Here is a 72,089-nt window from a genome sequence, read left to right as displayed (position 1 = left end):
AAGCCACCGAGGATATACATCCAGTAGTTCCTAATTCCTAGACCCTACTGGTCATTCTACCATCCACCAGGACATGGTATTCTGTATTAGACTTCAATGATGCCTTCTTCTGTATTCCATTGGTCCCAGAAAGGCTCTGCTGCCCTAGGAACCAGACTTGGGAGTGGAGAAACGCTGCCGCCTTGTGGCCATTTCCCACAACAGCAGCTTTAAACCCACTGCTAATGGTCACTAAATAGTCACACTCATTGCAGGCCTGTGAATAACACCTGCCCTCAAAAACAAACATGGGGTCGAAAATTGACCAGAACATTCAAAAGAGGGCAACCATCCAAGAAGACAATTTCAAGAGTTTAACTGTACTCTCCGTTTTTTTTTTCTGTTTTTCTCTGCCAGAAATTTAAAAAGGCATGGGAAAATGCTAAACATTAGGAATAATTAAAGATATGCAAATCAAAATGACAAAAACCTATCAGCTCACAGCAGTCAGAATGCCCATCAGGAAAAATTCTGCAAACAATAAATGCTGAAGGGGTTTTGGAGAAATGCCTACCCTTGCTTCAACGTGGGACATGGTAAGAGCCAGTCATGAAAACAAAAATGACGTGCCTTGTAAAGATAAATACTGAGCTACCATTCAATCAAGTATACCCACTGCTGGGCCTTTCGCCTGAGGGGATGAGAATCAAAAAGACAGGCTGGGATTCACTGGTGGCGCAGTGGATGAGAGTCCGCCTGCCAGTGCAGGGGACATGGGTTCATGCCCCGATTCGGGAAGATCCCACTTGCCGCGGAGCGGCTGTTCCCGTGAGCTATGGCTGCTGGGCCTGTGCGTCCGGAGCCTGTGCTCTGCAATGGGAGGGCCCACGGCAGTGAGAGGCCCATGTACCACAAAAAAGAAAAGACACATGCTGGCAATCCTGCACTCCAGCAATATTTACCATAGCCAACACTTGGAAGCTACGAAAATGTCCATCAACAGAGGAATGCTCAAAGAAGAAGTGGTCCATGAACACAATGGAATATGACTCCAATAAAAAAATATATAGAAATTCGATTTCTAAAACAAACATAAGTAAGGAGACATCAGCTTTTGGGGGCACATTCCACTCTAATATATAACCGAGGAACACCACTGCCAGGATGGTCTGTTTCCCTAGTTAACAGATTGGGAAAAGCAGAAATGCTGCCACCCTCTGGCCGTTACCTGCAACAGCAGCTTTAAAACCTGTGCTAAGGGTCACTTCATATGCACCAGTACTGGAGGGCTGTGAATGAAACCTGCCCTCATAATGTCTTGAGGGAGGTAATGGCCAAAATATTTCTAGATGTCACACCTACTTCCCGAAAACAATTTGAAGAGGTAAGCTGTACTCACAGTTTGAAGAAAAAAAGGACATGCCAGAAAGCTCAATTTCAAGGTATTATGAGACGCATGCAAATCCAAGCACAAAGTGGTATCAGCTCACACTAGTCAGAATAAACTTCAGCAAAAATACTCCAAACAATAAACGCTGAAGGTGTTGTGGAGAAGAGCATCACCTCAACTTTAAGTGGGACGTAACCTGGTAAGAGCCACTAATGAGAACAGAATGGCGGTGCCTGTACAAGGTAAACATTTTGCTACCATATGATCCAGCAGGCGAACTCCTGGGCCTATAACCTAAGAAGACAGAATTGGAAAGACACAGGCAGGCAAATGTGCATTGCCGCAGCATTACAATAGCCATGACATGGGAGCAACCAAAAAGTCCATCAACAGATGAGTGGTCAAAGAAGAACTGGTACATGTACAGACAGAATATTAGCCAAGGAAAAAAAGGACACAATGCCATCTGCAGCACCGTAGATGAGTCTAGAGGTAATCACGTGACTTGTAGTAAGTCAGAAAGAGAAAGACACATATCGTATGATATCACTTATAGGTGTTACCTAAAACTTGATACTACTGAAGATATTTCCACAGAGAAGGGCAATCGCAGATTCATTAAACAAACTTATGGTTCACCAATGGAAAGGTGTGAGGATTGGATACATTAGGATATTGGGGTTAAGAGACATATACAAACACAGGTGAAATATATAGACACCAAACACCTACGGAATACCAAGAGAAGATTAGTCAACATTCTGTCATAACGTACATGGAAAAGGATCCCAGGAAGAACAGACATATGTATATGCGTAAAAGAACCACATCTTGCACACCTACAACAAGCCAAACATTGTAATCAAACTGGCTGTGATAAAAAATAAAAATTAAATTAAAAAAAAACCGAACAAGAAATAGTGAGACAAACTTAAGGGTCTTTTTCCTGGCACATTCCATTCTAAATTACAACCTAGAACACGACTTCCATTGAGGCTCTGTTGCCCTAGTCACCAGATTTGGTAAAGGAGAACTGCTGCCACCTTGTGGCCGTTTCACACAACAGCAGCTTTAATCCCAGCGCTAATGGTCAGTTGATATTCAAAATAATTGCAGGCCTGTAAATGAGACCTGCCCTGAAAACAAATCCTGGGGTCGTATACTGACCAAAAAATTCAAAACACCTCCATATTTCAAAACGACAGTTTCAAGAGGCATATTTTACGGACATTTGTGTTCTGCTTCTTTTTCTTTCTTTCTTTCTTTTGTTAAAAAACGGGAATGGAAAAAGGCAACCCTCAGAATGGGAGGAAATATGTGGAAACGAATCAATGGACAAAGGTTTAATCTCCAATATATATAAACAGCTCATGCAGCTTAATATTAAAAAAAATACAACCCACTTCAAAAATGGGTAGAATATCTAAATAGACATTTCTTCAAAGGAGACCCAGAGATGGCCAGGATGCACATGAAAAGCTGCTCAACATCACTAATTATTAGAGAAATGCAAGTCAAAACTTCAATGAGGTATCACCTCACACCTGTTAGAATGGGCATCATCAGAAAATCGACAAACTACAAATGCTGCGGAGGGTGTGGACACATGGATCCCTCTTCCACTATTGGTGGGCATGTCAATTGATACAGTCACTATGGAGAACAGTATGGAGGTTCATTAGAAAAACTAAAAATACAATTACCATATGATCCAGCAATCCCACTTCTGGGCATATACCCAGAGAAAACCATAAATCCAAAAGACACATTCACCACAATGTTCATTGCAGCACTATTTACAATAGCCAGGTAATGGAAGCAACCTAAATGCCCACAGACAGACGAATGGATAAAGATGTGGTACATATATAAAATGGAATATTACTCAGCCATAAAAAGGAATGAAACGGGGTCATTTGTAGAGACGTGGATGGATCTAGAGACTGTCATACCGAGAGAAGTAAGTCAGAAAGAGAAAAACAAATATTGTGTATTAATGCATATATGTGGAACCTAGAAAACTGGTACAGATGAACCGGTTTGCAGGGCAGAATTAGAGACACAGGGTTAGAGAACAAACGTATGGAAACCAAGGGGGGGAAGCCATGGGGTGGTGGTGGTGGGATGAGTTGGGAGATTGGGATTGACCTGTATACATGTATATGTATAAAATAGATAACTAATAATAACCTGCTGTCTAAAAAAATAAATAATACTAAATTTCAAAATTTTTAAAAACAAATAAAATTTAAAAATAAAACAGAAAAACGTTCTTCCCTTCACACAGATGTATTTGTATGAATGAATTATTTCCATGCTTATATCTATAAATACATAAATGAGGAATAAAATCTACCTTGAAACAAAACAGAAAAAATAAACAGAACCCACTAGTTATACAGAGGAAAACCCTATCAGGGCACTTGCTCCAGTGGTAAACAATTCTGAAGTTGGTCAGAGGTAGGGAATTATCTCCCATGCAGCCAGCAGCCCCCCCCCACCCCCGCAAGGAGCGTCCTCATTGCAAAGCTGGGGGACCGTACATAGGCGTCTGTGAGTAAACGTGAGCTGAGCCCCCAGCCAGCTGCTGCTGAACTGTTCCCTCCCTTCCCAGGTAAAACACCTGAATATGTACAAGGACTTGAAAGCATAGAGGAAGGGCCGTGGATCCACACCAGCGAAAGCACGCAGGCTGACTTGGTGCCTGCAGGCCAGCCAGGATGATCCTGGCCCCAGGCGCTCTTCTGAAAACTTTCCATTTCCCTGCCTGAGATATCCGTCCTGTCTTGGCCCCCACTGCTTTGTTCCTCCCTCACCTCTGCCCGCGGAGAAATTCCAGCGGAAGGTATGGGTGACCCATCCTCTTCTTTAGCAGGTGGCAGTCTGGCAACTCCTGCAGAAAGTCCAGCAGAGCCCCTCTCACACCGGGCCACCCACAAAACCGTGCCCCCTCACTCCCTCCCACCAGCACAGCCCCGAGACTGCTGACGGGGCAGAGAATATGGCGTCAGGCACAGCTGCAGGCGCTGTTGCTCCCTGGAGCGGTGTTTCTATTGACCTCAACCCAGGCACACCTGGGGAGGGCTGGCCGGTAGGGACAGGCTGCTCCGGTCAGCCAATCCTCACCCCTCAGTGGCTCACATTGCAGAAAATGGACCTCGCTGAAACGGCCAGTTCCAAGGAACAGGTGTGGGCTCCTGAGAGTCAGGATAGACAAGGGGCTGCATCTCCGGCTTGTTTTCTCATCATTTTATCTGGCCCATGAGTGGGAGACAATTTCAAGAAGACCTAATCCTAATGAGAGGAACCCAGGAGTCAGGGAGAGGAGGGGGGATGGTTGGAGACAAAGGCCTGGTGCCCCGGCTGCAGTGGAAGTCTCTGGAAGACCAGGCAGAGGGAGGCTGCACAGAGTGATGCCCAGGGTCAGAGACCTGTCGGAGCTGCTGTTGGTTAGTTCAAGTCCTGCTCTGAGGTGCTCTGTGTCAGCTCTGCGTGACAGGCGTTCTGGGGTGCTCTGCAATGAGGGCTATGTGCACGGTTCCTGTGTGCCCAGCCCTGCCATGGTACCTGCCCACAGGGGCTCTGTATCATGGGAGGTGCCTAAGCACGAGAGCCTCATGGGCTGCTGGGTAGTTTCACAGCTGAGCTCCATACCCTGGGAGTGGCCTGAACATGAGAACCCCGTTGGCTGCTGGGGCCCTGCCCAGGTGAGCCCCATATCCTGGGAGGGGCCTGACCACGAGAGCCCCCTGGGCTGCTGGGGACCTGGTAAAGGATGTTAGGACAGTCAGTGAAGCCACCGAGCATATACATCCAGTAGTTCCTAATTCCTAGACCCTACTGGTCATTCTACCATCCACCAGGACATGGTATTCTGTATTAGACTTCAATGATGCCTTCTTCTGTATTCCATTGGTCCCAGAAAGGCTCTGCTGCCCTAGGAACCAGACTTGGGAGTGGAGAAACGCTGCCGCCTTGTGGCCATTTCCCACAACAGCAGCTTTAAACCCACTGCTAATGGTCACTAAATAGTCACACTCATTGCAGGCCTGTGAATAACACCTGCCCTCAAAAACAAACATGGGGTTGAAAATTGACCAGAACATTCAAAAGAGGGCAACCATCCAAGAAGACAATTTCAAGAGTTTAACTGTACTCTCCGTTTTTTTTTCTGTTTTTCTCTGCCAGAAATTTAAAAAGGCATGGGAAAATGCTAAACATGAGGAATAATTAAAGATATGTAAATCCAAATGACAAAAACCTATCAGCTCACAGCAGTCAGAATGCCCATCAGGAAAAATTCTGCAAACAATAAATGCTGAAGGGGTTTTGGAGAAATGCCTACCCTTGCTTCAACGTGGGACATGGTAAGAGCCAGTCATGAAAACAAAAATGACGTGCCTTGTAAAGATAAATACTGAGCTACCATTCAATCAAGTATACCCACTGCTGGGCCTTTCGCCTGAGGGGATGAGAATCAAAAAGACAGGCTGGGATTCACTGGTGGCGCAGTGGATGAGAGTCTGCCTGCCAGTGCAGGGGACATGGGTTCATGCCCCGATTCGGGAAGATCCCACTTGCCACGGAGCGGCTGTTCCCGTGAGCTATGGCTGCTGGGCCTGTGCGTCCGGAGCCTGTGCTCTGCAATGGGAGGGCCCACGGCAGTGAGAGGCCCATGTACCACAAAAAAGAAAAGACACATGCTGGCAATCCTGCACTCCAGCAATATTTACCATAGCCAACACTTGGAAGCTACGAAAATGTCCATCAACAGAGGAATGCTCAAAGAAGAAGTGGTCCATGAACACAATGGAATATGACTCCAATAAAAAAATATATAGAAATTCAATTTCTAAAACAAACATAAGTAAGGAGACATCAGCTTTGGGGGGCACATTCCACTCTAATATATAACCGAGGAACACCACTGCCAGGATGGTCTGTTTCCCTAGTTAACAGATTGGGAAAAACAGAAATGCTGCCACCCTCTGGCCGTTACCTGCAACAGCAGCTTTAAAACCTGTGCTAAGGGTCACTTCATATGCACCAGTACTGGAGGGCTGTGAATGAAACCTGCCCTCATAATGTCTTGAGGGAGGTAATGGCCAAAATATTTCTAAATGTCACACCTACTTCCCGAAAACAATTTGAAGAGGTAAGCTGTACTCACAGTTTGAAGAAAAAAAGGACATGCCAGAAAGCTCAATTTCAAGGTATTATGAGACGCATGCAAATCCAAGCACAAAGTGGTATCAGCTCACACTAGTCAGAATAAACTTCAGCAAAAATACTCCAAACAATAAACGCTGAAGGTGTTGTGGAGAAGAGCATCACCTCAACTTTAAGTGGGACGTAACCTGGTAAGAGCCACTAATGAGAACAGAATGGCGGTGCCTGTACAAGGTAAACATTTTGCTACCATATGATCCAGCAGGCGAACTCCTGGGCCTATAACCTAAGAAGACAGAATTGGAAAGACACAGGTAGGCAAATGTGCATTGCCGCAGCATTACAATAGCCATGACATGGGAGCAACCAAAAAGTCCATCAACAGATGAGTGGTCAAAGAAGAACTGGTACATGTACAGACAGAATATTAGCCAAGGAAAAAAAGGACACAATGCCATTTGCAGCACCGTAGATGAGTCTAGAGGTAATCACGTGACTTGTAGTAAGTCAGAAAGAGAAAGACACATATCGTATGATATCACTTATAGGTGTTACCTAAAACTTGATACTAGTGAAGATATTTCCACAGAGAAGGGCAATCGCAGATTCATTAAACAAACTTACGGTTCACCAATGGAAAGGTGTGAGGATTGGATACATTAGGATATTGGGGTTAAGAGACATATACAAACACAGGTGAAATATATAGACACCAAACACCTACGGAATACCAAGAGAAGATTAGTCAACATTCTGTCATAACGTACATGGAAAAGGATCCCAGGAAGAACAGACATATGTATATGCGTAAAAGAACCACATCTTGCACACCTACAACAAGCCAAACATTGTAATCAAACTGGCTGTGATAAAAAATAAAAATTAAATGAAAAAAAAACCGAACAAGAAATAGTGAGACAAACTTAAGGGTCTTTTTCCTGGCACATTCCATTCTAAATTACAACCTAGAACACGACTTCCATTGAGGCTCTGTTGCCCTAGTCACCAGATTTGGTAAAGGAGAACTGCTGCCACCTTGTGGCCGTTTCACACAACAGCAGCTTTAATCCCAGCGCTAATGGTCAGTTGATATTCAAAATAATTGCAGGCCTGTAAATGAGACCTGCCCTGAAAACAAATCCTGGGGTCGTATACCGACCAAAAAATTCAAAACACCTCCATATTTCAAAACGACAGTTTCAAGAGGCATATTTTACGGACATTTGTGTTCTGCTTCTTTTTATTTCTTTCTTTCTTTCTTTTGTTAAAAAACGGGAATGGAAAAAGGCAACCCTCAGAATGGGAGGAAATATGTGAAAACGAATCAATGGACAAAGGTTTAATCTCCAATATATATAAACAGCTCATGCAGCTTAATATTAAAAAAATACAACCCACTTCAAAAATGGGTAGAATATCTAAATAGACATTTCTTCAAAGGAGACCCAGAGATGGCCAGGATGCACATGAAAAGCTGCTCAACATCACTAATTATTAGAGAAATGCAAGTCAAAACTTCAATGAGGTATCACCTCACACCTGTTAGAATGGGCATCATCAGAAAATCGACAAACTACAAATGCTGCGGAGGGTGTGGACACATGGATCCCTCTTCCACTATTGGTGGGCATGTCAATTGATACAGTCACTATGGAGAACAGTATGGAGGTTCATTAGAAAAACTAAAAATACAATTACCATATGATCCAGCAATCCCACTTCTGGGCATATACCCAGAGAAAACCATAAATCCAAAAGACACATTCACCACAATGTTCATTGCAGCACTATTTACAATAGCCAGGTAATGGAAGCAACCTAAATGCCCACAGACAGACGAATGGATAAAGATGTGGTACATATATAAAATGGAATATTACTCAGCCATAAAAAGGAATGAAACGGGGTCATTTGTAGAGACGTGGATGGATCTAGAGACTGTCATACCGAGAGAAGTAAGTCAGAAAGAGAAAAACAAATATTGTGTATTAATGCATATATGTGGAACCTAGAAAACTGGTACAGATGAACCGGTTTGCAGGGCAGAATTAGAGACACAGGGTTAGAGAACAAACGTATGGAAACCAAGGGGGGGAAGCCATGGGGTGGTGGTGGTGGGATGAGTTGGGAGATTGGGATTGACCTGTATACATGTATATGTATAAAATAGATAACTAATAATAACCTGCTGTCTAAAAAAATAAATAATACTAAATTTCAAAATTTTTAAAAATAAAATTTAAAAATAAAACAGAAAAACGTTCTTCCCTTCACACAGATGTATTTGTATGAATGAATTATTTCCATGCTTATATCTATAAATACATAAATGAGGAATAAAATCTACCTTGAAACAAAACAGAAAAAATAAACAGAACCCACTAGTTATACAGAGGAAAACCCTATCAGGGCACTTGCTCCAGTGGTAAACAATTCTGAAGTTGGTCAGAGGTAGGGAATTATCTCCCATGCGGCCAGCAGCCCCCCCCCCCCCGCAAGGAGCGTCCTCATTGCAAAGCTGGGGGACCGTACATAGGCGTCTGTGAGTAAACGTGAGCTGAGCCCCCAGCCAGCTGCTGCTGAACTGTTCCCTCCCTTCCCAGGTAAAACACCTGAATATGTACAAGGACTTGAAAGCATAGAGGAAGGGCCGTGGATCCACACCAGCGAAAGCACGCAGGCTGACTTGGTGCCTGCAGGCCAGCCAGGATGATCCTGGCCCCAGGCGCTCTTCTGAAAACTTTCCATTTCCCTGCCTGAGATATCCGTCCTGTCTTGGCCCCCACTGCTTTGTTCCTCCCTCACCTCTGCCCGCGGAGAAATTCCAGCGGAAGGTATGGGTGACCCATCCTCTTCTTTAGCAGGTGGCAGTCTGGCAACTCCTGCAGAAAGTCCAGCAGAGCCCCTCTCACACCGGGCCACCTACAAAACCGTGCCCCCTCACTCCCTCCCACCAGCACAGCCCCGAGACTGCTGACGGGGCAGAGAATATGGCGTCAGGCACAGCTGCAGGCGCTGTTGCTCCCTGGAGCGGTGTTTCTATTGACCTCAACCCAGGCACACCTGGGGAGGGCTGGCCAGTAGGGACAGGCTGCTCCGGTCAGCCAATCCTCACCCCTCAGTGGCTCACATTGCAGAAAATGGACCTCGCTGAAACGGCCAGTTCCAAGGAACAGGTGTGGGCTCCTGAGAGTCAGGATAGACAAGGGGCTGCATCTCCGGCTTGTTTTCTCATCATTTTATCTGGCCCATGAGTGGGAGACAATTTCAAGAAGACCTAATCCTAATGAGAGGAACCCAGGAGTCAGGGAGAGGAGGGGGGATGGTTGGAGACAAAGGCCTGGTGCCCCGGCTGCAGTGGAAGTCTCTGGAAGACCAGGCAGAGGGAGGCTGCACAGAGTGATGCCCAGGGTCAGAGACCTGTCGGAGCTGCTGTTGGTTAGTTCAAGTCCTGCTCTGAGGTGCTCTGTGTCAGCTCTGCGTGACAGGCGTTCTGGGGTGCTCTGCAATGAGGGCTATGTGCACGGTTCCTGTGTGCCCAGCCCTGCCATGGTACCTGCCCACGGGAGCTCTGTATCATGGGAGGTGCCTAAGCACGAGAGCCTCATGGGCTGCTGGGTAGTTTCACAGCTGAGCTCCATACCCTGGGAGTGGCCTGAACATGAGAACCCCGTTGGCTGCTGGGGCCCTGCCCAGGTGAGCCCCATATCCTGGGAGGGGCCTGACCACGAGAGCCCCGTGGGCTGCTGGGGACCTGGTAAAGGATGTTAGGACAGTCAGTGAAGCCACCGAGGATATACATCCAGTAGTTCCTAATTCCTAGACCCTACTGGTCATTCTACCATCCACCAGGACATGGTATTCTGTATTAGACTTCAATGATGCCTTCTTCTGTACTCCATTGGTCCCAGAAAGGCTCTGCTGCCCTAGGAACCAGACTTGGGAGTGGAGAAACGCTGCCGCCTTGTGGCCATTTCCCACAACAGCAGCTTTAAACCCACTGCTAATGGTCACTAAATAGTCACACTCATTGCAGGCCTGTGAATAACACCTGCCCTCAAAAACAAACATGGGGTCGAAAATTGACCAGAACATTCAAAAGAGGGCAACCATCCAAGAAGACAATTTCAAGAGTTTAACTGTACTCTCCGTTTTTTTTCCTGTTTTTCTCTGCCAGAAATTTAAAAAGGCATGGGAAAATGCTAAACATTAGGAATAATTAAAGATATGTAAATCCAAATGACAAAAACCTATCAGCTCACAGCAGTCAGAATGCCCATCAGGAAAAATTCTGCAAACAATAAATGCTGAAGGGGTTTTGGAGAAATGCCTACCCTTGCTTCAACGTGGGACATGGTAAGAGCCAGTCATGAAAACAAAAATGACGTGCCTTGTAAAGATAAATACTGAGCTACCATTCAATCAAGTATACCCACTGCTGGGCCTTTCGCCTGAGGGGATGAGAATCAAAAAGACAGGCTGGGATTCACTGGTGGCGCAGTGGATGAGAGTCCGCCTGCCAGTGCAGGGGACATGGGTTCATGCCCCGATTCGGGAAGATCCCACTTGCCACGGAGCGGCTGTTCCCGTGAGCTATGGCTGCTGGGCCTGTGCGTCCGGAGCCTGTGCTCTGCAATGGGAGGGCCCACGGCAGTGAGAGGCCCATGTGCCACAAAAAAGAAAAGACACATGCTGGCAATCCTGCACTCCAGCAATATTTACCATAGCCAACACTTGGAAGCTACGAAAATGTCCATCAACAGAGGAATGCTCAAAGAAGAAGTGGTCCATGAACACAATGGAATATGACTCCAATAAAAAAATATAGAGAAATTCGATTTCTAAAACAAACATAAGTAAGGAGACATCAGCTTTTGGGGGCACATTCCACTCTAATATATAACCGAGGAACACCACTGCCAGGATGGTCTGTTTCCCTAGTTAACAGATTGGGAAAAGCAGAAATGCTGCCACCCTCTGGCCGTTACCTGCAACAGCAGCTTTAAAACCTGTGCTAAGGGTCACTTCATATGCACCAGTACTGGAGGGCTGTGAATGAAACCTGCCCTCATAATGTCTTGAGGGAGGTAATGGCCAAAATATTTCTAGATGTCACAGCTACTTCCCGAAAACAATTTGAAGAGGTAAGCTGTACTCACAGTTTGAAGAAAAAAAGGACATGCCAGAAAGCTCAATTTCAAGGTATTATGAGACGCATGCAAATCCAAGCACAAAGTGGTATCAGCTCACACTAGTCAGAATAAACTTCAGCAAAAATACTCCAAACAATAAACGCTGAAGGTGTTGTGGAGAAGAGCATCACCTCAACTTTAAGTGGGACGTAACCTGGTAAGAGCCACTAATGAGAACAGAATGGCGGTGCCTGTACAAGGTAAACATTTTGCTACCATATGATCCAGCAGGCGAACTCCTGGGCCTATAACCTAAGAAGACAGAATTGGAAAGACACAGGCAGGCAAATGTGCATTGCCGCAGCATTACAATAGCCATGACATGGGAACAACCAAAAAGTCCATCAACAGATGAGTGGTCAAAGAAGAACTGGTACATGTACAGACAGAATATTAGCCAAGGAAAAAAAGGACACAATGCCATTTGCAGCACCGTAGATGAGTCTAGAGGTAATCACGTGACTTGTAGTAAGTCAGAAAGAGAAAGACACATATCGTATGATATCACTTATAGGTGTTACCTAAAACTTGATACTAGTGAAGATATTTCCAAAGAGAAGGGCAATCGCAGATTCATTAAACAAACTTACGGTTCACCAATGGAAAGGTGTGAGGATTGGATACATTAGGATATTGGGGTTAAGAGACATATACAAACACAGGTGAAATATATAGACACCAAACACCTACGGAATACCAAGAGAAGATTAGTCAACATTCTGTCATAACGTACATGGAAAAGGATCCCAGGAAGAACAGACATATGTATATGCGTAAAAGAACCACATCTTGCACACCTACAACAAGCCAAACATTGTAATCAAACTGGCTGTGATAAAAAATAAAAATTAAATGAAAAAAAAACCGAACAAGAAATAGTGAGACAAACTTAAGGGTCTTTTTCCTGGCACATTCCATTCTAAATTACAACCTAGAACACGACTTCCATTGAGGCTCTGTTGCCCTAGTCACCAGATTTGGTAAAGGAGAACTGCTGCCACCTTGTGGCCGTTTCACACAACAGCAGCTTTAATCCCAGCGCTAATGGTCAGTTGATATTCAAAATAATTGCAGGCCTGTAAATGAGACCTGCCCTGAAAACAAATCCTGGGGTCGTATACCAACCAAAAAATTCAAAACACCTCCATATTTCAAAACGACAGTTTCAAGAGGCATATTTTACGGACATTTGTGTTCTGCCTCTTTTTCTTTCTTTCTTTCTTTCTTTTGTTAAAAAACGGGAATGGAAAAAGGCAACCCTCAGAATGGGAGGAAATATGTGAAAACGAATCAATGGACAAAGGTTTAATCTCCAATATATATAAACAGCTCATGCAGCTTAATATTAAAAAAAATACAACCCACTTCAAAAATGGGTAGAATATCTAAATAGACATTTCTTCAAAGGAGACCCAGAGATGGCCAGGATGCACATGAAAAGCTGCTCAACATCACTAATTATTAGAGAAATGCAAGTCAAAACTTCAATGAGGTATCACCTCACACCTGTTAGAATGGGCATCATCAGAAAATCGACAAACTACAAACGCTGCGGAGGGTGTGGACACATGGATCCCTCTTCCACTATTGGTCGGCATGTCAATTGATACAGTCACTATGGAGAACAGTATGGAGGTTCATTAGAAAAACTAAAAATACAATTACCATATGATCCAGCAATCCCACTTCTGGGCATATACCCAGAGAAAACCATAAATCCAAAAGACACATTCACCACAATGTTCATTGCAGCACTATTTACAATAGCCAGGTAATGGAAGCAACCTAAATGCCCACAGACAGACGAATGGATAAAGATGTGGTACATATATAAAATGGAATATTACTCAGCCATAAAAAGGAATGAAACGGGGTCATTTGTAGAGACGTGGATGGATCTAGAGACTGTCATACCGAGAGAAGTAAGTCAGAAAGAGAAAAACAAATATTGTGTATTAATGCATATATGTGGAACCTAGAAAACTGGTACAGATGAACCGGTTTGCAGGGCAGAATTAGAGACACAGGGTTAGAGAACAAACGTATGGAAACCAAGGGGGGGAAGCCATGGGGTGGTGGTGGTGGGATGAGTTGGGAGATTGGGATTGACCTGTATACATGTATATGTATAAAATAGATAACTAATAATAACCTGCTGTCTAAAAAAATAAATAATACTAAATTTCAAAATTTTTAAAAACAAATAAAATTTAAAAATAAAACAGAAAAACGTTCTTCCCTTCACACAGATGTATTTGTATGAATGAATTATTTCCATGCTTATATCTATAAATACATAAATGAGGAATAAAATCTACCTTGAAACAAAACAGAAAAAATAAACAGAACCCACTAGTTATACAGAGGAAAACCCTATCAGGGCACTTGCTCCAGTGGTAAACAATTCTGAAGTTGGTCAGAGGTAGGGAATTATCTCCCATGCAGCCAGCAGCCCCCCCCACCCCCGCAAGGAGCGTCCTCATTGCAAAGCTGGGGGACCGTACATAGGCGTCTGTGAGTAAACGTGAGCTGAGCCCCCAGCCAGCTGCTGCTGAACTGTTCCCTCCCTTCCCAGGTAAAACACCTGAATATGTACAAGGACTTGAAAGCATAGAGGAAGGGCCGTGGATCCACACCAGCGAAAGCACGCAGGCTGACTTGGTGCCTGCAGGCCAGCCAGGATGATCCTGGCCCCAGGCGCTCTTCTGAAAACTTTCCATTTCCCTGCCTGAGATATCCGTCCTGTCTTGGCCCCCACTGCTTTGTTCCTCCCTCACCTCTGCCCGCGGAGAAATTCCAGCGGAAGGTATGGGTGACCCATCCTCTTCTTTAGCAGGTGGCAGTCTGGCAACTCCTGCAGAAAGTCCAGCAGAGCCCCTCTCACACCGGGCCACCCACAAAACCGTGCCCCCTCACTCCCTCCCACCAGCACAGCCCCGAGACTGCTGACGGGGCAGAGAATATGGCGTCAGGCACAGCTGCAGGCGCTGTTGCTCCCTGGAGCGGTGTTTCTATTGACCTCAACCCAGGCACACCTGGGGAGGGCTGGCCGGTAGGGACAGGCTGCTCCGGTCAGCCAATCCTCACCCCTCAGTGGCTCACATTGCAGAAAATGGACCTCGCTGAAACGGCCAGTTCCAAGGAACAGGTGTGGGCTCCTGAGAGTCAGGATAGACAAGGGGCTGCATCTCCGGCTTGTTTTCTCATCATTTTATCTGGCCCATGAGTGGGAGACAATTTCAAGAAGACCTAATCCTAATGAGAGGAACCCAGGAGTCAGGGAGAGGAGGGGGGATGGTTGGAGACAAAGGCCTGGTGCCCCGGCTGCAGTGGAAGTCTCTGGAAGACCAGGCAGAGGGAGGCTGCACAGAGTGATGCCCAGGGTCAGAGACCTGTCGGAGCTGCTGTTGGTTAGTTCAAGTCCTGCTCTGAGGTGCTCTGTGTCAGCTCTGCGTGACAGGCGTTCTGGGGTGCTCTGCAATGAGGGCTATGTGCACGGTTCCTGTGTGCCCAGCCCTGCCATGGTACCTGCCCACAGGGGCTCTGTATCATGGGAGGTGCCTAAGCACGAGAGCCTCATGGGCTGCTGGGTAGTTTCACAGCTGAGCTCCATACCCTGGGAGTGGCCTGAACATGAGAACCCCGTTGGCTGCTGGGGCCCTGCCCAGGTGAGCCCCATATCCTGGGAGGGGCCTGACCACGAGAGCCCCCTGGGCTGCTGGGGACCTGGTAAAGGATGTTAGGACAGTCAGTGAAGCCACCGAGCATATACATCCAGTAGTTCCTAATTCCTAGACCCTACTGGTCATTCTACCATCCACCAGGACATGGTATTCTGTATTAGACTTCAATGATGCCTTCTTCTGTATTCCATTGGTCCCAGAAAGGCTCTGCTGCCCTAGGAACCAGACTTGGGAGTGGAGAAACGCTGCCGCCTTGTGGCCATTTCCCACAACAGCAGCTTTAAACCCACTGCTAATGGTCACTAAATAGTCACACTCATTGCAGGCCTGTGAATAACACCTGCCCTCAAAAACAAACATGGGGTCGAAAATTGACCAGAACATTCAAAAGAGGGCAACCATCCAAGAAGACAATTTCAAGAGTTTAACTGTACTCTCCGTTTTTTTTTTCTGTTTTTCTCTGCCAGAAATTTAAAAAGGCATGGGAAAATGCTAAACATTAGGAATAATTAAAGATATGCAAATCAAAATGACAAAAACCTATCAGCTCACAGCAGTCAGAATGCCCATCAGGAAAAATTCTGCAAACAATAAATGCTGAAGGGGTTTTGGAGAAATGCCTACCCTTGCTTCAACGTGGGACATGGTAAGAGCCAGTCATGAAAACAAAAATGACGTGCCTTGTAAAGATAAATACTGAGCTACCATTCAATCAAGTATACCCACTGCTGGGCCTTTCGCCTGAGGGGATGAGAATCAAAAAGACAGGCTGGGATTCACTGGTGGCGCAGTGGATGAGAGTCCGCCTGCCAGTGCAGGGGACATGGGTTCATGCCCCGATTCGGGAAGATCCCACTTGCCGCGGAGCGGCTGTTCCCGTGAGCTATGGCTGCTGGGCCTGTGCGTCCGGAGCCTGTGCTCTGCAATGGGAGGGCCCACGGCAGTGAGAGGCCCATGTACCACAAAAAAGAAAAGACACATGCTGGCAATCCTGCACTCCAGCAATATTTACCATAGCCAACACTTGGAAGCTACGAAAATGTCCATCAACAGAGGAATGCTCAAAGAAGAAGTGGTCCATGAACACAATGGAATATGACTCCAATAAAAAAATATATAGAAATTCGATTTCTAAAACAAACATAAGTAAGGAGACATCAGCTTTTGGGGGCACATTCCACTCTAATATAGAACCGAGGAACACCACTGCCAGGATGGTCTGTTTCCCTAGTTAACAGATTGGGAAAAGCAGAAATGCTGCCACCCTCTGGCCGTTACCTGCAACAGCAGCTTTAAAACCTGTGCTAAGGGTCACTTCATATGCACCAGTACTGGAGGGCTGTGAATGAAACCTGCCCTCATAATGTCTTGAGGGAGGTAATGGCCAAAATATTTCTAAATGTCACACCTACTTCCCGAAAACAATTTGAAGAGGTAAGCTGTACTCACAGTTTGAAGAAAAAAAGGACATGCCAGAAAGCTCAATTTCAAGGTATTATGAGACGCATGCAAATCCAAGCACAAAGTGGTATCAGCTCACACTAGTCAGAATAAACTTCAGCAAAAATACTCCAAACAATAAACGCTGAAGGTGTTGTGGAGAAGAGCATCACCTCAACTTTAAGTGGGACGTAACCTGGTAAGAGCCACTAATGAGAACAGAATGGCGGTGCCTGTACAAGGTAAACATTTTGCTACCATATGATCCAGCAGGCGAACTCCTGGGCCTATAACCTAAGAAGACAGAATTGGAAAGACACAGGCAGGCAAATGTGCATTGCCGCAGCATTACAATAGCCATGACATGGGAGCAACCAAAAAGTCCATCAACAGATGAGTGGTCAAAGAAGAACTGGTACATGTACAGACAGAATATTAGCCAAGGAAAAAAAGGACACAATGCCATCTGCAGCACCGTAGATGAGTCTAGAGGTAATCACGTGACTTGTAGTAAGTCAGAAAGAGAAAGACACATATCGTATGATATCACTTATAGGTGTTACCTAAAACTTGATACTAGTGAAGATATTTCCACAGAGAAGGGCAATCGCAGATTCATTAAACAAACTTACGGTTCACCAATGGAAAGGTGTGAGGATTGGATACATTAGGATATTGGGGTTAAGAGACATATACAAACACAGGTGAAATATATAGACACCAAACACCTACGGAATACCAAGAGAAGATTAGTCAACATTCTGTCATAACGTACATGGAAAAGGATCCCAGGAAGAACAGACATATGTATATGCGTAAAAGAACCACATCTTGCACACCTACAACAAGCCAAACATTGTAATCAAACTGGCTGTGATAAAAAATAAAAATTAAATTAAAAAAAAACCGAACAAGAAATAGTGAGACAAACTTAAGGGTCTTTTTCCTGGCACATTCCATTCTAAATTACAACCTAGAACACGACTTCCATTGAGGCTCTGTTGCCCTAGTCACCAGATTTGGTAAAGGAGAACTGCTGCCACCTTGTGGCCGTTTCACACAACAGCAGCTTTAATCCCAGCGCTAATGGTCAGTTGATATTCAAAATAATTGCAGGCCTGTAAATGAGACCTGCCCTGAAAACAAATCCTGGGGTCGTATACTGACCAAAAAATTCAAAACACCTCCATATTTCAAAACGACAGTTTCAAGAGGCATATTTTACGGACATTTGTGTTCTGCTTCTTTTTCTTTCTTTCTTTCTTTTGTTAAAAAACGGGAATGGAAAAAGGCAACCCTCAGAATGGGAGGAAATATGTGGAAACGAATCAATGGACAAAGGTTTAATCTCCAATATATATAAACAGCTCATGCAGCTTAATATTAAAAAAAATACAACCCACTTCAAAAATGGGTAGAATATCTAAATAGACATTTCTTCAAAGGAGACCCAGAGATGGCCAGGATGCACATGAAAAGCTGCTCAACATCACTAATTATTAGAGAAATGCAAGTCAAAACTTCAATGAGGTATCACCTCACACCTGTTAGAATGGGCATCATCAGAAAATCGACAAACTACAAACGCTGCGGAGGGTGTGGACACATGGATCCCTCTTCCACTATTGGTGGGCATGTCAATTGATACAGTCACTATGGAGAACAGTATGGAGGTTCATTAGAAAAACTAAAAATACAATTACCATATGATCCAGCAATCCCACTTCTGGGCATATACCCAGAGAAAACCATAAATCCAAAAGACACATTCACCACAATGTTCATTGCAGCACTATTTACAATAGCCAGGTAATGGAAGCAACCTAAATGCCCACAGACAGACGAATGGATAAAGATGTGGTACATATATAAAATGGAATATTACTCAGCCATAAAAAGGAATGAAACGGGGTCATTTGTAGAGACGTGGATGGATCTAGAGACTGTCATACCGAGAGAAGTAAGTCAGAAAGAGAAAAACAAATATTGTGTATTAATGCATATATGTGGAACCTAGAAAACTGGTACAGATGAACCGGTTTGCAGGGCAGAATTAGAGACACAGGGTTAGAGAACAAACGTATGGAAACCAAGGGGGGGAAGCCATGGGGTGGTGGTGGTGGGATGAGTTGGGAGATTGGGATTGACCTGTATACATGTATATGTATAAAATAGATAACTAATAATAACCTGCTGTCTAAAAAAATAAATAATACTAAATTTCAAAATTTTTAAAAACAAATAAAATTTAAAAATAAAACAGAAAAACGTTCTTCCCTTCACACAGATGTATTTGTATGAATGAATTATTTCCATGCTTATATCTATAAATACATAAATGAGGAATAAAATCTACCTTGAAACAAAACAGAAAAAATAAACAGAACCCACTAGTTATACAGAGGAAAACCCTATCAGGGCACTTGCTCCAGTGGTAAACAATTCTGAAGTTGGTCAGAGGTAGGGAATTATCTCCCATGCAGCCAGCAGCCCCCCCCACCCCCGCAAGGAGCGTCCTCATTGCAAAGCTGGGGGACCGTACATAGGCGTCTGTGAGTAAACGTGAGCTGAGCCCCCAGCCAGCTGCTGCTGAACTGTTCCCTCCCTTCCCAGGTAAAACACCTGAATATGTACAAGGACTTGAAAGCATAGAGGAAGGGCCGTGGATCCACACCAGCGAAAGCACGCAGGCTGACTTGGTGCCTGCAGGCCAGCCAGGATGATCCTGGCCCCAGGCGCTCTTCTGAAAACTTTCCATTTCCCTGCCTGAGATATCCGTCCTGTCTTGGCCCCCACTGCTTTGTTCCTCCCTCACCTCTGCCCGCGGAGAAATTCCAGCGGAAGGTATGGGTGACCCATCCTCTTCTTTAGCAGGTGGCAGTCTGGCAACTCCTGCAGAAAGTCCAGCAGAGCCCCTCTCACACCGGGCCACCCACAAAACCGTGCCCCCTCACTCCCTCCCACCAGCACAGCCCCGAGACTGCTGACGGGGCAGAGAATATGGCGTCAGGCACAGCTGCAGGCGCTGTTGCTCCCTGGAGCGGTGTTTCTATTGACCTCAACCCAGGCACACCTGGGGAGGGCTGGCCGGTAGGGACAGGCTGCTCCGGTCAGCCAATCCTCACCCCTCAGTGGCTCACATTGCAGAAAATGGACCTCGCTGAAACGGCCAGTTCCAAGGAACAGGTGTGGGCTCCTGAGAGTCAGGATAGACAAGGGGCTGCATCTCCGGCTTGTTTTCTCATCATTTTATCTGGCCCATGAGTGGGAGACAATTTCAAGAAGACCTAATCCTAATGAGAGGAACCCAGGAGTCAGGGAGAGGAGGGGGGATGGTTGGAGACAAAGGCCTGGTGCCCCGGCTGCAGTGGAAGTCTCTGGAAGACCAGGCAGAGGGAGGCTGCACAGAGTGATGCCCAGGGTCAGAGACCTGTCGGAGCTGCTGTTGGTTAGTTCAAGTCCTGCTCTGAGGTGCTCTGTGTCAGCTCTGCGTGACAGGCGTTCTGGGGTGCTCTGCAATGAGGGCTATGTGCACGGTTCCTGTGTGCCCAGCCCTGCCATGGTACCTGCCCACAGGGGCTCTGTATCATGGGAGGTGCCTAAGCACGAGAGCCTCATGGGCTGCTGGGTAGTTTCACAGCTGAGCTCCATACCCTGGGAGTGGCCTGAACATGAGAACCCCGTTGGCTGCTGGGGCCCTGCCCAGGTGAGCCCCATATCCTGGGAGGGGCCTGACCACGAGAGCCCCCTGGGCTGCTGGGGACCTGGTAAAGGATGTTAGGACAGTCAGTGAAGCCACCGAGCATATACATCCAGTAGTTCCTAATTCCTAGACCCTACTGGTCATTCTACCATCCACCAGGACATGGTATTCTGTATTAGACTTCAATGATGCCTTCTTCTGTATTCCATTGGTCCCAGAAAGGCTCTGCTGCCCTAGGAACCAGACTTGGGAGTGGAGAAACGCTGCCGCCTTGTGGCCATTTCCCACAACAGCAGCTTTAAACCCACTGCTAATGGTCACTAAATAGTCACACTCATTGCAGGCCTGTGAATAACACCTGCCCTCAAAAACAAACATGGGGTCGAAAATTGACCAGAACATTCAAAAGAGGGCAACCATCCAAGAAGACAATTTCAAGAGTTTAACTGTACTCTCCGTTTTTTTTTTCTGTTTTTCTCTGCCAGAAATTTAAAAAGGCATGGGAAAATGCTAAACATTAGGAATAATTAAAGATATGCAAATCAAAATGACAAAAACCTATCAGCTCACAGCAGTCAGAATGCCCATCAGGAAAAATTCTGCAAACAATAAATGCTGAAGGGGTTTTGGAGAAATGCCTACCCTTGCTTCAACGTGGGACATGGTAAGAGCCAGTCATGAAAACAAAAATGACGTGCCTTGTAAAGATAAATACTGAGCTACCATTCAATCAAGTATACCCACTGCTGGGCCTTTCGCCTGAGGGGATGAGAATCAAAAAGACAGGCTGGGATTCACTGGTGGCGCAGTGGATGAGAGTCCGCCTGCCAGTGCAGGGGACATGGGTTCATGCCCCGATTCGGGAAGATCCCACTTGCCGCGGAGCGGCTGTTCCCGTGAGCTATGGCTGCTGGGCCTGTGCGTCCGGAGCCTGTGCTCTGCAATGGGAGGGCCCACGGCAGTGAGAGGCCCATGTACCACAAAAAAGAAAAGACACATGCTGGCAATCCTGCACTCCAGCAATATTTACCATAGCCAACACTTGGAAGCTACGAAAATGTCCATCAACAGAGGAATGCTCAAAGAAGAAGTGGTCCATGAACACAATGGAATATGACTCCAATAAAAAAATATATAGAAATTCGATTTCTAAAACAAACATAAGTAAGGAGACATCAGCTTTTGGGGGCACATTCCACTCTAATATAGAACCGAGGAACACCACTGCCAGGATGGTCTGTTTCCCTAGTTAACAGATTGGGAAAAGCAGAAATGCTGCCACCCTCTGGCCGTTACCTGCAACAGCAGCTTTAAAACCTGTGCTAAGGGTCACTTCATATGCACCAGTACTGGAGGGCTGTGAATGAAACCTGCCCTCATAATGTCTTGAGGGAGGTAATGGCCAAAATATTTCTAAATGTCACACCTACTTCCCGAAAACAATTTGAAGAGGTAAGCTGTACTCACAGTTTGAAGAAAAAAAGGACATGCCAGAAAGCTCAATTTCAAGGTATTATGAGACGCATGCAAATCCAAGCACAAAGTGGTATCAGCTCACACTAGTCAGAATAAACTTCAGCAAAAATACTCCAAACAATAAACGCTGAAGGTGTTGTGGAGAAGAGCATCACCTCAACTTTAAGTGGGACGTAACCTGGTAAGAGCCACTAATGAGAACAGAATGGCGGTGCCTGTACAAGGTAAACATTTTGCTACCATATGATCCAGCAGGCGAACTCCTGGGCCTATAACCTAAGAAGACAGAATTGGAAAGACACAGGCAGGCAAATGTGCATTGCCGCAGCATTACAATAGCCATGACATGGGAGCAACCAAAAAGTCCATCAACAGATGAGTGGTCAAAGAAGAACTGGTACATGTACAGACAGAATATTAGCCAAGGAAAAAAAGGACACAATGCCATCTGCAGCACCGTAGATGAGTCTAGAGGTAATCACGTGACTTGTAGTAAGTCAGAAAGAGAAAGACACATATCGTATGATATCACTTATAGGTGTTACCTAAAACTTGATACTAGTGAAGATATTTCCACAGAGAAGGGCAATCGCAGATTCATTAAACAAACTTACGGTTCACCAATGGAAAGGTGTGAGGATTGGATACATTAGGATATTGGGGTTAAGAGACATATACAAACACAGGTGAAATATATAGACACCAAACACCTACGGAATACCAAGAGAAGATTAGTCAACATTCTGTCATAACGTACATGGAAAAGGATCCCAGGAAGAACAGACATATGTATATGCGTAAAAGAACCACATCTTGCACACCTACAACAAGCCAAACATTGTAATCAAACTGGCTGTGATAAAAAATAAAAATTAAATTAAAAAAAAACCGAACAAGAAATAGTGAGACAAACTTAAGGGTCTTTTTCCTGGCACATTCCATTCTAAATTACAACCTAGAACACGACTTCCATTGAGGCTCTGTTGCCCTAGTCACCAGATTTGGTAAAGGAGAACTGCTGCCACCTTGTGGCCGTTTCACACAACAGCAGCTTTAATCCCAGCGCTAATGGTCAGTTGATATTCAAAATAATTGCAGGCCTGTAAATGAGACCTGCCCTGAAAACAAATCCTGGGGTCGTATACTGACCAAAAAATTCAAAACACCTCCATATTTCAAAACGACAGTTTCAAGAGGCATATTTTACGGACATTTGTGTTCTGCTTCTTTTTCTTTCTTTCTTTCTTTTGTTAAAAAACGGGAATGGAAAAAGGCAACCCTCAGAATGGGAGGAAATATGTGGAAACGAATCAATGGACAAAGGTTTAATCTCCAATATATATAAACAGCTCATGCAGCTTAATATTAAAAAAAATACAACCCACTTCAAAAATGGGTAGAATATCTAAATAGACATTTCTTCAAAGGAGACCCAGAGATGGCCAGGATGCACATGAAAAGCTGCTCAACATCACTAATTATTAGAGAAATGCAAGTCAAAACTTCAATGAGGTATCACCTCACACCTGTTAGAATGGGCATCATCAGAAAATCGACAAACTACAAACGCTGCGGAGGGTGTGGACACATGGATCCCTCTTCCACTATTGGTGGGCATGTCAATTGATACAGTCACTATGGAGAACAGTATGGAGGTTCATTAGAAAAACTAAAAATACAATTACCATATGATCCAGCAATCCCACTTCTGGGCATATACCCAGAGAAAACCATAAATCCAAAAGACACATTCACCACAATGTTCATTGCAGCACTATTTACAATAGCCAGGTAATGGAAGCAACCTAAATGCCCACAGACAGACGAATGGATAAAGATGTGGTACATATATAAAATGGAATATTACTCAGCCATAAAAAGGAATGAAACGGGGTCATTTGTAGAGACGTGGATGGATCTAGAGACTGTCATACCGAGAGAAGTAAGTCAGAAAGAGAAAAACAAATATTGTGTATTAATGCATATATGTGGAACCTAGAAAACTGGTACAGATGAACCGGTTTGCAGGGCAGAATTAGAGACACAGGGTTAGAGAACAAACGTATGGAAACCAAGGGGGGGAAGCCATGGGGTGGTGGTGGTGGGATGAGTTGGGAGATTGGGATTGACCTGTATACATGTATATGTATAAAATAGATAACTAATAATAACCTGCTGTCTAAAAAAATAAATAATACTAAATTTCAAAATTTTTAAAAACAAATAAAATTTAAAAATAAAACAGAAAAACGTTCTTCCCTTCACACAGATGTATTTGTATGAATGAATTATTTCCATGCTTATATCTATAAATACATAAATGAGGAATAAAATCTACCTTGAAACAAAACAGAAAAAATAAACAGAACCCACTAGTTATACAGAGGAAAACCCTATCAGGGCACTTGCTCCAGTGGTAAACAATTCTGAAGTTGGTCAGAGGTAGGGAATTATCTCCCATGCAGCCAGCAGCCCCACCCCACCCCCGCAAGGAGCGTCCTCATTGCAAAGCTGGGGGACCGTACATAGGCGTCTGTGAGTAAACGTGAGCTGAGCCCGCAGCCAGCTGCTGCTGAACTGTTCCCTCCCTTCCCAGGTAAAACACCTGAATATGTACAAGGACTTGAAAGCATAGAGGAAGGGCCGTGGATCCACACCAGCGAAAGCACGCAGGCTGACTTGGTGCCTGCAGGCCAGCCAGGATGATCCTGGCCCCAGGCGCTCTTCTGAAAACTTTCCATTTCCCTGCCTGAGATATCCGTCCTGTCTTGGCCCCCACTGCTTTGTTCCTCCCTCACCTCTGCCCGCGGAGAAATTCCAGCGGAAGGTATGGGTGACCCATCCTCTTCTTTAGCAGGTGGCAGTCTGGCAACTCCTGCAGAAAGTCCAGCAGAGCCCCTCTCACACCGGGCCACCCACAAAACCGTGCCCCCTCACTCCCTCCCACCAGCACAGCCCCGAGACTGCTGACGGGGCAGAGAATATGGCGTCAGGCACAGCTGCAGGCTCTGTTGCTCCCTGGAGCGGTGTTTCTATTGACCTCAACCCAGGCACACCTGGGGAGGGCTGGCCGGTAGGGACAGGCTGCTCCGGTCAGCCAATCCTCACCCCTCAGTGGCTCACATTGCAGAAAATGGACCTCGCTGAAACGGCCAGTTCCAAGGAACAGGTGTGGGCTCCTGAGAGTCAGGATAGACAAGGGGCTGCATCTCCGGCTTGTTTTCTCATCATTTTATCTGGCCCATGAGTGGGAGACAATTTCAAGAAGACCTAATCCTAATGAGAGGAACCCAGGAGTCAGGGAGAGGAGGGGGGATGGTTGGAGACAAAGGCCTGGTGCCCCGGCTGCAGTGGAAGTCTCTGGAAGACCAGGCAGAGGGAGGCTGCACAGAGTGATGCCCAGGGTCAGAGACCTGTCGGAGCTGCTGTTGGTTAGTTCAAGTCCTGCTCTGAGGTGCTCTGTGTCAGCTCTGCATGACAGGCGTTCTGGGGTGCTCTGCAATGAGGGCTATGTGCACGGTTCCTGTGTGCCCAGCCCTGCCATGGTACCTGCCCACGGGAGCTCTGTATCATGGGAGGTGCCTAAGCACGAGAGCCTCATGGGCTGCTGGGTAGTTTCACAGCTGAGCTCCATACCCTGGGAGTGGCCTGAACATGAGAACCCCGTTGGCTGCTGGGGCCCTGCCCAGGTGAGCCCCATATCCTGGGAGGGGCCTGACCACGAGAGCCCCGTGGGCTGCTGGGGACCTGGTAAAGGATGTTAGGACAGTCAGTGAAGCCACCGAGGATATACATCCAGTAGTTCCTAATTCCTAGACCCTACTGGTCATTCTACCATCCACCAGGACATGGTATTCTGTATTAGACTTCAATGATGCCTTCTTCTGTATTCCATTGGTCCCAGAAAGGCTCTGCTGCCCTAGGAACCAGACTTGGGAGTGGAGAAACGCTGCCGCCTTGTGGCCATTTCCCACAACAGCAGCTTTAAACCCACTGCTAATGGTCACTAAATAGTCACACTCATTGCAGGCCTGTGAATAACACCTGCCCTCAAAAACAAACATGGGGTCGAAAATTGACCAGAACATTCAAAAGAGGGCAACCATCCAAGAAGACAATTTCAAGAGTTTAACTGTACTCTCCGTTTTTTTTTTCTGTTTTTCTCTGCCAGAAATTTAAAAAGGCATGGGAAAATGCTAAACATTAGGAATAATTAAAGATATGCAAATCAAAATGACAAAAACCTATCAGCTCACAGCAGTCAGAATGCCCATCAGGAAAAATTCTGCAAACAATAAATGCTGAAGGGGTTTTGGAGAAATGCCTACCCTTGCTTCAACGTGGGACATGGTAAGAGCCAGTCATGAAAACAAAAATGACGTGCCTTGTAAAGATAAATACTGAGCTACCATTCAATCAAGTATACCCACTGCTGGGCCTTTCGCCTGAGGGGATGAGAATCAAAAAGACAGGCTGGGATTCACTGGTGGCGCAGTGGATGAGAGTCCGCCTGCCAGTGCAGGGGACATGGGTTCATGCCCCGATTCGGGAAGATCCCACTTGCCACGGAGCGGCTGTTCCCGTGAGCTATGGCTGCTGGGCCTGTGCGTCCGGAGCCTGTGCTCTGCAATGGGAGGGCCCACGGCAGTGAGAGGCCCATGTACCACAAAAAAGAAAAGACACATGCTGGCAATCCTGCACTCCAGCAATATTTACCATAGCCAACACTTGGAAGCTACGAAAATGTCCATCAACAGAGGAATGCTCAAAGAAGAAGTGGTCCATGAACACAATGGAATATGACTCCAATAAAAAAATATATAGAAATTCGATTTCTAAAACAAACATAAGTAAGGAGACATCAGCTTTTGGGGGCACATTCCACTCTAATATAGAACCGAGGAACACCACTGCCAGGATGGTCTGTTTCCCTAGTTAACAGATTGGGAAAAGCAGAAATGCTGCCACCCTCTGGCCGTTACCTGCAACAGCAGCTTTAAAACCTGTGCTAAGGGTCACTTCATATGCACCAGTACTGGAGGGCTGTGAATGAAACCTGCCCTCATAATGTCTTGAGGGAGGTAATGGCCAAAATATTTCTAAATGTCACACCTACTTCCCGAAAACAATTTGAAGAGGTAAGCTGTACTCACAGTTTGAAGAAAAAAAGGACATGCCAGAAAGCTCAATTTCAAGGTATTATGAGACGCATGCAAATCCAAGCACAAAGTGGTATCAGCTCACACTAGTCAGAATAAACTTCAGCAAAAATACTCCAAACAATAAACGCTGAAGGTGTTGTGGAGAAGAGCATCACCTCAACTTTAAGTGGGACGTAACCTGGTAAGAGCCACTAATGAGAACAGAATGGCGGTGCCTGTACAAGGTAAACATTTTGCTACCATATGATCCAGCAGGCGAACTCCTGGGCCTATAACCTAAGAAGACAGAATTGGAAAGACACAGGCAGGCAAATGTGCATTGCCGCAGCATTACAATAGCCATGACATGGGAGCAACCAAAAAGTCCATCAACAGATGAGTGGTCAAAGAAGAACTGGTACATGTACAGACAGAATATTAGCCAAGGAAAAAAAGGACACAATGCCATTTGCAGCACCGTAGATGAGTCTAGAGGTAATCACGTGACTTGTAGTAAGTCAGAAAGAGAAAGACACATATCGTATGATATCACTTATAGGTGTTACCTAAAACTTGATACTAGTGAAGATATTTCCACAGAGAAGGGCAATCGCAGATTCATTAAACAAACTTATGGTTCACCAATGGAAAGGTGTGAGGATTGGATACATTAGGATATTGGGGTTAAGAGACATATACAAACACAGGTGAAATATATAGACACCAAACACCTACGGAATACCAAGAGAAGATTAGTCAACATTCTGTCATAACGTACATGGAAAAGGATCCCAGGAAGAACAGACATATGTATATGCGTAAAAGAACCACATCTTGCACACCTACAACAAGCCAAACATTGTAATCAAACTTGCTGTGATAAAAAATAAAAATTAAATGAAAAAAAAACCGAACAAGAAATAGTGAGACAAACTTAAGGGTCTTTTTCCTGGCACATTCCATTCTAAATTACAACCTAGAACACGACTTCCATTGAGGCTCTGTTGCCCTAGTCACCAGATTTGGTAAAGGAGAACTGCTGCCACCTTGTGGCCGTTTCACACAACAGCAGCTTTAATCCCAGCGCTAATGGTCAGTTGATATTCAAAATAATTGCAGGCCTGTAAATGAGACCTGCCCTGAAAACAAATCCTGGGGTCGTATACCGACCAAAAAATTCAAAACACCTCCATATTTCAAAACGACAGTTTCAAGAGGCATATTTTATGGACATTTGTGTTCTGCTTCTTTTTCTTTCTTTCTTTCTTTTGTTAAAAAACGGGAATGGAAAAAGGCAACCCTCAGAATGGGAGGAAATATGTGGAAACGAATCAATGGACAAAGGTTTAATCTCCAATATATATAAACAGCTCATGCAGCTTAATATTAAAAAAAATACAACCCACTTCAAAAATGGGTAGAATATCTAAATAGACATTTCTTCAAAGGAGACCCAGAGATGGCCAGGATGCACATGAAAAGCTGCTCAACATCACTAATTATTAGAGAAATGCAAGTCAAAACTTCAATGAGGTATCACCTCACACCTGTTAGAATGGGCATCATCAGAAAATCGACAAACTACAAATGCTGCGGAGGGTGTGGACACATGGATCCCTCTTCCACTATTGGTGGGCATGTCAATTGATACAGTCACTATGGAGAACAGTATGGAGGTTCATTAGAAAAACTAAAAATACAATTACCATATGATCCAGCAATCCCACTTCTGGGCATATACCCAGAGAAAACCATAAATCCAAAAGACACATTCACCACAATGTTCACTGCAGCACTATTTACAATAGCCAGGTAATGGAAGCAACCTAAATGCCCACAGACAGACGAATGGATAAAGATGTGGTACATATATAAAATGGAATATTACTCAGCCATAAAAAGGAATGAAACGGGGTCATTTGTAGAGACGTGGATGGATCTAGAGACTGTCATACCGAGAGAAGTAAGTCAGAAAGAGAAAAACAAATATTGTGTATTAATGCATATATGTGGAACCTAGAAAACTGGTACAGATGAACCGGTTTGCAGGGCAGAATTAGAGACACAGGGTTAGAGAACAAACGTATGGAAACCAAGGGGGGGAAGCCATGGGGTGGTGGTGGTGGGATGAGTTGGGAGATTGGGATTGACCTGTATACATGTATATGTATAAAATAGATAACTAATAATAACCTGCTGTCTAAAAAAATAAATAATACTAAATTTCAAAATTTTTAAAAACAAATAAAATTTAAAAATAAAACAGAAAAGCGTTCTTCCCTTCACACAGATGTATTTGTATGAATGAATTATTTCCATGCTTATATCTATAAATACATAAATGAGGAATAAAATCTACCTTGAAACAAAACAGAAAAAATAAACAGAACCCACTAGTTATACAGAGGAAAACCCTATCAGGGCACTTGCTCCAGTGGTAAACAATTCTGAAGTTGGTCAGAGGTAGGGAATTATCTCCCATGCAGCCAGCAGCCCCACCCCCACCCCCGCAAGGAGCGTCCTCATTGCAAAGCTGGGGGACCGTACATAGGCGTCTGTGAGTAAACGTGAGCTGAGCCCCCAGCCAGCTGCTGCTGAACTGTTCCCTCCCTTCCCAGGTAAAACACCTGAATATGTACAAGGACTTGAAAGCATAGAGGAAGGGCCGTGGATCCACACCAGCGAAAGCACGCAGGCTGACTTGGTGCCTGCAGGCCAGCCAGGATGATCCTGGCCCCAGGCGCTCTTCTGAAAACTTTCCATTTCCCTGCCTGAGATATCCGTCCTGTCTTGGCCCCCACTGCTTTGTTCCTCCCTCACCTCTGCCCGCGGAGAAATTCCAGCGGAAGGTATGGGTGACCCATCCTCTTCTTTAGCAGGTGGCAGTCTGGCAACTCCTGCAGAAAGTCCAGCAGAGCCCCTCTCACACCGGGCCACCCACAAAACCGTGCCCCCTCACTCCCTCCCACCAGCACAGCCCCGAGACTGCTGACGGGGCAGAGAATATGGCGTCAGGCACAGCTGCAGGCGCTGTTGCTCCCTGGAGCGGTGTTTCTATTGACCTCAACCCAGGCACACCTGGGGAGGGCTGGCCGGTAGGGACAGGCTGCTCCGGTCAGCCAATCCTCACCCCTCAGTGGCTCACATTGCAGAAAATGGACCTCGCTGAAACGGCCAGTTCCAAGGAACAGGTGTGGGCTCCTGAGAGTCAGGATAGACAAGGGGCTGCATCTCCGGCTTGTTTTCTCATCATTTTATCTGGCCCATGAGTGGGAGACAATTTCAAGAAGACCTAATCCTAATGAGAGGAACCCAGGAGTCAGGGAGAGGAGGGGGGATGGTTGGAGACAAAGGCCTGGTGCCCCGGCTGCAGTGGAAGTCTCTGGAAGACCAGGCAGAGGGAGGCTGCACAGAGTGATGCCCAGGGTCAGAGACCTGTCGGAGCTGCTGTTGGTTAGTTCAAGTCCTGCTCTGAGGTGCTCTGTGTCAGCTCTGCGTGACAGGCGTTCTGGGGTGCTCTGCAATGAGGGCTATGTGCACGGTTCCTGTGTGCCCAGCCCTGCCATGGTACCTGCCCACGGGAGCTCTGTATCATGGGAGGTGCCTAAGCACGAGAGCCTCATGGGCTGCTGGGTAGTTTCACAGCTGAGCTCCATACCCTGGGAGTGGCCTGAACATGAGAACCCCGTTGGCTGCTGGGGCCCTGCCCAGGTGAGCCCCATATCCTGGGAGGGGCCTGACCACGAGAGCCCCGTGGGCTGCTGGGGACCTGGTAAAGGATGTTAGGACAGTCAGTGAAGCCACCGAGGATATACATCCAGTAGTTCCTAATTCCTAGACCCTACTGGTCATTCTACCATCCACCAGGACATGGTATTCTGTATTAGACTTCAATGATGCCTTCTTCTGTATTCCATTGGTCCCAGAAAGGCTCTGCTGCCCTAGGAACCAGACTTGGGAGTGGAGAAACGCTGCCGCCTTGTGGCCATTTCCCACAACAGCAGCTTTAAACCCACTGCTAATGGTCACTAAATAGTCACACTCATTGCAGGCCTGTGAATAACACCTGCCCTCAAAAACAAACATGGGGTCGAAAATTGACCAGAACATTCAAAAGAGGGCAACCATCCAAGAAGACAATTTCAAGAGTTTAACTGTACTCTCCGTTTTTTTTTTCTGTTTTTCTCTGCCAGAAATTTAAAAAGGCATGGGAAAATGCTAAACATTAGGAATAATTAAAGATATGCAAATCAAAATGACAAAAACCTATCAGCTCACAGCAGTCAGAATGCCCATCAGGAAAAATTCTGCAAACAATAAATGCTGAAGGGGTTTTGGAGAAATGCCTACCCTTGCTTCAACGTGGGACATGGTAAGAGCCAGTCATGAAAACAAAAATGACGTGCCTTGTAAAGATAAATACTGAGCTACCATTCAATCAAGTATACCCACTGCTGGGCCTTTCGCCTGAGGGGATGAGAATCAAAAAGACAGGCTGGGATTCACTGGTGGCGCAGTGGATGAGAGTCCGCCTGCCAGTGCAGGGGACATGGGTTCATGCCCCGATTCGGGAAGATCCCACTTGCCGCGGAGCGGCTGTTCCCGTGAGCTATGGCTGCTGGGCCTGTGCGTCCGGAGCCTGTGCTCTGCAATGGGAGGGCCCACGGCAGTGAGAGGCCCATGTACCACAAAAAAGAAAAGACACATGCTGGCAATCCTGCACTCCAGCAATATTTACCATAGCCAACACTTGGAAGCTACGAAAATGTCCATCAACAGAGGAATGCTCAAAGAAGAAGTGGTCCATGAACACAATGGAATATGACTCCAATAAAAAAATATATAGAAATTCGATTTCTAAAACAAACATAAGTAAGGAGACATCAGCTTTTGGGGGCACATTCCACTCTAATATAGAACCGAGGAACACCACTGCCAGGATGGTCTGTTTCCCTAGTTAACAGATTGGGAAAAGCAGAAATGCTGCCACCCTCTGGCCGTTACCTGCAACAGCAGCTTTAAAACCTGTGCTAAGGGTCACTTCATATGCACCAGTACTGGAGGGCTGTGAATGAAACCTGCCCTCATAATGTCTTGAGGGAGGTAATGGCCAAAATATTTCTAAATGTCACACCTACTTCCCGAAAACAGTTTGAAGAGGTAAGCTGTACTCACAGTTTGAAGAAAAAAAGGACATGCCAGAAAGCTCAATTTCAAGGTATTATGAGACGCATGCAAATCCAAGCACAAAGTGGTATCAGCTCACACTAGTCAGAATAAACTTCAGCAAAAATACTCCAAACAATAAATGCTGAAGGTGTTGTGGAGAAGAGCATCACCTCAACTTTAAGTGGGACGTAACCTGGTAAGAGCCACTAATGAGAACAGAATGGCGGTGCCTGTACAAGGTAAACATTTTGCTACCATATGATCCAGCAGGCGAACTCCTGGGCCTATAACCTAAGAAGACAGAATTGGAAAGACACAGGCAGGCAAATGTGCATTGCCGCAGCATTACAATAGCCATGACATGGGAGCAACCAAAAAGTCCATCAACAGATGAGTGGTCAAAGAAGAACTGGTACATGTACAGACAGAATATTAGCCAAGGAAAAAAAGGACACAATGCCATTTGCAGCACCGTAGATGAGTCTAGAGGTAATCACGTGACTTGTAGTAAGTCAGAAAGAGAAAGACACATATCGTATGATATCACTTATAGGTGTTACCTAAAACTTGATACTAGTGAAGATATTTCCACAGAGAAGGGCAATCGCAGATTCATTAAACAAACTTACGGTTCACCAATGGAAAGGTGTGAGGATTGGATACATTAGGATATTGGGGTTAAGAGACATATACAAACACAGGTGAAATATATAGACACCAAACACCTACGGAATACCAAGAGAAGATTAGTCAACATTCTGTCATAACGTACATGGAAAAGGATCCCAGGAAGAACAGACATATGTATATGCGTAAAAGAACCACATCTTGCACACCTACAACAAGCCAAACATTGTAATCAAACTTGCTGTGATAAAAAATAAAAATTAAATGAAAAAAAACCGAACAAGAAATAGTGAGACAAACTTAAGGGTCTTTTTCCTGGCACATTCCATTCTAAATTACAACCTAGAACACGACTTCCATTGAGGCTCTGTTGCCCTAGTCACCAGATTTGGTAAAGGAGAACTGCTGCCACCTTGTGGCCGTTTCACACAACAGCAGCTTTAATCCCAGCGCTAATGGTCAGTTGATATTCAAAATAATTGCAGGCCTGTAAATGAGACCTGCCCTGAAAACAAATCCTGGGGTCGTATACCGACCAAAAAATTCAAAACACCTCCATATTTCAAAACGACAGTTTCAAGAGGCATATTTTACGGACATTTGTGTTCTGCTTCTTTTTCTTTCTTTCTTTCTTTTGTTAAAAAACGGGAATGGAAAAAGGCAACCCTCAGAATGGGAGGAAATATGTGGAAACGAATCAATGGACAAAGGTTTAATCTCCAATATATATAAACAGCTCATGCAGCTTAATATTAAAAAAAATACAACCCACTTCAAAAATGGGTAGAATATCTAAATAGACATTTCTTCAAAGGAGACCCAGAGATGGCCAGGATGCACATGAAAAGCTGCTCAACATCACTAATTATTAGAGAAATGCAAGTCAAAACTTCAATGAGGTATCACCTCACACCTGTTAGAATGGGCATCATCAGAAAATCGACAAACTACAAATGCTGCGGAGGGTGTGGACACATGGATCCCTCTTCCACTATTGGTGGGCATGTCAATTGATACAGTCACTATGGAGAACAGTATGGAGGTTCATTAGAAAAACTAAAAATACAATTACCATATGATCCAGCAATCCCACTTCTGGGCATATACCCAGAGAAAACCATAAATCCAAAAGACACATTCACCACAATGTTCATTGCAGCACTATTTACAATAGCCAGGTAATGGAAGCAACCTAAATGCCCACAGACAGACGAATGGATAAAGATGTGGTACATATATAAAATGGAATATTACTCAGCCATAAAAAGGAATGAAACGGGGTCATTTGTAGAGACGTGGATGGATCTAGAGACTGTCATACCGAGAGAAGTAAGTCAGAAAGAGAAAAACAAATATTGTGTATTAATGCATATATGTGGAACCTAGAAAACTGGTACAGATGAACCGGTTTGCAGGGCAGAATTAGAGACACAGGGTTAGAGAACAAACGTATGGAAACCAAGGGGGGGAAGCCATGGGGTGGTGGTGGTGGGATGAGTTGGGAGATTGGGATTGACCTGTATACATGTATATGTATAAAATAGATAACTAATAATAACCTGCTGTCTAAAAAAATAAATAATATTAAATTTCAAAATTTTTAAAAACAAATAAAATTTAAAAATAAAACAGAAAAGCGTTCTTCCCTTCACACAGATGTATTTGTATGAATGAATTATTTCCATGCTTATATCTATAAATACATAAATGAGGAATAAAATCTACCTTGAAACAAAACAGAAAAAATAAACAGAACCCACTAGTTATACAGAGGAAAACCCTATCAGGGCACTTGCTCCAGTGGTAAACAATTCTGAAGTTGGTCAGAGGTAGGGAATTATCTCCCATGCAGCCAGCAGCCCCACCCCCACCCCCGCAAGGAGCGTCCTCATTGCAAAGCTGGGGGACCGTACATAGGCGTCTGTGAGTAAACGTGAGCTGAGCCCCCAGCCAGCTGCTGCTGAACTGTTCCCTCCCTTCCCAGGTAAAACACCTGAATATGTACAAGGACTTGAAAGCATAGAGGAAGGGCCGTGGATCCACACCAGCGAAAGCACGCAGGCTGACTTGGTGCCTGCAGGCCAGCCAGGATGATCCTGGCCCCAGGCGCTCTTCTGAAAACTTTCCATTTCCCTGCCTGAGATATCCGTCCTGTCTTGGCCCCCACTGCTTTGTTCCTCCCTCACCTCTGCCCGCGGAGAAATTCCAGCGGAAGGTATGGGTGACCCATCCTCTTCTTTAGCAGGTGGCAGTCTGGCAACTCCTGCAGAAAGTCCAGCAGAGCCCCTCTCACACCGGGCCACCCACAAAACCGTGCCCCCTCACTCCCTCCCACCAGCACAGCCCCGAGACTGCTGACGGGGCAGAGAATATGGCGTCAGGCACAGCTGCAGGCGCTGTTGCTCCCTGGAGCGGTGTTTCTATTGACCTCAACCCAGGCACACCTGGGGAGGGCTGGCCGGTAGGGACAGGCTGCTCCGGTCAGCCAATCCTCACCCCTCAGTGGCTCACATTGCAGAAAATGGACCTCGCTGAAACGGCCAGTTCCAAGGAACAGGTGTGGGCTCCTGAGAGTCAGGATAGACAAGGGGCTGCATCTCCGGCTTGTTTTCTCATCATTTTATCTGGCCCATGAGTGGGAGACAATTTCAAGAAGACCTAATCCTAATGAGAGGAACCCAGGAGTCAGGGAGAGGAGGGGGGATGGTTGGAGACAAAGGCCTGGTGCCCCGGCTGCAGTGGAAGTCTCTGGAAGACCAGGCAGAGGGAGGCTGCACAGAGTGATGCCCAGGGTCAGAGACCTGTCGGAGCTGCTGTTGGTTAGTTCAAGTCCTGCTCTGAGGTGCTCTGTGTCAGCTCTGCATGACAGGCGTTCTGGGGTGCTCTGCAATGAGGGCTATGTGCACGGTTCCTGTGTGCCCAGCCCTGCCATGGTACCTGCCCACGGGAGCTCTGTATCATGGGAGGTGCCTAAGCACGAGAGCCTCATGGGCTGCTGGGTAGTTTCACAGCTGAGCTCCATACCCTGGGAGTGGCCTGAACATGAGAACCCCGTTGGCTGCTGGGGCCCTGCCCAGGTGAGCCCCATATCCTGGGAGGGGCCTGACCACGAGAGCCCCGTGGGCTGCTGGGGACCTGGTAAAGGATGTTAGGACAGTCAGTGAAGCCACCGAGGATATACATCCAGTAGTTCCTAATTCCTAGACCCTACTGGTCATTCTACCATCCACCAGGACATGGTATTCTGTATTAGACTTCAATGATGCCTTCTTCTGTATTCCATTGGTCCCAGAAAGGCTCTGCTGCCCTAGGAACCAGACTTGGGAGTGGAGAAACGCTGCCGCCTTGTGGCCATTTCCCACAACAGCAGCTTTAAACCCACTGCTAATGGTCACTAAATAGTCACACTCATTGCAGGCCTGTGAATAACACCTGCCCTCAAAAACAAACATGGGGTCGAAAATTGACCAGAACATTCAAAAGAGGGCAACCATCCAAGAAGACAATTTCAAGAGTTTAACTGTACTCTCCGTTTTTTTTTTCTGTTTTTCTCTGCCAGAAATTTAAAAAGGCATGGGAAAATGCTAAACATTAGGAATAATTAAAGATATGCAAATCAAAATGACAAAAACCTATCAGCTCACAGCAGTCAGAATGCCCATCAGGAAAAATTCTGCAAACAATAAATGCTGAAGGGGTTTTGGAGAAATGCCTACCCTTGCTTCAACGTGGGACATGGTAAGAGCCAGTCATGAAAACAAAAATGACGTGCCTTGTAAAGATAAATACTGAGCTACCATTCAATCAAGTATACCCACTGCTGGGCCTTTCGCCTGAGGGGATGAGAATCAAAAAGACAGGCTGGGATTCACTGGTGGCGCAGTGGATGAGAGTCCGCCTGCCAGTGCAGGGGACATGGGTTCATGCCCCGATTCGGGAAGATCCCACTTGCCACGGAGCGGCTGTTCCCGTGAGCTATGGCTGCTGGGCCTGTGCGTCCGGAGCCTGTGCTCTGCAATGGGAGGGCCCACGGCAGTGAGAGGCCCATGTACCACAAAAAAGAAAAGACACATGCTGGCAATCCTGCACTCCAGCAATATTTACCATAGCCAACACTTGGAAGCTACGAAAATGTCCATCAACAGAGGAATGCTCAAAGAAGAAGTGGTCCATGAACACAATGGAATATGACTCCAATAAAAAAATATATAGAAATTCGATTTCTAAAACAAACATAAGTAAGGAGACATCAGCTTTTGGGGGCACATTCCACTCTAATATAGAACCGAGGAACACCACTGCCAGGATGGTCTGTTTCCCTAGTTAACAGATTGGGAAAAGCAGAAATGCTGCCACCCTCTGGCCGTTACCTGCAACAGCAGCTTTAAAACCTGTGCTAAGGGTCACTTCATATGCACCAGTACTGGAGGGCTGTGAATGAAACCTGCCCTCATAATGTCTTGAGGGAGGTAATGGCCAAAATATTTCTAAATGTCACACCTACTTCCCGAAAACAATTTGAAGAGGTAAGCTGTACTCACAGTTTGAAGAAAAAAAGGACATGCCAGAAAGCTCAATTTCAAGGTATTATGAGACGCATGCAAATCCAAGCACAAAGTGGTATCAGCTCACACTAGTCAGAATAAACTTCAGCAAAAATACTCCAAACAATAAACGCTGAAGGTGTTGTGGAGAAGAGCATCACCTCAACTTTAAGTGGGACGTAACCTGGTAAGAGCCACTAATGAGAACAGAATGGCGGTGCCTGTACAAGGTAAACATTTTGCTACCATATGATCCAGCAGGCGAACTCCTGGGCCTATAACCTAAGAAGACAGAATTGGAAAGACACAGGCAGGCAAATGTGCATTGCCGCAGCATTACAATAGCCATGACATGGGAGCAACCAAAAAGTCCATCAACAGATGAGTGGTCAAAGAAGAACTGGTACATGTACAGACAGAATATTAGCCAAGGAAAAAAAGGACACAATGCCATTTGCAGCACCGTAGATGAGTCTAGAGGTAATCACGTGACTTGTAGTAAGTCAGAAAGAGAAAGACACATATCGTATGATATCACTTATAGGTGTTACCTAAAACTTGATACTAGTGAAGATATTTCCACAGAGAAGGGCAATCGCAGATTCATTAAACAAACTTATGGTTCACCAATGGAAAGGTGTGAGGATTGGATACATTAGGATATTGGGGTTAAGAGACATATACAAACACAGGTGAAATATATAGACACCAAACACCTACGGAATACCAAGAGAAGATTAGTCAACATTCTGTCATAACGTACATGGAAAAGGATCCCAGGAAGAACAGACATATGTATATGCGTAAAAGAACCACATCTTGCACACCTACAACAAGCCAAACATTGTAATCAAACTTGCTGTGATAAAAAATAAAAATTAAATGAAAAAAAAACCGAACAAGAAATAGTGAGACAAACTTAAGGGTCTTTTTCCTGGCACATTCCATTCTAAATTACAACCTAGAACACGACTTCCATTGAGGCTCTGTTGCCCTAGTCACCAGATTTGGTAAAGGAGAACTGCTGCCACCTTGTGGCCGTTTCACACAACAGCAGCTTTAATCCCAGCGCTAATGGTCAGTTGATATTCAAAATAATTGCAGGCCTGTAAATGAGACCTGCCCTGAAAACAAATCCTGGGGTCGTATACCGACCAAAAAATTCAAAACACCTCCATATTTCAAAACGACAGTTTCAAGAGGCATATTTTATGGACATTTGTGTTCTGCTTCTTTTTCTTTCTTTCTTTCTTTTGTTAAAAAACGGGAATGGAAAAAGGCAACCCTCAGAATGGGAGGAAATATGTGGAAACGAATCAATGGACAAAGGTTTAATCTCCAATATATATAAACAGCTCATGCAGCTTAATATTAAAAAAAATACAACCCACTTCAAAAATGGGTAGAATATCTAAATAGACATTTCTTCAAAGGAGACCCAGAGATGGCCAGGATGCACATGAAAAGCTGCTCAACATCACTAATTATTAGAGAAATGCAAGTCAAAACTTCAATGAGGTATCACCTCACACCTGTTAGAATGGGCATCATCAGAAAATCGACAAACTACAAATGCTGCGGAGGGTGTGGACACATGGATCCCTCTTCCACTATTGGTGGGCATGTCAATTGATACAGTCACTATGGAGAACAGTATGGAGGTTCATTAGAAAAACTAAAAATACAATTACCATATGATCCAGCAATCCCACTTCTGGGCATATACCCAGAGAAAACCATAAATCCAAAAGACACATTCACCACAATGTTCACTGCAGCACTATTTACAATAGCCAGGTAATGGAAGCAACCTAAATGCCCACAGACAGACGAATGGATAAAGATGTGGTACATATATAAAATGGAATATTACTCAGCCATAAAAAGGAATGAAACGGGGTCATTTGTAGAGACGTGGATGGATCTAGAGACTGTCATACCGAGAGAAGTAAGTCAGAAAGAGAAAAACAAATATTGTGTATTAATGCATATATGTGGAACCTAGAAAACTGGTACAGATGAACCGGTTTGCAGGGCAGAATTAGAGACACAGGGTTAGAGAACAAACGTATGGAAACCAAGGGGGGGAAGCCATGGGGTGGTGGTGGTGGGATGAGTTGGGAGATTGGGATTGACCTGTATACATGTATATGTATAAAATAGATAACTAATAATAACCTGCTGTCTAAAAAAATAAATAATACTAAATTTCAAAATTTTTAAAAACAAATAAAATTTAAAAATAAAACAGAAAAGCGTTCTTCCCTTCACACAGATGTATTTGTATGAATGAATTATTTCCATGCTTATATCTATAAATACATAAATGAGGAATAAAATCTACCTTGAAACAAAACAGAAAAAATAAACAGAACCCACTAGTTATACAGAGGAAAACCCTATCAGGGCACTTGCTCCAGTGGTAAACAATTCTGAAGTTGGTCAGAGGTAGGGAATTATCTCCCATGCAGCCAGCAGCCCCACCCCCACCCCCGCAAGGAGCGTCCTCATTGCAAAGCTGGGGGACCGTACATAGGCGTCTGTGAGTAAACGTGAGCTGAGCCCCCAGCCAGCTGCTGCTGAACTGTTCCCTCCCTTCCCAGGTAAAACACCTGAATATGTACAAGGACTTGAAAGCATAGAGGAAGGGCCGTGGATCCACACCAGCGAAAGCACGCAGGCTGACTTGGTGCCTGCAGGCCAGCCAGGATGATCCTGGCCCCAGGCGCTCTTCTGAAAACTTTCCATTTCCCTGCCTGAGATATCCGTCCTGTCTTGGCCCCCACTGCTTTGTTCCTCCCTCACCTCTGCCCGCGGAGAAATTCCAGCGGAAGGTATGGGTGACCCATCCTCTTCTTTAGCAGGTGGCAGTCTGGCAACTCCTGCAGAAAGTCCAGCAGAGCCCCTCTCACACCGGGCCACCCACAAAACCGTGCCCCCTCACTCCCTCCCACCAGCACAGCCCCGAGACTGCTGACGGGGCAGAGAATATGGCGTCAGGCACAGCTGCAGGCGCTGTTGCTCCCTGGAGCGGTGTTTCTATTGACCTCAACCCAGGCACACCTGGGGAGGGCTGGCCGGTAGGGACAGGCTGCTCCGGTCAGCCAATCCTCACCCCTCAGTGGCTCACATTGCAGAAAATGGACCTCGCTGAAACGGCCAGTTCCAAGGAACAGGTGTGGGCTCCTGAGAGTCAGGATAGACAAGGGGCTGCATCTCCGGCTTGTTTTCTCATCATTTTATCTGGCCCATGAGTGGGAGACAATTTCAAGAAGACCTAATCCTAATGAGAGGAACCCAGGAGTCAGGGAGAGGAGGGGGGATGGTTGGAGACAAAGGCCTGGTGCCCCGGCTGCAGTGGAAGTCTCTGGAAGACCAGGCAGAGGGAGGCTGCACAGAGTGATGCCCAGGGTCAGAGACCTGTCGGAGCTGCTGTTGGTTAGTTCAAGTCCTGCTCTGAGGTGCTCTGTGTCAGCTCTGCGTGACAGGCGTTCTGGGGTGCTCTGCAATGAGGGCTATGTGCACGGTTCCTGTGTGCCCAGCCCTGCCATGGTACCTGCCCACGGGAGCTCTGTATCATGGGAGGTGCCTAAGCACGAGAGCCTCATGGGCTGCTGGGTAGTTTCACAGCTGAGCTCCATACCCTGGGAGTGGCCTGAACATGAGAACCCCGTTGGCTGCTGGGGCCCTGCCCAGGTGAGCCCCATATCCTGGGAGGGGCCTGACCACGAGAGCCCCGTGGGCTGCTGGGGACCTGGTAAAGGATGTTAGGACAGTCAGTGAAGCCACCGAGGATATACATCCAGTAGTTCCTAATTCCTAGACCCTACTGGTCATTCTACCATCCACCAGGACATGGTATTCTGTATTAGACTTCAATGATGCCTTCTTCTGTATTCCATTGGTCCCAGAAAGGCTCTGCTGCCCTAGGAACCAGACTTGGGAGTGGAGAAACGCTGCCGCCTTGTGGCCATTTCCCACAACAGCAGCTTTAAACCCACTGCTAATGGTCACTAAATAGTCACACTCATTGCAGGCCTGTGAATAACACCTGCCCTCAAAAACAAACATGGGGTCGAAAATTGACCAGAACATTCAAAAGAGGGCAACCATCCAAGAAGACAATTTCAAGAGTTTAACTGTACTCTCCGTTTTTTTTTTCTGTTTTTCTCTGCCAGAAATTTAAAAAGGCATGGGAAAATGCTAAACATTAGGAATAATTAAAGATATGCAAATCAAAATGACAAAAACCTATCAGCTCACAGCAGTCAGAATGCCCATCAGGAAAAATTCTGCAAACAATAAATGCTGAAGGGGTTTTGGAGAAATGCCTACCCTTGCTTCAACGTGGGACATGGTAAGAGCCAGTCATGAAAACAAAAATGACGTGCCTTGTAAAGATAAATACTGAGCTACCATTCAATCAAGTATACCCACTGCTGGGCCTTTCGCCTGAGGGGATGAGAATCAAAAAGACAGGCTGGGATTCACTGGTGGCGCAGTGGATGAGAGTCCGCCTGCCAGTGCAGGGGACATGGGTTCATGCCCCGATTCGGGAAGATCCCACTTGCCGCGGAGCGGCTGTTCCCGTGAGCTATGGCTGCTGGGCCTGTGCGTCCGGAGCCTGTGCTCTGCAATGGGAGGGCCCACGGCAGTGAGAGGCCCATGTACCACAAAAAAGAAAAGACACATGCTGGCAATCCTGCACTCCAGCAATATTTACCATAGCCAACACTTGGAAGCTACGAAAATGTCCATCAACAGAGGAATGCTCAAAGAAGAAGTGGTCCATGAACACAATGGAATATGACTCCAATAAAAAAATATATAGAAATTCGATTTCTAAAACAAACATAAGTAAGGAGACATCAGCTTTTGGGGGCACATTCCACTCTAATATAGAACCGAGGAACACCACTGCCAGGATGGTCTGTTTCCCTAGTTAACAGATTGGGAAAAGCAGAAATGCTGCCACCCTCTGGCCGTTACCTGCAACAGCAGCTTTAAAACCTGTGCTAAGGGTCACTTCATATGCACCAGTACTGGAGGGCTGTGAATGAAACCTGCCCTCATAATGTCTTGAGGGAGGTAATGGCCAAAATATTTCTAAATGTCACACCTACTTCCCGAAAACAGTTTGAAGAGGTAAGCTGTACTCACAGTTTGAAGAAAAAAAGGACATGCCAGAAAGCTCAATTTCAAGGTATTATGAGACGCATGCAAATCCAAGCACAAAGTGGTATCAGCTCACACTAGTCAGAATAAACTTCAGCAAAAATACTCCAAACAATAAATGCTGAAGGTGTTGTGGAGAAGAGCATCACCTCAACTTTAAGTGGGACGTAACCTGGTAAGAGCCACTAATGAGAACAGAATGGCGGTGCCTGTACAAGGTAAACATTTTGCTACCATATGATCCAGCAGGCGAACTCCTGGGCCTATAACCTAAGAAGACAGAATTGGAAAGACACAGGCAGGCAAATGTGCATTGCCGCAGCATTACAATAGCCATGACATGGGAGCAACCAAAAAGTCCATCAACAGATGAGTGGTCAAAGAAGAACTGGTACATGTACAGACAGAATATTAGCCAAGGAAAAAAAGGACACAATGCCATTTGCAGCACCGTAGATGAGTCTAGAGGTAATCACGTGACTTGTAGTAAGTCAGAAAGAGAAAGACACATATCGTATGATATCACTTATAGGTGTTACCTAAAACTTGATACTAGTGAAGATATTTCCACAGAGAAGGGCAATCGCAGATTCATTAAACAAACTTACGGTTCACCAATGGAAAGGTGTGAGGATTGGATACATTAGGATATTGGGGTTAAGAGACATATACAAACACAGGTGAAATATATAGACACCAAACACCTACGGAATACCAAGAGAAGATTAGTCAACATTCTGTCATAACGTACATGGAAAAGGATCCCAGGAAGAACAGACATATGTATATGCGTAAAAGAACCACATCTTGCACACCTACAACAAGCCAAACATTGTAATCAAACTTGCTGTGATAAAAAATAAAAATTAAATGAAAAAAAACCGAACAAGAAATAGTGAGACAAACTTAAGGGTCTTTTTCCTGGCACATTCCATTCTAAATTACAACCTAGAACACGACTTCCATTGAGGCTCTGTTGCCCTAGTCACCAGATTTGGTAAAGGAGAACTGCTGCCACCTTGTGGCCGTTTCACACAACAGCAGCTTTAATCCCAGCGCTAATGGTCAGTTGATATTCAAAATAATTGCAGGCCTGTAAATGAGACCTGCCCTGAAAACAAATCCTGGGGTCGTATACCGACCAAAAAATTCAAAACACCTCCATATTTCAAAACGACAGTTTCAAGAGGCATATTTTACGGACATTTGTGTTCTGCTTCTTTTTCTTTCTTTCTTTCTTTTGTTAAAAAACGGGAATGGAAAAAGGCAACCCTCAGAATGGGAGGAAATATGTGGAAACGAATCAATGGACAAAGGTTTAATCTCCAATATATATAAACAGCTCATGCAGCTTAATATTAAAAAAAATACAACCCACTTCAAAAATGGGTAGAATATCTAAATAGACATTTCTTCAAAGGAGACCCAGAGATGGCCAGGATGCACATGAAAAGCTGCTCAACATCACTAATTATTAGAGAAATGCAAGTCAAAACTTCAATGAGGTATCACCTCACACCTGTTAGAATGGGCATCATCAGAAAATCGACAAACTACAAATGCTGCGGAGGGTGTGGACACATGGATCCCTCTTCCACTATTGGTGGGCATGTCAATTGATACAGTCACTATGGAGAACAGTATGGAGGTTCATTAGAAAAACTAAAAATACAATTACCATATGATCCAGCAATCCCACTTCTGGGCATATACCCAGAGAAAACCATAAATCCAAAAGACACATTCACCACAATGTTCATTGCAGCACTATTTACAATAGCCAGGTAATGGAAGCAACCTAAATGCCCACAGACAGACGAATGGATAAAGATGTGGTACATATATAAAATGGAATATTACTCAGCCATAAAAAGGAATGAAACGGGGTCATTTGTAGAGACGTGGATGGATCTAGAGACTGTCATACCGAGAGAAGTAAGTCAGAAAGAGAAAAACAAATATTGTGTATTAATGCATATATGTGGAACCTAGAAAACTGGTACAGATGAACCGGTTTGCAGGGCAGAATTAGAGACACAGGGTTAGAGAACAAACGTATGGAAACCAAGGGGGGGAAGCCATGGGGTGGTGGTGGTGGGATGAGTTGGGAGATTGGGATTGACCTGTATACATGTATATGTATAAAATAGATAACTAATAATAACCTGCTGTCTAAAAAAATAAATAATATTAAATTTCAAAATTTTTAAAAACAAATAAAATTTAAAAATAAAACAGAAAAGCGTTCTTCCCTTCACACAGATGTATTTGTATGAATGAATTATTTCCATGCTTATATCTATAAATACATAAATGAGGAATAAAATCTACCTTGAAACAAAACAGAAAAAATAAACAGAACCCACTAGTTATACAGAGGAAAACCCTATCAGGGCACTTGCTCCAGTGGTAAACAATTCTGAAGTTGGTCAGAGGTAGGGAATTATCTCCCATGCAGCCAGCAGCCCCACCCCCACCCCCGCAAGGAGCGTCCTCATTGCAAAGCTGGGGGACCGTACATAGGCGTCTGTGAGTAAACGTGAGCTGAGCCCCCAGCCAGCTGCTGCTGAACTGTTCCCTCCCTTCCCAGGTAAAACACCTGAATATGTACAAGGACTTGAAAGCATAGAGGAAGGGCCGTGGATCCACACCAGCGAAAGCACGCAGGCTGACTTGGTGCCTGCAGGCCAGCCAGGATGATCCTGGCCCCAGGCGCTCTTCTGAAAACTTTCCATTTCCCTGCCTGAGATATCCGTCCTGTCTTGGCCCCCACTGCTTTGTTCCTCCCTCACCTCTGCCCGCGGAGAAATTCCAGCGGAAGGTATGGGTGACCCATCCTCTTCTTTAGCAGGTGGCAGTCTGGCAACTCCTGCAGAAAGTCCAGCAGAGCCCCTCTCACACCGGGCCACCCACAAAACCGTGCCCCCTCACTCCCTCCCACCAGCACAGCCCCGAGACTGCTGACGGGGCAGAGAATATGGCGTCAGGCACAGCTGCAGGCGCTGTTGCTCCCTGGAGCGGTGTTTCTATTGACCTCAACCCAGGCACACCTGGGGAGGGCTGGCCGGTAGGGACAGGCTGCTCCGGTCAGCCAATCCTCACCCCTCAGTGGCTCACATTGCAGAAAATGGACCTCGCTGAAACGGCCAGTTCCAAGGAACAGGTGTGGGCTCCTGAGAGTCAGGATAGACAAGGGGCTGCATCTCCGGCTTGTTTTCTCATCATTTTATCTGGCCCATGAGTGGGAGACAATTTCAAGAAGACCTAATCCTAATGAGAGGAACCCAGGAGTCAGGGAGAGGAGGGGGGATGGTTGGAGACAAAGGCCTGGTGCCCCGGCTGCAGTGGAAGTCTCTGGAAGACCAGGCAGAGGGAGGCTGCACAGAGTGATGCCCAGGGTCAGAGACCTGTCGGAGCTGCTGTTGGTTAGTTCAAGTCCTGCTCTGAGGTGCTCTGTGTCAGCTCTGCGTGACAGGCGTTCTGGGGTGCTCTGCAATGAGGGCTATGTGCACGGTTCCTGTGTGCCCAGCCCTGCCATGGTACCTGCCCACAGGAGCTCTGTATCATGGGAGGTGCCTAAGCACGAGAGCCTCATGGGCTGCTGGGTAGTTTCACAGCTGAGCTCCATACCCTGGGAGTGGCCTGAACATGAGAACCCCGTTGGCTGCTGGGGCCCTGCCCAGGTGAGCCCCATATCCTGGGAGGGGCCTGACCACGAGAGCCCCGTGGGCTGCTGGGGACCTGGTAAAGGATGTTAGGACAGTCAGTGAAGCCACCGAGGATATACATCCAGTAGTTCCTAATTCCTAGACCCTACTGGTCATTCTACCATCCACCAGGACATGGTATTCTGTATTAGACTTCAATGATGCCTTCTTCTGTATTCCATTGGTCCCAGAAAGGCTCTGCTGCCCTAGGAACCAGACTTGGGAGTGGAGAAACGCTGCCGCCTTGTGGCCATTTCCCACAACAGCAGCTTTAAACCCACTGCTAATGGTCACTAAATAGTCACACTCATTGCAGGCCTGTGAATAACACCTGCCCTCAAAAACAAACATGGGGTCGAAAATTGACCAGAACATTCAAAAGAGGGCAACCATCCAAGAAGACAATTTCAAGAGTTTAACTGTACTCTCCGTTTTTTTTTTCTGTTTTTCTCTGCCAGAAATTTAAAAAGGCATGGGAAAATGCTAAACATTAGGAATAATTAAAGATATGTAAATCCAAATGACAAAAACCTATCAGCTCACAGCAGTCAGAATGCCCATCAGGAAAAATTCTGCAAACAATAAATGCTGAAGGGGTTTTGGAGAAATGCCTACCCTTGCTTCAACGTGGGACATGGTAAGAGCCAGTCATGAAAACAAAAATGACGTGCCTTGTAAAGATAAATACTGAGCTACCATTCAATCAAGTATACCCACTGCTGGGCCTTTCGCCTGAGGGGATGAGAATCAAAAAGACAGGCTGGGATTCACTGGTGGCGCAGTGGATGAGAGTCCGCCTGCCAGTGCAGGGGACATGGGTTCATGCCCCGATTCGGGAAGATCCCACTTGCCACGGAGCGGCTGTTCTCGTGAGCTATGGCTGCTGGGCCTGTGCGTCTGGAGCCTGTGCTCTGCAATGGGAGGGCCCACGGCAGTGAGAGGCCCATGTACCACAAAAAAGAAAAGACACATGCTGGCAATCCTGCACTCCAGCAATATTTACCATAGCCAACACTTGGAAGCTACGAAAATGTCCATCAACAGAGGAATGCTCAAAGAAGAAGTGGTCCATGAACACAATGGAATATGACTCCAATAAAAAAATATATGGAAATTCAATTTCTAAAACAAACATAAGTAAGGAGACATCAGCTTTTGGGGGCACATTCCACTCTAACATATAACCGAGGAACACCACTGCCAGGGTGGTCTGTTTCCCTAGTTAACAGATTGGGAAAAGCAGAAATGCTGCCACCCTCTGGCCGTTACCTGCAACAGCAGCTTTAAAACCTGTGCTAAGGGTCACTTCATATGCACCAGTACTGGAGGGCTGTGAATGAAACCTGCCCTCATAATGTCTTGAGGGAGGTAATGGCCAAAATATTTCTAAATGTCACACCTACTTCCCGAAAACAATTTGAAGAGGTAAGCTGTACTCACAGTTTGAAGAAAAAAAGGACATGCCAGAAAGCTCAATTTCAAGGTATTATGAGACGCATGCAAATCCAAGCACAAAGTGGTATCAGCTCACACTAGTCAGAATAAACTTCAGCAAAAATACTCCAAACAATAAACGCTGAAGGTGTTGTGGAGAAGAGCATCACCTCAACTTTAAGTGGGACGTAACCTGGTAAGAGCCACTAATGAGAACAGAATGGCGGTGCCTGTACAAGGTAAACATTTTGCTACCATATGATCCAGCAGGCGAACTCCTGGGCCTATAACCTAAGAAGACAGAATTGGAAAGACACAGGCAGGCAAATGTGCATTGCCGCAGCATTACAATAGCCATGACATGGGAGCAACCAAAAAGTCCATCAACAGATGAGTGGTCAAAGAAGAACTGGTACATGTACAGACAGAATATTAGCCAAGGAAAAAAAGGACACAATGCCATTTGCAGCACCGTAGATGAGTCTAGAGGTAATCACGTGACTTGTAGTAAGTCAGAAAGAGAAAGACACATATCGTATGATATCACTTATAGGTGTTACCTAAAACTTGATACTAGTGAAGATATTTCCACAGAGAAGGGCAATCGCAGATTCATTAAACAAACTTACGGTTCACCAATGGAAAGGTGTGAGGATTGGATACATTAGGATATTGGGGTTAAGAGACATATACAAACACAGGTGAAATATATAGACACCAAACACCTACGGAATACCAAGAGAAGATTAGTCAACATTCTGTCATAACGTACATGGAAAAGGATCCCAGGAAGAACAGACATATGTATATGCGTAAAAGAACCACATCTTGCACACCTACAACAAGCCAAACATTGTAATCAAACTTGCTGTGATAAAAAATAAAAATTAAATGAAAAAAAACCGAACAAGAAATAGTGAGACAAACTTAAGGGTCTTTTTCCTGGCACATTCCATTCTAAATTACAACCTAGAACACGACTTCCATTGAGGCTCTGTTGCCCTAGTCACCAGATTTGGTAAAGGAGAACTGCTGCCACCTTGTGGCCGTTTCACACAACAGCAGCTTTAATCCCAGCGCTAATGGTCAGTTGATATTCAAAATAATTGCAGGCCTGTAAATGAGACCTGCCCTGAAAACAAATCCTGGGGTCGTATACCGACCAAAAAATTCAAAACACCTCCATATTTCAAAACGACAGTTTCAAGAGGCATATTTTACGGACATTTGTGTTCTGCTTCTTTTTATTTCTTTCTTTCTTTCTTTTGTTAAAAAACGGGAATGGAAAAAGGCAACCCTCAGAATGGGAGGAAATATGTGGAAACGAATCAATGGACAAAGGTTTAATCTCCAATATATATAAACAGCTCATGCAGCTTAATATTAAAAAAAATACAACCCACTTCAAAAATGGGTAGAATATCTAAATAGACATTTCTTCAAAGGAGACCCAGAGATGGCCAGGATGCACATGAAAAGCTGCTCAACATCACTAATTATTAGAGAAATGCAAGTCAAAACTTCAATGAGGTATCACCTCACACCTGTTAGAATGGGCATCATCAGAAAATCGACAAACTACAAATGCTGCGGAGGGTGTGGACACATGGATCCCTCTTCCACTATTGGTGGGCATGTCAATTGATACAGTCACTATGGAGAACAGTATGGAGGTTCATTAGAAAAACTAAAAATACAATTACCATATGATCCAGCAATCCCACTTCTGGGCATATACCCAGAGAAAACCATAAATCCAAAAGACACATTCACCACAATGTTCATTGCAGCACTATTTACAATAGCCAGGTAATGGAAGCAACCTAAATGCCCACAGACAGACGAATGGATAAAGATGTGGTACATATATAAAATGGAATATTACTCAGCCATAAAAAGGAATGAAACGGGGTCATTTGTAGAGACGTGGATGGATCTAGAGACTGTCATACCGAGAGAAGTAAGTCAGAAAGAGAAAAACAAATATTGTGTATTAATGCATATATGTGGAACCTAGAAAACTGGTACAGATGAACCGGTTTGCAGGGCAGAATTAGAGACACAGGGTTAGAGAACAAACGTATGGAAACCAAGGGGGGGAAGCCATGGGGTGGTGGTGGTGGGATGAGTTGGGAGATTGGGATTGACCTGTATACATGTATATGTATAAAATAGATAACTAATAATAACCTGCTGTCTAAAAAAATAAATAATATTAAATTTCAAAATTTTTAAAAACAAATAAAATTTAAAAATAAAACAGAAAAGCGTTCTTCCCTTCACACAGATGTATTTGTATGAATGAATTATTTCCATGCTTATATCTATAAATACATAAATGAGGAATAAAATCTACCTTGAAACAAAACAGAAAAAATAAACAGAACCCACTAGTTATACAGAGGAAAACCCTATCAGGGCACTTGCTCCAGTGGTAAACAATTCTGAAGTTGGTCAGAGGTAGGGAATTATCTCCCATGCAGCCAGCAGCCCCACCCCCACCCCCGCAAGGAGCGTCCTCATTGCAAAGCTGGGGGACCGTACATAGGCGTCTGTGAGTAAACGTGAGCTGAGCCCCCAGCCAGCTGCTGCTGAACTGTTCCCTCCCTTCCCAGGTAAAACACCTGAATATGTACAAGGACTTGAAAGCATAGAGGAAGGGCCGTGGATCCACACCAGCGAAAGCACGCAGGCTGACTTGGTGCCTGCAGGCCAGCCAGGATGATCCTGGCCCCAGGCGCTCTTCTGAAAACTTTCCATTTCCCTGCCTGAGATATCCGTCCTGTCTTGGCCCCCACTGCTTTGTTCCTCCCTCACCTCTGCCCGCGGAGAAATTCCAGCGGAAGGTATGGGTGACCCATCCTCTTCTTTAGCAGGTGGCAGTCTGGCAACTCCTGCAGAAAGTCCAGCAGAGCCCCTCTCACACCGGGCCACCCACAAAACCGTGCCCCCTCACTCCCTCCCACCAGCACAGCCCCGAGACTGCTGACGGGGCAGAGAATATGGCGTCAGGCACAGCTGCAGGCGCTGTTGCTCCCTGGAGCGGTGTTTCTATTGACCTCAACCCAGGCACACCTGGGGAGGGCTGGCCGGTAGGGACAGGCTGCTCCGGTCAGCCAATCCTCACCCCTCAGTGGCTCACATTGCAGAAAATGGACCTCGCTGAAACGGCCAGTTCCAAGGAACAGGTGTGGGCTCCTGAGAGTCAGGATAGACAAGGGGCTGCATCTCCGGCTTGTTTTCTCATCATTTTATCTGGCCCATGAGTGGGAGACAATTTCAAGAAGACCTAATCCTAATGAGAGGAACCCAGGAGTCAGGGAGAGGAGGGGGGATGGTTGGAGACAAAGGCCTGGTGCCCCGGCTGCAGTGGAAGTCTCTGGAAGACCAGGCAGAGGGAGGCTGCACAGAGTGATGCCCAGGGTCAGAGACCTGTCGGAGCTGCTGTTGGTTAGTTCAAGTCCTGCTCTGAGGTGCTCTGTGTCAGCTCTGCGTGACAGGCGTTCTGGGGTGCTCTGCAATGAGGGCTATGTGCACGGTTCCTGTGTGCCCAGCCCTGCCATGGTACCTGCCCACGGGAGCTCTGTATCATGGGAGGTGCCTAAGCACGAGAGCCTCATGGGCTGCTGGGTAGTTTCACAGCTGAGCTCCATACCCTGGGAGTGGCCTGAACATGAGAACACCGTTGGCTGCTGGGGCCCTGCCCAGGTGAGCCCCATATCCTGGGAGGGGCCTGACCACGAGAGCCCCGTGGGCTGCTGGGGACCTGGTAAAGGATGTTAGGACAGTCAGTGAAGCCACCGAGGATATACATCCAGTAGTTCCTAATTCCTAGACCCTACTGGTCATTCTACCATCCACCAGGACATGGTATTCTGTATTAGACTTCAATGATGCCTTCTTCTGTATTCCATTGGTCCCAGAAAGGCTCTGCTGCCCTAGGAACCAGACTTGGGAGTGGAGAAACGCTGCCGCCTTGTGGCCATTTCCCACAACAGCAGCTTTAAACCCACTGCTAATGGTCACTAAATAGTCACACTCATTGCAGGCCTGTGAATAACACCTGCCCTCAAAAACAAACATGGGGTCGAAAATTGACCAGAACATTCAAAAGAGGGCAACCATCCAAGAAGACAATTTCAAGAGTTTAACTGTACTCTCCGTTTTTTTTTTCTGTTTTTCTCTGCCAGAAATTTAAAAAGGCATGGGAAAATGCTAAACATTAGGAATAATTAAAGATATGTAAATCCAAATGACAAAAACCTATCAGCTCACTGCAGTCAGAATGCCCATCAGGAAAAATTCTGCAAACAATAAATGCTGAAGGGGTTTTGGAGAAATGCCTACCCTTGCTTCAACGTGGGACATGGTAAGAGCCAGTCATGAAAACAAAAATGACGTGCCTTGTAAAGATAAATACTGAGCTACCATTCAATCAAGTATACCCACTGCTGGGCCTTTCGCCTGAGGGGATGAGAATCAAAAAGACAGGCTGGGATTCACTGGTGGCGCAGTGGATGAGAGTCCGCCTGCCAGTGCAGGGGACATGGGTTCATGCCCCGATTCGGGAAGATCCCACTTGCCACGGAGCGGCTGTTCTCGTGAGCTATGGCTGCTGGGCCTGTGCGTCTGGAGCCTGTGCTCTGCAATGGGAGGGCCCACGGCAGTGAGAGGCCCATGTACCACAAAAAAGAAAAGACACATGCTGGCAATCCTGCACTCCAGCAATATTTACCATAGCCAACACTTGGAAGCTACGAAAATGTCCATCAACAGAGGAATGCTCAAAGAAGAAGTGGTCCATGAACACAATGGAATATGACTCCAATAAAAAAATATATGGAAATTCAATTTCTAAAACAAACATAAGTAAGGAGACATCAGCTTTTGGGGGCACATTCCACTCTAACATATAACCGAGGAACACCACTGCCAGGGTGGTCTGTTTCCCTAGTTAACAGATTGGGAAAAGCAGAAATGCTGCCACCCTCTGGCCGTTACCTGCAACAGCAGCTTTAAAACCTGTGCTAAGGGTCACTTCATATGCACCAGTACTGGAGGGCTGTGAATGAAACCTGCCCTCATAATGTCTTGAGGGAGGTAATGGCCAAAATATTTCTAAATGTCACACCTACTTCCCGAAAACAATTTGAAGAGGTAAGCTGTACTCACAGTTTGAAGAAAAAAAGGACATGCCAGAAAGCTCAATTTCAAGGTATTATGAGACGCATGCAAATCCAAGCACAAAGTGGTATCAGCTCACACTAGTCAGAATAAACTTCAGCAAAAATACTCCAAACAATAAACGCTGAAGGTGTTGTGGAGAAGAGCATCACCTCAACTTTAAGTGGGACGTAACCTGGTAAGAGCCACTAATGAGAACAGAATGGCGGTGCCTGTACAAGGTAAACATTTTGCTACCATATGATCCAGCAGGCGAACTCCTGGGCCTATAACCTAAGAAGACAGAATTGGAAAGACACAGGCAGGCAAATGTGCATTGCCGCAGCATTACAATAGCCATGACATGGGAGCAACCAAAAAGTCCATCAACAGATGAGTGGTCAAAGAAGAACTGGTACATGTACAGACAGAATATTAGCCAAGGAAAAAAAGGACACAATGCCATTTGCAGCACCGTAGATGAGTCTAGAGGTAATCACGTGACTTGTAGTAAGTCAGAAAGAGAAAGACACATATCGTATGATATCACTTATAGGTGTTACCTAAAACTTGATACTAGTGAAGATATTTCCACAGAGAAGGGCAATCGCAGATTCATTAAACAAACTTACGGTTCACCAATGGAAAGGTGTGAGGATTGGATACATTAGGATATTGGGGTTAAGAGACATATACAAACACAGGTGAAATATATAGACACCAAACACCTACGGAATACCAAGAGAAGATTAGTCAACATTCTGTCATAACGTACATGGAAAAGGATCCCAGGAAGAACAGACATATGTATATGCGTAAAAGAACCACATCTTGCACACCTACAACAAGCCAAACATTGTAATCAAACTTGCTGTGATAAAAAATAAAAATTAAATGAAAAAAAACCGAACAAGAAATAGTGAGACAAACTTAAGGGTCTTTTTCCTGGCACATTCCATTCTAAATTACAACCTAGAACACGACTTCCATTGAGGCTCTGTTGCCCTAGTCACCAGATTTGGTAAAGGAGAACTGCTGCCACCTTGTGGCCGTTTCACACAACAGCAGCTTTAATCCCAGCGCTAATGGTCAGTTGATATTCAAAATAATTGCAGGCCTGTAAATGAGACCTGCCCTGAAAACAAATCCTGGGGTCGTATACCGACCAAAAAATTCAAAACACCTCCATATTTCAAAACGACAGTTTCAAGAGGCATATTTTACGGACATTTGTGTTCTGCTTCTTTTTCTTTCTTTCTTTCTTTTGTTAAAAAACGGGAATGGAAAAAGGCAACCCTCAGAATGGGAGGAAATATGTGGAAACGAATCAATGGACAAAGGTTTAATCTCCAATATATATAAACAGCTCATGCAGCTTAATATTAAAAAAAATACAACCCACTTCAAAAATGGGTAGAATATCTAAATAGACATTTCTTCAAAGGAGACCCAGAGATGGCCAGGATGCACATGAAAAGCTGCTCAACATCACTAATTATTAGAGAAATGCAAGTCAAAACTTCAATGAGGTATCACCTCACACCTGTTAGAATGGGCATCATCAGAAAATCGACAAACTACAAATGCTGCGGAGGGTGTGGACACATGGATCCCTCTTCCACTATTGGTGGGCATGTCAATTGATACAGTCACTATGGAGAACAGTATGGAGGTTCATTAGAAAAACTAAAAATACAATTACCATATGATCCAGCAATCCCACTTCTGGGCATATACCCAGAGAAAACCATAAATCCAAAAGACACATTCACCACAATGTTCATTGCAGCACTATTTACAATAGCCAGGTAATGGAAGCAACCTAAATGCCCACAGACAGACGAATGGATAAAGATGTGGTACATATATAAAATGGAATATTACTCAGCCATAAAAAGGAATGAAACGGGGTCATTTGTAGAGACGTGGATGGATCTAGAGACTGTCATACCGAGAGAAGTAAGTCAGAAAGAGAAAAACAAATATTGTGTATTAATGCATATATGTGGAACCTAGAAAACTGGTACAGATGAACCGGTTTGCAGGGCAGAATTAGAGACACAGGGTTAGAGAACAAACGTATGGAAACCAAGGGGGGGAAGCCATGGGGTGGTGGTGGTGGGATGAGTTGGGAGATTGGGATTGACCTGTATACATGTATATGTATAAAATAGATAACTAATAATAACCTGCTGTCTAAAAAAATAAATAATATTAAATTTCAAAATTTTTAAAAACAAATAAAATTTAAAAATAAAACAGAAAAGCGTTCTTCCCTTCACACAGATGTATTTGTATGAATGAATTATTTCCATGCTTATATCTATAAATACATAAATGAGGAATAAAATCTACCTTGAAACAAAACAGAAAAAATAAACAGAACCCACTAGTTATACAGAGGAAAACCCTATCAGGGCACTTGCTCCAGTGGTAAACAATTCTGAAGTTGGTCAGAGGTAGGGAATTATCTCCCATGCAGCCAGCAGCCCCACCCCCACCCCCGCAAGGAGCGTCCTCATTGCAAAGCTGGGGGACCGTACATAGGCGTCTGTGAGTAAACGTGAGCTGAGCCCCCAGCCAGCTGCTGCTGAACTGTTCCCTCCCTTCCCAGGTAAAACACCTGAATATGTACAAGGACTTGAAAGCATAGAGGAAGGGCCGTGGATCCACACCAGCGAAAGCACGCAGGCTGACTTGGTGCCTGCAGGCCAGCCAGGATGATCCTGGCCCCAGGCGCTCTTCTGAAAACTTTCCATTTCCCTGCCTGAGATATCCGTCCTGTCTTGGCCCCCACTGCTTTGTTCCTCCCTCACCTCTGCCCGCGGAGAAATTCCAGCGGAAGGTATGGGTGACCCATCCTCTTCTTTAGCAGGTGGCAGTCTGGCAACTCCTGCAGAAAGTCCAGCAGAGCCCCTCTCACACCGGGCCACCCACAAAACCGTGCCCCCTCACTCCCTCCCACCAGCACAGCCCCGAGACTGCTGACGGGGCAGAGAATATGGCGTCAGGCACAGCTGCAGGCGCTGTTGCTCCCTGGAGCGGTGTTTCTATTGACCTCAACCCAGGCACACCTGGGGAGGGCTGGCCGGTAGGGACAGGCTGCTCCGGTCAGCCAATCCTCACCCCTCAGTGGCTCACATTGCAGAAAATGGACCTCGCTGAAACGGCCAGTTCCAAGGAACAGGTGTGGGCTCCTGAGAGTCAGGATAGACAAGGGGCTGCATCTCCGGCTTGTTTTCTCATCATTTTATCTGGCCCATGAGTGGGAGACAATTTCAAGAAGACCTAATCCTAATGAGAGGAACCCAGGAGTCAGGGAGAGGAGGGGGGATGGTTGGAGACAAAGGCCTGGTGCCCCGGCTGCAGTGGAAGTCTCTGGAAGACCAGGCAGAGGGAGGCTGCACAGAGTGATGCCCAGGGTCAGAGACCTGTCGGAGCTGCTGTTGGTTAGTTCAAGTCCTGCTCTGAGGTGCTCTGTGTCAGCTCTGCGTGACAGGCGTTCTGGGGTGCTCTGCAATGAGGGCTATGTGCACGGTTCCTGTGTGCCCAGCCCTGCCATGGTACCTGCCCACAGGAGCTCTGTATCATGGGAGGTGCCTAAGCACGAGAGCCTCATGGGCTGCTGGGTAGTTTCACAGCTGAGCTCCATACCCTGGGAGTGGCCTGAACATGAGAACACCGTTGGCTGCTGGGGCCCTGCCCAGGTGAGCCCCATATCCTGGGAGGGGCCTGACCACGAGAGCCCCGTGGGCTGCTGGGGACCTGGTAAAGGATGTTAGGACAGTCAGTGAAGCCACCGAGGATATACATCCAGTAGTTCCTAATTCCTAGACCCTACTGGTCATTCTACCATCCACCAGGACATGGTATTCTGTATTAGACTTCAATGATGCCTTCTTCTGTATTCCATTGGTCCCAGAAAGGCTCTGCTGCCCTAGGAACCAGACTTGGGAGTGGAGAAACGCTGCCGCCTTGTGGCCATTTCCCACAACAGCAGCTTTAAACCCACTGCTAATGGTCACTAAATAGTCACACTCATTGCAGGCCTGTGAATAACACCTGCCCTCAAAAACAAACATGGGGTCGAAAATTGACCAGAACATTCAAAAGAGGGCAACCATCCAAGAAGACAATTTCAAGAGTTTAACTGTACTCTCCGTTTTTTTTTTCTGTTTTTCTCTGCCAGAAATTTAAAAAGGCATGGGAAAATGCTAAACATTAGGAATAATTAAAGATATGTAAATCCAAATGACAAAAACCTATCAGCTCACTGCAGTCAGAATGCCCATCAGGAAAAATTCTGCAAACAATAAATGCTGAAGGGGTTTTGGAGAAATGCCTACCCTTGCTTCAACGTGGGACATGGTAAGAGCCAGTCATGAAAACAAAAATGACGTGCCTTGTAAAGATAAATACTGAGCTACCATTCAATCAAGTATACCCACTGCTGGGCCTTTCGCCTGAGGGGATGAGAATCAAAAAGACAGGCTGGGATTCACTGGTGGCGCAGTGGATGAGAGTCCGCCTGCCAGTGCAGGGGACATGGGTTCATGCCCCGATTCGGGAAGATCCCACTTGCCACGGAGCGGCTGTTCTCGTGAGCTATGGCTGCTGGGCCTGTGCGTCTGGAGCCTGTGCTCTGCAATGGGAGGGCCCACGGCAGTGAGAGGCCCATGTACCACAAAAAAGAAAAGACACATGCTGGCAATCCTGCACTCCAGCAATATTTACCATAGCCAACACTTGGAAGCTACGAAAATGTCCATCAACAGAGGAATGCTCAAAGAAGAAGTGGTCCATGAACACAATGGAATATGACTCCAATAAAAAAATATATGGAAATTCAATTTCTAAAACAAACATAAGTAAGGAGACATCAGCTTTTGGGGGCACATTCCACTCTAACATATAACCGAGGAACACCACTGCCAGGGTGGTCTGTTTCCCTAGTTAACAGATTGGGAAAAGCAGAAATGCTGCCACCCTCTGGCCGTTACCTGCAACAGCAGCTTTAAAACCTGTGCTAAGGGTCACTTCATATGCACCAGTACTGGAGGGCTGTGAATGAAACCTGCCCTCATAATGTCTTGAGGGAGGTAATGGCCAAAATATTTCTAAATGTCACACCTACTTCCCGAAAACAATTTGAAGAGGTAAGCTGTACTCACAGTTTGAAGAAAAAAAGGACATGCCAGAAAGCTCAATTTCAAGGTATTATGAGACGCATGCAAATCCAAGCACAAAGTGGTATCAGCTCACACTAGTCAGAATAAACTTCAGCAAAAATACTCCAAACAATAAACGCTGAAGGTGTTGTGGAGAAGAGCATCACCTCAACTTTAAGTGGGATGTAACCTGGTAAGAGCCACTAATGAGAACAGAATGGCGGTGCCTGTACAAGGTAAACATTTTGCTACCATATGATCCAGCAGGCGAACTCCTGGGCCTATAACCTAAGAAGACAGAATTGGAAAGACACAGGCAGGCAAATGTGCATTGCCGCAGCATTACAATAGCCATGACATGGGAGCAACCAAAAAGTCCATCAACAGATGAGTGGTCAAAGAAGAACTGGTACATGTACAGACAGAATATTAGCCAAGGAAAAAAAGGACACAATGCCATTTGCAGCACCGTAGATGAGTCTAGAGGTAATCACGTGACTTGTAGTAAGTCAGAAAGAGAAAGACACATATCGTATGATATCACTTATAGGTGTTACCTAAAACTTGATACTAGTGAAGATATTTCCACAGAGAAGGGCAATCGCAGATTCATTAAACAAACTTACGGTTCACCAATGGAAAGGTGTGAGGATTGGATACATTAGGATATTGGGGTTAAGAGACATATACAAACACAGGTGAAATATATAGACACCAAACACCTACGGAATACCAAGAGAAGATTAGTCAACATTCTGTCATAACGTACATGGAAAAGGATCCCAGGAAGAACAGACATATGTATATGCGTAAAAGAACCACATCTTGCACACCTACAACAAGCCAAACATTGTAATCAAACTTGCTGTGATAAAAAATAAAAATTAAATGAAAAAAAACCGAACAAGAAATAGTGAGACAAACTTAAGGGTCTTTTTCCTGGCACATTCCATTCTAAATTACAACCTAGAACACGACTTCCATTGAGGCTCTGTTGCCCTAGTCACCAGATTTGGTAAAGGAGAACTGCTGCCACCTTGTGGCCGTTTCACACAACAGCAGCTTTAATCCCAGCGCTAATGGTCAGTTGATATTCAAAATAATTGCAGGCCTGTAAATGAGACCTGCCCTGAAAACAAATCCTGGGGTCGTATACCGACCAAAAAATTCAAAACACCTCCATATTTCAAAACGACAGTTTCAAGAGGCATATTTTACGGACATTTGTGTTCTGCTTCTTTTTCTTTCTTTCTTTCTTTTGTTAAAAAACGGGAATGGATAAAGGCAACCCTCAGATTGGGAGGAAATATGTGAAAACGAATCAATGGACAAAGGTTTAATCTCCAATATATATAAACAGCTCATGCAGCTTAATATTAAAAAAAATACAACCCACTTCAAAAATGGGTAGAATATCTAAATAGACATTTCTTCAAAGGAGACCCAGAGATGGCCAGGATGCACATGAAAAGCTGCTCAACATCACTAATTATTAGAGAAATGCAAGTCAAAACTTCAATGAGGTATCACCTCACACCTGTTAGAATGGGCATCATCAGAAAATCGACAAACTACAAATGCTGCGGAGGGTGTGGACACATGGATCCCTCTTCCACTATTGGTGGGCATGTCAATTGATACAGTCACTATGGAGAACAGTATGGAGGTTCATTAGAAAAACTAAAAATACAATTACCATATGATCCAGCAATCCCACTTCTGGGCATATACCCAGAGAAAACCATAAATCCAAAAGACACATTCACCACAATGTTCACTGCAGCACTATTTACAATAGCCAGGTAATGGAAGCAACCTAAATGCCCACAGACAGACGAATGGATAAAGATGTGGTACATATATAAAATGGAATATTACTCAGCCATAAAAAGGAATGAAACGGGGTCATTTGTAGAGACGTGGATGGATCTAGAGACTGTCATACCGAGAGAAGTAAGTCAGAAAGAGAAAAACAAATATTGTGTATTAATGCATATATGTGGAACCTAGAAAACTGGTACAGATGAACCGGTTTGCAGGGCAGAATTAGAGACACAGGGTTAGAGAACAAACGTATGGAAACCAAGGGGGGGAAGCCATGGGGTGGTGGTGGTGGGATGAGTTGGGAGATTGGGATTGACCTGTATACATGTATATGTATAAAATAGATAACTAATAATAACCTGCTGTCTAAAAAAATAAATAATACTAAATTTCAAAATTTTTAAAAACAAATAAAATTTAAAAATAAAACAGAAAAACGTTCTTCCCTTCACACAGATGTATTTGTATGAATGAATTATTTCCATGCTTATATCTATAAATACATAAATGAGGAATAAAATCTACCTTGAAACAAAACAGAAAAAATAAACAGAACCCACTAGTTATACAGAGGAAAACCCTATCAGGGCACTTGCTCCAGTGGTAAACAATTCTGAAGTTGGTCAGAGGTAGGGAATTATCTCCCATGCAGCCAGCAGCCCCCCCACCCCCGCAAGGAGCGTCCTCATTGCAAAGCTGGGGGACCGTACATAGGCGTCTGTGAGTAAACGTGAGCTGAGCCCCCAGCCAGCTGCTGCTGAACTGTTCCCTCCCTTCCCAGGTAAAACACCTGAATATGTACAAGGACTTGAAAGCATAGAGGAAGGGCCGTGGATCCACACCAGCGAAAGCACGCAGGCTGACTTGGTGCCTGCAGGCCAGCCAGGATGATCCTGGCCCCAGGCGCTCTTCTGAAAACTTTCCATTTCCCTGCCTGAGATATCCGTCCTGTCTTGGCCCCCACTGCTTTGTTCCTCCCTCACCTCTGCCCGCGGAGAAATTCCAGCGGAAGGTATGGGTGACCCATCCTCTTCTTTAGCAGGTGGCAGTCTGGCAACTCCTGCAGAAAGTCCAGCAGAGCCCCTCTCACACCGGGCCACCCACAAAACCGTGCCCCCTCACTCCCTCCCACCAGCACAGCCCCGAGACTGCTGACGGGGCAGAGAATATGGCGTCAGGCACAGCTGCAGGCGCTGTTGCTCCCTGGAGCGGTGTTTCTATTGACCTCAACCCAGGCACACCTGGGGAGGGCTGGCCGGTAGGGACAGGCTGCTCCGGTCAGCCAATCCTCACCCCTCAGTGGCTCACATTGCAGAAAATGGACCTCGCTGAAACGGCCAGTTCCAAGGAACAGGTGTGGGCTCCTGAGAGTCAGGATAGACAAGGGGCTGCATCTCCGGCTTGTTTTCTCATCATTTTATCTGGCCCATGAGTGGGAGACAATTTCAAGAAGACCTAATCCTAATGAGAGGAACCCAGGAGTCAGGGAGAGGAGGGGGGATGGTTGGAGACAAAGGCCTGGTGCCCCGGCTGCAGTGGAAGTCTCTGGAAGACCAGGCAGAGGGAGGCTGCACAGAGTGATGCCCAGGGTCAGAGACCTGTCGGAGCTGCTGTTGGTTAGTTCAAGTCCTGCTCTGAGGTGCTCTGTGTCAGCTCTGCGTGACAGGCGTTCTGGGGTGCTCTGCAATGAGGGCTATGTGCACGGTTCCTGTGTGCCCAGCCCTGCCATGGTACCTGCCCACGGGAGCTCTGTATCATGGGAGGTGCCTAAGCACGAGAGCCTCATGGGCTGCTGGGTAGTTTCACAGCTGAGCTCCATACCCTGGGAGTGGCCTGAACATGAGAACCCCGTTGGCTGCTGGGGCCCTGCCCAGGTGAGCCCCATATCCTGGGAGGGGCCTGACCACGAGAGCCCCGTGGGCTGCTGGGGACCTGGTAAAGGATGTTAGGACAGTCAGTGAAGCCACCGAGGATATACATCCAGTAGTTCCTAATTCCTAGACCCTACTGGTCATTCTACCATCCACCAGGACATGGTATTCTGTATTAGACTTCAATGATGCCTTCTTCTGTATTCCATTGGTCCCAGAAAGGCTCTGCTGCCCTAGGAACCAGACTTGGGAGTGGAGAAACGCTGCCGCCTTGTGGCCATTTCCCACAACAGCAGCTTTAAACCCACTGCTAATGGTCACTAAATAGTCACACTCATTGCAGGCCTGTGAATAACACCTGCCCTCAAAAACAAACATGGGGTCGAAAATTGACCAGAACATTCAAAAGAGGGCAACCATCCAAGAAGACAATTTCAAGAGTTTAACTGTACTCTCCGTTTTTTTTTTCTGTTTTTCTCTGCCAGAAATTTAAAAAGGCATGGGAAAATGCTAAACATTAGGAATAATTAAAGATATGCAAATCAAAATGACAAAAACCTATCAGCTCACTGCAGTCAGAATGCCCATCAGGAAAAATTCTGCAAACAATAAATGCTGAAGGGGTTTTGGAGAAATGCCTACCCTTGCTTCAACGTGGGACATGGTAAGAGCCAGTCATGAAAACAAAAATGACGTGCCTTGTAAAGATAAATACTGAGCTACCATTCAATCAAGTATACCCACTGCTGGGCCTTTCGCCTGAGGGGATGAGAATCAAAAAGACAGGCTGGGATTCACTGGTGGCGCAGTGGATGAGAGTCCGCCTGCCAGTGCAGGGGACATGGGTTCATGCCCCGATTCGGGAAGATCCCACTTGCCGCGGAGCGGCTGTTCCCGTGAGCTATGGCTGCTGGGCCTGTGCGTCCGGAGCCTGTGCTCTGCAATGGGAGGGCCCACGGCAGTGAGAGGCCCATGTACCACAAAAAAGAAAAGACACATGCTGGCAATCCTGCACTCCAGCAATATTTACCATAGCCAACACTTGGAAGCTACGAAAATGTCCATCAACAGAGGAATGCTCAAAGAAGAAGTGGTCCATGAACACAATGGAATATGACTCCAATAAAAAAATATATAGAAATTCGATTTCTAAAACAAACATAAGTAAGGAGACATCAGCTTTTGGGGGCACATTCCACTCTAATATAGAACCGAGGAACACCACTGCCAGGATGGTCTGTTTCCCTAGTTAACAGATTGGGAAAAGCAGAAATGCTGCCACCCTCTGGCCGTTACCTGCAACAGCAGCTTTAAAACCTGTGCTAAGGGTCACTTCATATGCACCAGTACTGGAGGGCTGTGAATGAAACCTGCCCTCATAATGTCTTGAGGGAGGTAATGGCCAAAATATTTCTAAATGTCACACCTACTTCCCGAAAACAGTTTGAAGAGGTAAGCTGTACTCACAGTTTGAAGAAAAAAAGGACATGCCAGAAAGCTCAATTTCAAGGTATTATGAGACGCATGCAAATCCAAGCACAAAGTGGTATCAGCTCACACTAGTCAGAATAAACTTCAGCAAAAATACTCCAAACAATAAACGCTGAAGGTGTTGTGGAGAAGAGCATCACCTCAACTTTAAGTGGGACGTAACCTGGTAAGAGCCACTAATGAGAACAGAATGGCGGTGCCTGTACAAGGTAAACATTTTGCTACCATATGATCCAGCAGGCGAACTCCTGGGCCTATAACCTAAGAAGACAGAATTGGAAAGACACAGGCAGGCAAATGTGCATTGCCGCAGCATTACAATAGCCATGACATGGGAGCAACCAAAAAGTCCATCAACAGATGAGTGGTCAAAGAAGAACTGGTACATGTACAGACAGAATATTAGCCAAGGAAAAAAAGGACACAATGCCATTTGCAGCACCGTAGATGAGTCTAGAGGTAATCACGTGACTTGTAGTAAGTCAGAAAGAGAAAGACACATATCGTATGATATCACTTATAGGTGTTACCTAAAACTTGATACTAGTGAAGATATTTCCACAGAGAAGGGCAATCGCAGATTCATTAAACAAACTTACGGTTCACCAATGGAAAGGTGTGAGGATTGGATACATTAGGATATTGGGGTTAAGAGACATATACAAACACAGGTGAAATATATAGACACCAAACACCTACGGAATACCAAGAGAAGATTAGTCAACATTCTGTCATAACGTACATGGAAAAGGATCCCAGGAAGAACAGACATATGTATATGCGTAAAAGAACCACATCTTGCACACCTACAACAAGCCAAACATTGTAATCAAACTGGCTGTGATAAAAAATAAAAATTAAATGAAAAAAAAACCGAACAAGAAATAGTGAGACAAACTTAAGGGTCTTTTTCCTGGCACATTCCATTCTAAATTACAACCTAGAACACGACTTCCATTGAGGCTCTGTTGCCCTAGTCAACAGATTTGGTAAAGGAGAACTGCTGCCACCTTGTGGCCGTTTCACACAACAGCAGCTTTAATCCCAGCGCTAATGGTCAGTTGATATTCAAAATAATTGCAGGCCTGTAAATGAGACCTGCCCTGAAAACAAATCCTGGGGTCGTATACCGACCAAAAAATTCAAAACACCTCCATATTTCAAAACGACAGTTTCAAGAGGCATATTTTACGGACATTTGTGTTCTGCTTCTTTTTCTTTCTTTCTTTCTTTTGTTAAAAAACGGGAATGGAAAAAGGCAACCCTCAGAATGGGAGGAAATATGTGGAAACGAATCAATGGACAAAGGTTTAATCTCCAATATATATAAACAGCTCATGCAGCTTAATATTAAAAAAAATACAACCCACTTCAAAAATGGGTAGAATATCTAAATAGACATTTCTTCAAAGGAGACCCAGAGATGGCCAGGATGCACATGAAAAGCTGCTCAACATCACTAATTATTAGAGAAATGCAAGTCAAAACTTCAATGAGGTATCACCTCACACCTGTTAGAATGGGCATCATCAGAAAATCGACAAACTACAAATGCTGCGGAGGGTGTGGACACATGGATCCCTCTTCCACTATTGGTGGGCATGTCAATTGATACAGTCACTATGGAGAACAGTATGGAGGTTCATTAGAAAAACTAAAAATACAATTACCATATGATCCAGCAATCCCACTTCTGGGCATATACCCAGAGAAAACCATAAATCCAAAAGACACATTCACCACAATGTTCATTGCAGCACTATTTACAATAGCCAGGTAATGGAAGCAACCTAAATGCCCACAGACAGACGAATGGATAAAGATGTGGTACATATATAAAATGGAATATTACTCAGCCATAAAAAGGAATGAAACGGGGTCATTTGTAGAGACGTGGATGGATCTAGAGACTGTCATACCGAGAGAAGTAAGTCAGAAAGAGAAAAACAAATATTGTGTATTAATGCATATATGTGGAACCTAGAAAACTGGTACAGATGAACCGGTTTGCAGGGCAGAATTAGAGACACAGGGTTAGAGAACAAACGTATGGAAACCAAGGGGGGGAAGCCATGGGGTGGTGGTGGTGGGATGAGTTGGGAGATTGGGATTGACCTGTATACATGTATATGTATAAAATAGATAACTAATAATAACCTGCTGTCTAAAAAAATAAATAATACTAAATTTCAAAATTTTTAAAAACAAATAAAATTTAAAAATAAAACAGAAAAGCGTTCTTCCCTTCACACAGATGTATTTGTATGAATGAATTATTTCCATGCTTATATCTATAAATACATAAATGAGGAATAAAATCTACCTTGAAACAAAACAGAAAAAATAAACAGAACCCACTAGTTATACAGAGGAAAACCCTATCAGGGCACTTGCTCCAGTGGTAAACAATTCTGAAGTTGGTCAGAGGTAGGGAATTATCTCCCATGCAGCCAGCAGCCCCACCCCCACCCCCGCAAGGAGCGTCCTCATTGCAAAGCTGGGGGACCGTACATAGGCGTCTGTGAGTAAACGTGAGCTGAGCCCCCAGCCAGCTGCTGCTGAACTGTTCCCTCCCTTCCCAGGTAAAACACCTGAATATGTACAAGGACTTGAAAGCATAGAGGAAGGGCCGTGGATCCACACCAGCGAAAGCACGCAGGCTGACTTGGTGCCTGCAGGCCAGCCAGGATGATCCTGGCCCCAGGCGCTCTTCTGAAAACTTTCCATTTCCCTGCCTGAGATATCCGTCCTGTCTTGGCCCCCACTGCTTTGTTCCTCCCTCACCTCTGCCCGCGGAGAAATTCCAGCGGAAGGTATGGGTGACCCATCCTCTTCTTTAGCAGGTGGCAGTCTGGCAACTCCTGCAGAAAGTCCAGCAGAGCCCCTCTCACACCGGGCCACCCACAAAACCGTGCCCCCTCACTCCCTCCCACCAGCACAGCCCCGAGACTGCTGACGGGGCAGAGAATATGGCGTCAGGCACAGCTGCAGGCGCTGTTGCTCCCTGGAGCGGTGTTTCTATTGACCTCAACCCAGGCACACCTGGGGAGGGCTGGCCGGTAGGGACAGGCTGCTCCGGTCAGCCAATCCTCACCCCTCAGTGGCTCACATTGCAGAAAATGGACCTCGCTGAAACGGCCAGTTCCAAGGAACAGGTGTGGGCTCCTGAGAGTCAGGATAGACAAGGGGCTGCATCTCCGGCTTGTTTTCTCATCATTTTATCTGGCCCATGAGTGGGAGACAATTTCAAGAAGACCTAATCCTAATGAGAGGAACCCAGGAGTCAGGGAGAGGAGGGGGGATGGTTGGAGACAAAGGCCTGGTGCCCCGGCTGCAGTGGAAGTCTCTGGAAGACCAGGCAGAGGGAGGCTGCACAGAGTGATGCCCAGGGTCAGAGACCTGTCGGAGCTGCTGTTGGTTAGTTCAAGTCCTGCTCTGAGGTGCTCTGTGTCAGCTCTGCGTGACAGGCGTTCTGGGGTGCTCTGCAATGAGGGCTATGTGCACGGTTCCTGTGTGCCCAGCCCTGCCATGGTACCTGCCCACGGGAGCTCTGTATCATGGGAGGTGCCTAAGCACGAGAGCCTCATGGGCTGCTGGGTAGTTTCACAGCTGAGCTCCATACCCTGGGAGTGGCCTGAACATGAGAACCCCGTTGGCTGCTGGGGCCCTGCCCAGGTGAGCCCCATATCCTGGGAGGGGCCTGACCACGAGAGCCCCGTGGGCTGCTGGGGACCTGGTAAAGGATGTTAGGACAGTCAGTGAAGCCACCGAGGATATACATCCAGTAGTTCCTAATTCCTAGACCCTACTGGTCATTCTACCATCCACCAGGACATGGTATTCTGTATTAGACTTCAATGATGCCTTCTTCTGTATTCCATTGGTCCCAGAAAGGCTCTGCTGCCCTAGGAACCAGACTTGGGAGTGGAGAAACGCTGCCGCCTTGTGGCCATTTCCCACAACAGCAGCTTTAAACCCACTGCTAATGGTCACTAAATAGTCACACTCATTGCAGGCCTGTGAATAACACCTGCCCTCAAAAACAAACATGGGGTCGAAAATTGACCAGAACATTCAAAAGAGGGCAACCATCCAAGAAGACAATTTCAAGAGTTTAACTGTACTCTCCGTTTTTTTTTTCTGTTTTTCTCTGCCAGAAATTTAAAAAGGCATGGGAAAATGCTAAACATTAGGAATAATTAAAGATATGTAAATCCAAATGACAAAAACCTATCAGCTCACAGCAGTCAGAATGCCCATCAGGAAAAATTCTGCAAACAATAAATGCTGAAGGGGTTTTGGAGAAATGCCTACCCTTGCTTCAACGTGGGACATGGTAAGAGCCAGTCATGAAAACAAAAATGACGTGCCTTGTAAAGATAAATACTGAGCTACCATTCAATCAAGTATACCCACTGCTGGGCCTTTCGCCTGAGGGGATGAGAATCAAAAAGACAGGCTGGGATTCACTGGTGGCGCAGTGGATGAGAGTCCGCCTGCCAGTGCAGGGGACATGGGTTCATGCCCCGATTCGGGAAGATCCCACTTGCCACGGAGCGGCTGTTCTCGTGAGCTATGGCTGCTGGGCCTGTGCGTCTGGAGCCTGTGCTCTGCAATGGGAGGGCCCACGGCAGTGAGAGGCCCATGTACCACAAAAAAGAAAAGACACATGCTGGCAATCCTGCACTCCAGCAATATTTACCATAGCCAACACTTGGAAGCTACGAAAATGTCCATCAACAGAGGAATGCTCAAAGAAGAAGTGGTCCATGAACACAATGGAATATGACTCCAATAAAAAAATATATGGAAATTCAATTTCTAAAACAAACATAAGTAAGGAGACATCAGCTTTTGGGGGCACATTCCACTCTAACATATAACCGAGGAACACCACTGCCAGGGTGGTCTGTTTCCCTAGTTAACAGATTGGGAAAAGCAGAAATGCTGCCACCCTCTGGCCGTTACCTGCAACAGCAGCTTTAAAACCTGTGCTAAGGGTCACTTCATATGCACCAGTACTGGAGGGCTGTGAATGAAACCTGCCCTCATAATGTCTTGAGGGAGGTAATGGCCAAAATATTTCTAAATGTCACACCTACTTCCCGAAAACAATTTGAAGAGGTAAGCTGTACTCACAGTTTGAAGAAAAAAAGGACATGCCAGAAAGCTCAATTTCAAGGTATTATGAGACGCATGCAAATCCAAGCACAAAGTGGTATCAGCTCACACTAGTCAGAATAAACTTCAGCAAAAATACTCCAAACAATAAACGCTGAAGGTGTTGTGGAGAAGAGCATCACCTCAACTTTAAGTGGGATGTAACCTGGTAAGAGCCACTAATGAGAACAGAATGGCGGTGCCTGTACAAGGTAAACATTTTGCTACCATATGATCCAGCAGGCGAACTCCTGGGCCTATAACCTAAGAAGACAGAATTGGAAAGACACAGGCAGGCAAATGTGCATTGCCGCAGCATTACAATAGCCATGACATGGGAGCAACCAAAAAGTCCATCAACAGATGAGTGGTCAAAGAAGAACTGGTACATGTACAGACAGAATATTAGCCAAGGAAAAAAAGGACACAATGCCATTTGCAGCACCGTAGATGAGTCTAGAGGTAATCACGTGACTTGTAGTAAGTCAGAAAGAGAAAGACACATATCGTATGATATCACTTATAGGTGTTACCTAAAACTTGATACTAGTGAAGATATTTCCACAGAGAAGGGCAATCGCAGATTCATTAAACAAACTTACGGTTCACCAATGGAAAGGTGTGAGGATTGGATACATTAGGATATTGGGGTTAAGAGACATATACAAACACAGGTGAAATATATAGACACCAAACACCTACGGAATACCAAGAGAAGATTAGTCAACATTCTGTCATAACGTACATGGAAAAGGATCCCAGGAAGAACAGACATATGTATATGCGTAAAAGAACCACATCTTGCACACCTACAACAAGCCAAACATTGTAATCAAACTTGCTGTGATAAAAAATAAAAATTAAATGAAAAAAAACCGAACAAGAAATAGTGAGACAAACTTAAGGGTCTTTTTCCTGGCACATTCCATTCTAAATTACAACCTAGAACACGACTTCCATTGAGGCTCTGTTGCCCTAGTCACCAGATTTGGTAAAGGAGAACTGCTGCCACCTTGTGGCCGTTTCACACAACAGCAGCTTTAATCCCAGCGCTAATGGTCAGTTGATATTCAAAATAATTGCAGGCCTGTAAATGAGACCTGCCCTGAAAACAAATCCTGGGGTCGTATACCGACCAAAAAATTCAAAACACCTCCATATTTCAAAACGACAGTTTCAAGAGGCATATTTTACGGACATTTGTGTTCTGCTTCTTTTTCTTTCTTTCTTTCTTTTGTTAAAAAACGGGAATGGAAAAAGGCAACCCTCAGAATGGGAGGAAATATGTGAAAACGAATCAATGGACAAAGGTTTAATCTCCAATATATATAAACAGCTCATGCAGCTTAATATTAAAAAAAATACAACCCACTTCAAAAATGGGTAGAATATCTAAATAGACATTTCTTCAAAGGAGACCCAGAGATGGCCAGGATGCACATGAAAAGCTGCTCAACATCACTAATTATTAGAGAAATGCAAGTCAAAACTTCAATGAGGTATCACCTCACACCTGTTAGAATGGGCATCATCAGAAAATCGACAAACTACAAATGCTGCGGAGGGTGTGGACACATGGATCCCTCTTCCACTATTGGTGGGCATGTCAATTGATACAGTCACTATGGAGAACAGTATGGAGGTTCATTAGAAAAACTAAAAATACAATTACCATATGATCCAGCAATCCCACTTCTGGGCATATACCCAGAGAAAACCATAAATCCAAAAGACACATTCACCACAATGTTCATTGCAGCACTATTTACAATAGCCAGGTAATGGAAGCAACCTAAATGCCCACAGACAGACGAATGGATAAAGATGTGGTACATATATAAAATGGAATATTACTCAGCCATAAAAAGGAATGAAACGGGGTCATTTGTAGAGACGTGGATGGATCTAGAGACTGTCATACCGAGAGAAGTAAGTCAGAAAGAGAAAAACAAATATTGTGTATTAATGCATATATGTGGAACCTAGAAAACTGGTACAGATGAACCGGTTTGCAGGGCAGAATTAGAGACACAGGGTTAGAGAACAAACGTATGGAAACCAAGGGGGGGAAGCCATGGGGTGGTGGTGGTGGGATGAGTTGGGAGATTGGGATTGACCTGTATACATGTATATGTATAAAATAGATAACTAATAATAACCTGCTGTCTAAAAAAATAAATAATACTAAATTTCAAAATTTTTAAAAACAAATAAAATTTAAAAATAAAACAGAAAAACGTTCTTCCCTTCACACAGATGTATTTGTATGAATGAATTATTTCCATGCTTATATCTATAAATACATAAATGAGGAATAAAATCTACCTTGAAACAAAACAGAAAAAATAAACAGAACCCACTAGTTATACAGAGGAAAACCCTATCAGGGCACTTGCTCCAGTGGTAAACAATTCTGAAGTTGGTCAGAGGTAGGGAATTATCTCCCATGCAGCCAGCAGCCCCCCCCACCCCCGCAAGGAGCGTCCTCATTGCAAAGCTGGGGGACCGTACATAGGCGTCTGTGAGTAAACGTGAGCTGAGCCCCCAGCCAGCTGCTGCTGAACTGTTCCCTCCCTTCCCAGGTAAAACACCTGAATATGTACAAGGACTTGAAAGCATAGAGGAAGGGCCGTGGATCCACACCAGCGAAAGCACGCAGGCTGACTTGGTGCCTGCAGGCCAGCCAGGATGATCCTGGCCCCAGGCGCTCTTCTGAAAACTTTCCATTTCCCTGCCTGAGATATCCGTCCTGTCTTGGCCCCCACTGCTTTGTTCCTCCCTCACCTCTGCCCGCGGAGAAATTCCAGCGGAAGGTATGGGTGACCCATCCTCTTCTTTAGCAGGTGGCAGTCTGGCAACTCCTGCAGAAAGTCCAGCAGAGCCCCTCTCACACCGGGCCACCCACAAAACCGTGCCCCCTCACTCCCTCCCACCAGCACAGCCCCGAGACTGCTGACGGGGCAGAGAATATGGCGTCAGGCACAGCTGCAGGCGCTGTTGCTCCCTGGAGCGGTGTTTCTATTGACCTCAACCCAGGCACACCTGGGGAGGGCTGGCCGGTAGGGACAGGCTGCTCCGGTCAGCCAATCCTCACCCCTCAGTGGCTCACATTGCAGAAAATGGACCTCGCTGAAACGGCCAGTTCCAAGGAACAGGTGTGGGCTCCTGAGAGTCAGGATAGACAAGGGGCTGCATCTCCGGCTTGTTTTCTCATCATTTTATCTGGCCCATGAGTGGGAGACAATTTCAAGAAGACCTAATCCTAATGAGAGGAACCCAGGAGTCAGGGAGAGGAGGGGGGATGGTTGGAGACAAAGGCCTGGTGCCCCGGCTGCAGTGGAAGTCTCTGGAAGACCAGGCAGAGGGAGGCTGCACAGAGTGATGCCCAGGGTCAGAGACCTGTCGGAGCTGCTGTTGGTTAGTTCAAGTCCTGCTCTGAGGTGCTCTGTGTCAGCTCTGCGTGACAGGCGTTCTGGGGTGCTCTGCAATGAGGGCTATGTGCACGGTTCCTGTGTGCCCAGCCCTGCCATGGTACCTGCCCACGGGAGCTCTGTATCATGGGAGGTGCCTAAGCACGAGAGCC

This window comes from Mesoplodon mirus (genome assembly GCF_964341445.2).
Source record: "Mesoplodon mirus genome assembly, chromosome: 4".
Classification (NCBI taxonomy): Eukaryota; Metazoa; Chordata; class Mammalia; order Artiodactyla; family Ziphiidae; genus Mesoplodon; species Mesoplodon mirus.
Note: the sequence above shows the minus strand (reverse complement) of the source record.